This window comes from Stegostoma tigrinum, chromosome 6 (assembly GCF_030684315.1).
Source record: "Stegostoma tigrinum isolate sSteTig4 chromosome 6, sSteTig4.hap1, whole genome shotgun sequence".
NCBI lineage: Eukaryota > Metazoa > Chordata > Chondrichthyes > Orectolobiformes > Stegostomatidae > Stegostoma > Stegostoma tigrinum.
Genome location: NC_081359.1, coordinates 6,142,161 through 6,214,249, shown reverse-complemented (window position 1 = coordinate 6,214,249; position 72,089 = coordinate 6,142,161). Strand labels below are relative to the sequence as shown.

The following is a 72,089-nucleotide window of genomic DNA, read 5'->3' as shown; positions in this document are numbered from 1 at the left end:
CCTTCCAGAATTACATTGTGGATTCTGTCCTGTAAGAGACAAAATGGACATAGAATAGAATAGAATAGTAATTTATTGTATTTTTATAAAAGTGCAGTGAAAAGTGTTTATGTCACCATACTCCAGCACCTGCAATCGTAACCGAAATCATGTATAAAACTAAATTAAGACAAAGTTCATCTTTGATGAAAAGGCATGACCCACATTCTCCAACATTGTGTAAAGCCAACATTGAGGCCTTCGAATCCAAGGCCATTGGGATCCTGAGCCAAAAGTTTGCCTCCATGTTGAAATGCAAGCCATGATCCCAAGTAACAAACCGTCCAAGGACACAATTCACATTAGCATCAGGATCAAGCCAGACTGCATCATGACACAACAACTCTTGCCATTCCTCTTTGCTGAAATGCTTGACCTTTTCCTCAGCAAGCTGCCTACTGTAGTGGAGCTAATTGACAGAGATAACAGCAACCTAGTCACCTCCGCCACCTGCTGGCCAGTTCCACAACTGTCTCGTCCTCTATTAATGGGCTACAGTGTGCAAACAATACCTACAATTGAGCACGATCAAAGGCCAAGCTCCAAACCATTGCCAACTCTTTCAGTGAGCTTATGAAAGCTAAAATCCAAAAGACAAATGCCCTCTACCAGCTTGCACCGCCACATCACCACGCCCCCTTCACATCAAAATACAGGATGAAGCCTTGTTCAATGTGGAGTACTTGAGAGCCTACTATCAGGAAGGACAAATATAGACGATGAGGTTCAAGACTGGCTATTGTTTCAGCCCAGTTTTCAGTCATCTGAGGACGAGAGTGTCTGAATTCTAGGGCTTTAGACCAGGCACAAAGCTCATGGTCTACAGGGCAAGACTAATACCTGACCTTCTCCTTAGATCTACAATGTAGACTATGTACAACAGGTCTGTCACAACTCTAAACAGGCACAACAATTGCTGCCTCTGCAAGAACCTGCAAATTAAACATCAACGTTCTCACTCAGGTCAACATCCCCAGCATCAAAGCATTGGCAGTGCTTGATTAGCTTTGCCGGATGAGCCACATCATCCATACACCTGACATGAGACTTCAGGAACAAGCATTTTACTCACGGCTTTGACATGGTGGGCAATTCCCTGGGAGGCAGAGGATAAACTTCAAGAACACCTTCAAAACATCTGTAAAAATGCACAACATTTCCATCTCCAACGAAGACACCTTGGTTCAAGAAGGCCACGTAGCATCAGAAGAGCAGGAAAGCTGACGGTTCAAGTCGGGACCCTTCTTCAGAAAATCTTCTGAAGAGGGGTCCCGACTCAAAATGCCAGCTTTCCTGTTCCTCTGATGCTGCCTGGCCTGCTGTGCTCCCCCGTCTCCACAATGTGTTATCTCTGACTCCAGCTTCGGCGTTCTTACTCTCTCTACACCCTTGAAGTGAAAGGAAAGAATCTGGGTGGGATCTGTACACCTATAGTCTCATCAGCAATGGTAAGCTGAAGTCAAACATCAACAGAAAAAGGAATGTGTGGTAATCAAGGCATCCCATTTTCCCATTCCTCAAATGACCTATGATAGATGCTAGATCTTGCATTGGATTCTTCCATTTCCTGAGAAGGCATATTTCATGTGGAGACAAGTCATCCTTGACCACGAAGGACTGTCTTAGACAAAGAATAGAAAAAAAAAGACCATATTGTTATAAAAACATGTGTTGTCTTTCAGTGATGGAAATCAGCCTTTTTGCCTGATCTGGTGTATTGAATATATGTATGTGACTCCGTACCACAAAACTATTGTTGATCTTAACTGCTCGAGGTATGTCATCACCACCTTATCAAGGGCAATTAGAGATGGGCAATAAACACTGGTTTTGTCAAAAACATCCCACAAATTAATAAAAAAATGTTTCCTGTCAAAGTTTAGATGAATACAGTGACAGAGTGGATGTTGTGATGTTAGATATTTGCATTATTTGGGGGTTTACTCAAACCCATTGTCAATCATGGTATACCTTAAAAAGGTGTGATGTATTTGTCCTGTGACTTTCAGTCAGTCTGAGGCAGCAAGCCTCAAAGGAAGCTACTAAAAGTAGCTTCCAATGAACACTGTCTAGAAATAGTTTGATCTTCAACAAAGAAGATAAATTATTGTTTCACCTGTTTTTATGTTTATGTCTAAGAGAAACACAAAACAATTGTTGTTTTAATTTCCTTGGACTTGTCCTGTGCATCAAGGCCGGTGAAAAGAAGATCTTATTTTAAGAGGGTACAATGTATAAGTGTGACATCATTCAGTGCCTCCTGAAGGACAGTTCCCCAAAATATTGAGGGAGACTGAGCTTCTACCCGTGCACTCTAGTGGGGCGGGAACAGAACATGTAGCCAGAAGTTGCTGCCTTTTCTGCAAACATTCCAGGCCCTACTTGCTGCTAGCTCTCCTCTTTTTGCTCAGTGCAGAGCACCACAGCATTGACAGAACCCATTACGGACGTCTCCCTTGTCAACAACAAAGTCACAAAATCATTACATGAAGTCAAGTGCTATAAGGAAACTAATGTACAACGAACTGAATCACTTGAGATTGCAGAAGCTTTCATGTGGGAAGTGAAGTACCAAAATAAATAATCTGCTGATCGCAGCTCCACTTCACTGGTGCTCCAGCTGACTCTCAGGATACCAGTGTTGGAGTATTTAAATTCAATTTGTGGCCCTTATTGATTCACAGGAGCACAGTTCAAATATTGATTACTGATTCTCCTGCCTCTCCGTAACTAACGTGCTGATAGCAGCAGTGAAAATTTCAATCATGCCATTGAATTGAAATAGGCTGGGTAATGTTTACATTCCCTTTTCCAACATCGGGGAATGAATATTGAGGCCTATTTTATTGTAGGTTTGCAACAAGACTGCCAACGTAGGTCAGTCAGTACCAGGTAATGAATGAATGCGATTTGATACAAGCTAGGAAACAGGTAGCAGAGATTAGGTTGAGCACAAGGCTATGGAGAATGGGAGATGGGAGTCAGTGTCAGGCAGTCATCGGAATAGTCAACTCTAGAGGTAACAAATACAAAGATGAGAATTTCAGCAGGAGTTAAGCTGAGGTGGGGCAGAGAATGCGTCATGCTGCAGAAATGACAGTGTGCAGACATAGTGAAGCTTGGGATTTACTGGAACTAGGGGCGTAGCTTCAAAATAAAGGGCAGCAGGTTTAGGACTGAATTGAGGAGGAACTTCTTCAAGCAAAGAGTTGTGAATCTGTGGAATTTCCTGCCCAGTGAAGCAGTTGACGCCACCTTGTTGAATGTTTTTAAGGCAAAGACAGATTTTTGAACAGTGAAGGAATGAAGGTTATGGTGAGCAGGTGGGTAAGTGGAGCTGAGTCCATGAAAGGATCAGCCATGATCTTGTTGAATGGCAGAGTAGGTTCTCTGAGCCAGATGACCTTCTCCTGCTCCTGGTTCTAATGTTCTTAATATGTGCTTTGAATGTTATCTTGAGATCAAACTTGGCACCAAGGTTGTGAATGATCTGCTTTTACCGAAGCCTAATTGACAAGGAGAGGGAAGGTCACAAAGGTCAGGGAACTGGTTTTGAGAAGGAGATTTTCTAAAAGTTAATGGAAGAAAATTATTTATTTTCTGGAACTGGATGTTGGATAAACTGCACAATAAATCAGCCGCAGTGGAGGCTTTGTGGTGGTGAAGGGGCAGCTAGTTATTGTCAGTATATGTGTGGAGTGTGCTGGACTTTTTGATAATCTAAGAGGGTGATAAAATTTTGATAAAATAAGAGGGAGTCAAAGATACATCCTTAAGGACTCCAAAGGCAGCAGTGCAAGAGTGAGAAGAGAAGCCATTATAGACGGTTCTCTGATAATGACTGATGAGTTAAGAATGGGATCAAGTGGGTACAGCCCCACCCCGCTGGAAAACAGGAGAGACATTGGAAGAGGACAGTGTGGTCAATTATATCAAAGCTGTGAAGGAGAAGTGGAGACCACACAGTCTCAGCAGCGTTACTGCACCAGAGGAGTCTTTTTGGCCTATTATATTTCCAACCATTTAAGTAAGTATCATTCTTCTGCCTTTTTCCCCATGCCATTGCACATTATTTAAATTGAGACAACTGTCCAGTGTCTCTGGAATATTTTGAACATGTCTCCAGGCAAACCTGAACCACTCATTGTGTTAAAAAGGTTTTTCCTCACATCACATTTGTTTCCTTTATAAATCCCTTTAAACCCATGCCCTGTCATTGTTGATCCTTTAAAAACTAGTCACTGTTTCTCCCTATCTCCAATGGCTGATCCTTTCTCTCTAACCAGCTGCCTCAATGTTTGGAAGATGTCTAAGAGACCACCTCTGAGCTCCTCTCCAAGGAACACAGTCCCAGTCCCTCATCATTGATGGTTCTTAGCCCTGGAACCATTCTTATAAATCTGAAAACTAATGGCAAGAAGGTTATAGCAAGTGAGGACCTAGAAACTATCATTATCACCAAGGACGCAGTGCTGGGCAAGATAAGGGGGCTAAAGGTAAAGAAGTCTCCAGGCCCTGATGAAATACATCCTAAGGTACTAAAAGAGGTGATGGGGGACATAGCAAATGTGCTAGTAATTATTTGCCAAAACTCACTGGACTCTGGGGTGGTTGCTGCAGATTGGAAATCAGCCAATATGACGCCCCTGTTTAAAAAAGGAAGTAGACAAAAAGCAGGTAACTATGGGCCAGTTAGCTTAACTTCAGTAGTGGGGAAAATGCTTGAATCTATCATTAAGGAAGAAATAGCAAGACATCCGAATATAAATTGTCCCATCGGGAACATCCAGCATGGGTTCATGAAGGGTAGGTCATGTTTAACTAATTTGGTAGAATTCTTTGAGGACATTACTTGCATGGTGGACAATGGGGAACCTGTGGATGTGATATATCTGGATTTCCAGAAGGCATTTGACAAGGTGCCACACTAAAGGCTGCTACATAAGATAAAGTTGCACAGTATTACAGGTAATGTATTGGCATGGATAGAGGATTGGTTGACTAGTAGAAAGCAAAGAGTAGGGGTAAATGGGGGTTTTTCTGGTTGGTGGTCAGTGGCTAGTGGTGTGCCTCAAAGGTCAGCGTTGGGAGCTCAATTGTTTACAATTTACATAGATGATTTGGAGTTGGGGACTAAGTGTGGTGTGTCAAAATTTGCAGATGGCACTAATGTGAGTGGTAGAGCACAGTGTGCAGAAGACACTGAAAGTCTGCAGAGAGATATAGGTAGTCTAAGTGAGTGGGCAAAGGTTTGACAGATGGAGTACAATGTTGATAAGTGTGAGGTCATCTATTTTGGTGGGAATAATACGAAAATGGACTATGTTTTAAATGGTAAAAATTGCAGCACGCTGCTGTGCAGAGGGACTTGGGTGTGCATGCTAAAAGTATCGTATGAATCGCTAAAAGTAGGTTTGCAGCTGCAACATGTAATTAAAAAGGAAAATGGAATTTTGTCTGCCTTTGCTCAAGGGATGGAATTTTAAAACAGGGAGGCTATGCTGCAGCTTTTTAGGATCCTGATGAGGCCACACCTGGAGTACTGTGTGCAGTTTTGTTCTCTTTATTTGAGAAGAGATATATTAGCACTGGAAGGGGTGCAGAGGAGATTCACTCAGTTGATTCCAGAGTTGAGAGGGCTGGATTATGGGCTTATACTCATTGGAATTCAGAAGAATGAGGGGAGATCTTATAGAAACATATAAGATTATGAAGGGAACAGATAAGGTGAAGGCAGGGAGGTTGTTTCCACTAGCAGGTGAAACTAGGACTACAGGGCATTACCTCAGAATAAAGGGAAGTAATGTAGGACTGAGGTCAGGAGGAACTTCCTTCACACAAAGGGTTGTAAATCTGTGGAATTCCCTGCCCAGCAAAGTGGTTGAAGCTACCTCGCTGAAGGTTTTTAAGGCAAGGTTAGATAAATTTTTGAACAGTAAAGGAATTAAGGGTTACAGTGAGTGGGCAGGTAAGTGGAGCTGAGTCTCAAAAAGATCAGCCATGATGCTATTAAATGGCGGGGGAGGCTCGAGGGGCCAGATGGCCTACTCCTGCTTCTAGTTCTTATGTTCTTACGTTCTGCGCTCTTCCCAATGCATTCATATCCTCCCTATGGTATTGTGTTGAGAACTGCACACAATACTCTGGATGAGGTCCAACAAGTTCAGCAATACCTCCTTGCACTTGATCTCTATGTCCCTCATAATAAAACACAAAAATACTCTATTCCCCACCTATCCTGCATTCTCAATAGCCTGTACAATTATACATTGAAGTGCCTGAGCTCCTGAGCTTCCTTTAGAATTGCACTCCTTAATCTATCATTCTGTCCATGGTCTTCATACATCACCTCACACTTTGTTTCACTGAAATTCATGTGTCACCTATCCACTTCCTCCACCGACTTGTCTACGTCTTTTTGAAGTTTCACACTGCCCTCATCAAAGTTCATAATTTTTTTTCATGTTTTGTCTCATTTGCAAGATGTGAAATTGTTCCTTGCACACCAAGATCAAGATCATTAATATATACCTGATCCCTGGAAACTTTGCTGCAAACATTCTACTGACTCAAAAAATATCCCTTGATCGCTATTCTCTATTTCCAGTCTATATTACATCCAATTATAAAAAAGTAAACAATGCTATTTCGAACTGTTTGATACTGTGGCAAGGTTGGGAACATGATTGGAGTTCTGGGAAGAGTGATATGGATTTTAAGAAGTTATCAGAACTTCAATCCAGATTCTTATCTAAATAATTGATTGGCTGTGTAGAAAATGAGTGCTACATCTGTTCATTAGACACCGACTAAACTAGTTTATTTTATTTTATGCTCTATTCAAGAGATTAGTACAGTACCTAGCAAATGGTTTTGTGGAAAATCAAAATTTTAGCAGGAAATGACCGACTTGTTGATCAAGGTTAGCTCATACTCATAATGGTGAAATATTCGAATCAGACACTTTCCAGCTCCTTTATGTGTATTTACAACTCTCCTACTCCACACACTACCAAATACCTACTGCAGCTACATTATCTCCTGAGAAAGGTGGGCCACAAAACATAACATTAGTGAAGAGAGAAAAACGAGTCTGATAAATTCAACTTTGCAATCCTCGCGTCCAACTCCCTTCACCTGCCACCCAGTCCCTGAAACACTCCAGAAGTTCACAGATATTGTTACTGGGTGACCCACTTAGAGTGCATGTGATGGGATCCCTGCCCCAGAAAAGAACCAGTCCTGCTCCATTTAAAGGTCGGCAGAATATCTGTACCCACCACACAAGCTGGTGAAGCATTCCAAAAGCAACAGTGTTCAGGCCGCAGCAATAAATATCAGTGCTAAATATCATATGCTGTCCTAAACCATATAGGCAATGAACAGATTGAACATAAAAATTGTTCCAGATATAACAGTGCTAGCTAGATTTCTTCACAACAGTCCAGTAATTATTGCAAAGTGTTGCATCAAAATTATCGTTGAAAAATAAGTTGCACACTAACAATAAAGCAAACCAGATCTTACACATAGTCCAAATGACATTGTACAAAGCAGATTATAGATAAATATTCCAAACTAATGACAGAAGGAATTTCTGCTCAGAAAAAAAGTGCTAAAAGCAATTTCTATCAAAACTTTTGAAACAGGAATAGATGATGGCAATCATTCTAATGTAAAGCAGCATAGAACTGGATGGTTTGACAGGGAGCAAAGTTGCATCAAGAGCATGCAGCTGCAGTCTGCTTTGATAAAATGGTTGAAGGTGACAGGAGTAGAAAAGCATGAAATAGAAATTGAAAGAGACAAAAAAGCAGCTGAAAAATTTCGATAGGTATATAAATAGACATGGATAAATGTAGCGATTAAAGCATGACCAATAACTCAGCTGTGAGTGAATGCTGCCACTCTGCGCTGCAATTCTACATCTGCATTGTTACTACCTGTCAAAAGAAGGTATTATACAACTCAAACAGCTGTCACCATGGAATGGGGATGTCTTAACAAGGAAGGGACTGCAAGACAACTACAACAGCAATTTGCATTTATATAATGCTTTTAATGAGATAAAACTTTCCGAGGTATATCACAGAAACCCAATCAGTTTTAAAAACAAAGCTGACATCAAGCAATAAAAGAAAGTGGATATGAGGGAAGTTGGGCAAAACCCCAGCCAAACAAAGATTCTGCAGAATGTTCAAAAGAGGAGACGTGGGAGGTGAAGAGATTTCATAGAATCATAGAAACCCTACAGTGAGAAAGCAAGCCATTCAGCCCATTGAGTACATATCGGCCCTCCAAAGAATATCCCACCAAAACCTACAATCTCCTACCCTATCCCTGTAACCCTGATCCACTCAGCCTGCACATCCCTGGACACTCTGGGTGATTTAGCATGGCCAATTAACCTAGCCTGTGCATCTTTGGTCATTTAGAGATGGAATTCCAGACCTTATTTTGTTATTCATTAACAGGATGTGGACTTTGCTTGCCAGGCCAGTTTCTATTGCCCAGAAATTAGCTGAGAGTCAACCACATTGCTGTGAATCTGGAATTATGTGTAGACCAGATGAGTAAAAATGGCAGAATACTGCCCCAAAAGGGGATTTGTGAACCAGATGTTTTTTTTTCCTGACAATGGTTGCATGGTCATCATTAGACTCTTAATTGCTGATTTTCATTGAATTCAAATTCTACCACCTGCCAAAGTGAGACATGAGCCTGGGCCCACAGGACAAGACCAAGGTAAGTCTAGCAATAATGCCATTGGTTAACACTTAGGCTCAAGATTGCTAGAGTTATAGCAACTAATAATGTGGTGATGCAAGCCAGGGATGATCAAAATACCATTATTGGAAAAAAAATACAGACATTAGAGAATTTTTGGGTTTTGCTGCTGTGAATAAAACATAGAACATAGAACAGTGCAGCACAATACAGGTCCTTTGGTCCACAATGTTGTGCCTACCTATTCTTCAACTCGAAGATCAAATTACCCTGCATACCCTATGTTTCACTGCCATCCATGTGCCTATCCAAGAGTCACTTACATACCCCTAATGTATCTCAGTCCACACCACTGCCGGCAGCACATTCCACGCCCCCACCACTCTTCTCAGTGAAGTGGCAGGTAGCAAACATAAATGGGTTAGGATGAACTGACATCCTGGCCTTACTGGGGCAATTCCAATTGTTCATTAAAGCCATGGTGCCCAAACAGTTTCTTTAAAATCATTGAAATATCTCAGTTTTCATATTCTTAATTTTTGTTAAATATAAACTGGGCTTGGATGGCGCGGGTGGGGGCAGGGGTGGGGGTGAATGTGAAAACCAGTGTTAAATTTAATCATTCCTCTTGTAAACATTGCATTGATTGCAGTAGCCTTTTATTTCTCGCTTGATAATTTCACGGGAATTGTCACTACTTTTTGACACTGACAGCTCAATAACTGATGCTTTTTACCCAAACTACAGATTAAGGCTGTCAATTCTGATGGAACATATACTGGTCATCACACAACCTCCCACCTTCAACTGCCTCTCCCCATCCTCCTGACATTGATTTGTCACCATGTCAATTACCCTAGCGTCTCACCAACTCATGGCTTTTCAATGTTTGAATTTTGTAAATCTGGTACTAGTGTAAAGTAGAATATCTGGCTACCATAAACATGACTATGTAAGAAGGGATAAGAGAGTTAATGGAAGCCTACAGGTTGGTTGATCTGACATTAATGTGTCAGAAAAATGTTGGAATTAAGACTTTAGTAACACCACACTGAGAATACCATGATATGATAAGGTAGAGTGAACACAGTCGGAAAACATGTGTTTGACAAATTTCTAAAGGTTTTTTGAGTATGTATTGTAGAAAATAAATAAAAGAGAGCCAGTAGATGGAAGGCACTTGAATTTCCAAAAGTCGTTCAATGAAGGACACGTAAAAGATTGTTACAGAGATAAAGACTCATGGGGTTTCAGATAACATATTAATGTGAATAGACAGTTGCTTGAAAGGCAGAAACCTGAGTGTAGAAATACAGTGTAGTTGAGGATTAATCTTTGTGGAATGCTGCAAGGATCAGCCTAGGGCTTCAGTGATTTAAATTCAGTATAAATGAATTATTGAAGCAACTGAGTGTGATGTATCCTTGTGAACTGACGATATAAAGCTAGGTTTATGAGTAAGCAGTGAAAATGAGTCTTCAGTGGGTAAAATTTTCCCAGTTTCAGCAAAATGCACTTTGAAGAAAGACTGCAAACAAAATTGGGAAGCCATCCACCAGATCATCCCCAACAAGTCAGTGATTTCACTGGATGTGGGTTCTGCCTAGTACCAGCTACCCATCCTGCAATGGTGGTCACGTGAACACTTTATTCTACCTGCTTGGTGAGGTAGAAAGAAAGCAGGGAATTTGTCATCGGTAATCATTCACTATCGAGTTTAATAGTCCACCTAGGAAATTCTGTGTCATTGCTCATGGCTTGCGTAGGTCATGATGAGGCTAATGAGCCCGATCCTAGAGCTACATCTCCAACCACACATTTAGCAGGGGTTTCTGGGAGGTAGATTTGGTCCTTGATCTTGGGATCATTGGCTCTGGTTCTCTGGTTGTTTTTCCGTATTTTCTCTTACTGCGGGGTGTTCTCAGAGAAACATGTCCCTTCGCTTTTGAGCTTCCTCCATGTTACTTTCTTCTAAATAAGGGTCTCCCACATGTTGACATTGATGTTGTATTTCTTGAGGGAAGCTTTCAGGGAGTCTTTGAAACACCTCCTTGGTCCTCCTCTTGCTCGAGTGAAGAAGATTGCTTTGGTAGTCAGAGTTCAGGAATCCTAAGCAATTGCCAGGCCAGTGGATGTTGGTTTCAGCTGATCATGGCCTCGATGCTGGTGAAATGACCTGTTTTGAGTTTGCTCATATTAGTATGCCTGTTCTTCTAGCAGATGTGGAAGATCCATATCAAACAGAGCTGATGGTTTTTGAGGTCATGTCTACGCACAGTCCATGTTTCAGAGACATTAGAAAGAGTCAGGGTATGACTCAAGGATCTTGATGTCAGCTTGGATGTCACAATCATTGAAGAGTCTCATCCTTCAGCATCTGAAAGTGGTTTGCAGAGATTAGATGCAATGTTTAATCTCTGCATTGATATCAGCCTTAGAAAAGAGGTAGTTTCCCTGGTAGGGGAAATGTTGCACATTTAGGAGGATTTCATGCGTCTAACAAAGGTTTCTGCCACACTAGTGTGGGAGCCCAAGATTGTCTTTGATTGGGATTTGAAGATTTCCTCAATCACATCCTCATTGACAACAGCTTCATAGTTTAGGAGTTCTTTGAAGTGGAGGCTAGTGTTTTCTCTGTCTCTCAAATGGATTCCATCCTTACTTTACACTGGTTTGATGCCACTGGTGTTGGGGCTCTATATTGTTTTGGTGGCACTGAACAAACTCCAGTTGTTGTGCTTGTCAGCAAGGCGTTGCAGCTTGTTAGGTTTCTGAGTCAACCATTGGTTCTCATTTTCTCTAGTCCTTCTTTGTAACTTCACTGTAACTGTTTGATGAGTTCTCCTCTTTTGCCTCACTGGTGATTTTGTTTGGCCAGGCACAAAGTGCTTTTTTCCTCTTGTCAATGAGGTTTGGGATGATGTGGTCATTCTTGTTGAACCAGTCTTTGTGTTCTGAGGAAGGGTCACCGGACCTAAAATGTTAACTCTGTTTCCTCCTCCACAGATGCTGCCAGACCTGCTGAGCTTTTCCAGCAACTTTGTTTTTGTTTTTCAGTCTTTGTATTTCCTGGTCACGTAGACAATGGTTTCTTCCTAGCTTGAGATGATGGCTTTCTTCAGCTCTTTCCAGATTTCCTCCGCTACATTAAAATGAATTCTTAGGAGATTTTGGTGCAGACATTGTTAGAGGTTTACTCATCTGCTTGGCTCTTGAAGCAGGGAATTCTACATTGTCCAGTCTGACACCTGTATCAAGGAAGATACTAGGCTCCATTATAAAAGATTTACTTACAGAGCCTTCGAAAACATTGACAGGATTGGGCAGCCTCAGCATGAATTTATAGTCTCCTTGGCAGAAGATTTGAGCAAGAATGTCTTGCTGCAATTGTACAGAGCCATAGTGAGCTCTAGAGAACTGTGCGCAGTTTTAGTTTCCTTATCTGAGGAAGGCTATTCTGTTTATGACTGAAGTGCAAATGAAGATTTACCGAGCAGATTCCTGAGATGGCAGAAATGATATATGAAGAGTGACTTAGTTGACTACCCTAAAGTTTAGAAGAATTAGGTGGAAGCCTATAAAGTTCTAATAGAATGAGGCAGGATAAACACAACAAGGATGTTCTTGGTGAATGGGTCGTCCAGAACCAGGGATCACAGTTTGAGGATATGGATTAAGACATTTAGGACAGAGATGAGGAGAAATTTCTTCACCTCGAGAGTGGTGACCATTCTCTGCCACAGAAAGGGGCAAAGCCAAAATATTGAATGTTTTTAAGGAGGAGTTAAGTATAGTTCTTAGGGCCAAATGATCTGGGGAGATAGTGGGAATAGAGTACAGTGTTTGATGATCAGCCATGATCACACTGAGTGCCAGACCAGAATTGAGGGGCCAATATTCTTATTTTTTTTTCATGTATTTATTGAGGAAATTCATAGATTGAGAAGCGTGAGGCTCTGAAAGGTTTTCACTTAAGTTTTGGAAGAAAGTGTGAAGCAATGAGTATCTTATATTGTGCTACATACATTGAGGATCCTGCCTCCCACTTCTCTATTCCTGCCCCACACACTGCATTGGGCTAAATAGGTAGACATTAGATTAAATATACAATCTGCAGACAGCTAATAGCATGCTTATAAATGACGTCTCCTATTAAATAAAGTTAATGTGGTTATAAATAGGTATAATTCAAGGATGCAGAGCAAATTAGAAGATTATACAAAACTCAAGAATTATAGAGAAAAGAAATAAGATTAAACTTTTTTGCTAACCTTCATTGGTTGAGGCATTGAGAATAGGATTTGGGACTTTAAGTTATAGTAGTATAAGTTGTTGGTGAGGCTGTACTTGGAGTATTGTATCAGAAATAGTAGGACTGCGGCTGCTGGAGAATCTGAGATAACAAGGTGCAGAGCTGGATGAACACAGCATCATCATAGGAGCAGGAAGGGTGATGTTTCGGGCCTAGACTCTTCTTCAGAAGTGGGGGAGGGGAAGGGGGTTCTGAAATACATAGGGAGAGAGGGGGAGGTGGATAGAAGATGGATAGAGGAAAAGATAGGTGGAGATGAGACAGACAGATCAAAGAAGCAGGGATGGAGCCAGTAAAGGTGAGCGTAGGTGGGGAGGTAGGGAGGAGATAGGTCAGTTCACGGAGGACGGACAGGTCAAGGAGGCAGGATGAGGCTAGTAGGTAGGAGATAGGGGTGGGGCTTGAGGTGGGAGGTAGGGCTAGGTAGGAGGAAGGACAGGTTAGGGATGCAGGGACAAGTTGGGCTGTTGTGGGATGTGGTGGAGGGAAGGAGATTTTGAAGCTTGAGAAGGCACAGTTTTGGTCACCCTGTTATATGAAGGACATAGTTAGACTGGAAAGTCTGCAAAGAAGATTTACGAGGATGTTGCCAGGATTCATAGGTCTGAGTTTGGACAGGATAGGACTTTATTCCTTGGAACATAGTAGAATGAGGGATGACCTTGTTGAGGTGTATAAAATCATGAGGGCTATAGATGGGATGAATGTATATAGTCTTTTTCCCAGGCATGGGGAATTGAAAAGTAGAGGGCATAGGTTAAGGTGAGAGGGAAAAGATTTAAGAAGGAGCTGAGGGCCAACTTCTTCACACAGAGAGTGGTGCACATATGGAATGGGTTGTCAGAAAAAGTGATTGAGGCAGGTATAAGTTCAACATTTAAAAAAAATTTGGATAAGTACATGGATGGGAAGGGTTTGGAGGGATATAGAACAAATGTAGGCAATTGGAACCAGCTGAGTAGGCATTATGGTCAGCATGGACCAGTTTGGGTCGAAGGGCCTATTTCCGTGCTGTATTTCTCTATGACTCTGTGACTCTAAAGATGTGGAATATTAAGCCAGTAAACATAAAGAAGGATAAGCGTATCTTTCAGTTTCAATATATGGCTGCACGTTTAACTCACACTTGGAAGCAAGATATAATAAAAATATTCTTGAATATGAAAGACAATTAATTTATTGCTAAATTTGCAAAATGAAAATAGACAACAAAACAGTTTTGCAGCAAGAATATTTACACATGACTAACAAAAATGATTCTGTGAAATCTCAGGAGGCTGAACTCGGTAACTGATGAAATGAATAAAAAAGGCTGCAACCAGCATTAAAAGCTGGGAGCAGAATTTATTAAAGTGACAAGTTAAGAACAGAGAAGCAAAATTAAAGCAAACATCTTAAGACAGGAGAAATCATACAGACAAGTGCCTGCAGCAGAGATCTCTTCCAGACAGGAACGTTTAGAAGTCAAGTAGGTGAGTTGAACGGAATTATATCAAACCCAATTGTTCAGTGTTCAAAGAGACTGCAGAAAGCTTTAGCAAAAATAAACTCTGAAATTGTGCATTTACTCTGCAATTACATTTGCCCAATTAAGCACTGATTTTTTTTTTACATATCTATTTAACTTTTACAAGGAAAATTGTGTTTTCATCTGATAACTACAGCTCTCTCCGAACCATTGGTTCTGTCTCCATCTTTCTCATTTCACATGAATACATTAGAGATTTGACTTCACGCCAGACATGCAATTTAGCTCAGAAGAAACACCGATCAGAGAATGGCGCGCCTCTGATTTTATTCTTATTAACTATAATAACTGGAAAATTGTTGCTTCGACTTGCATGCTTGATTCAATGTCAGCATGACTCAGAAAATGCAACTTATTTTCTGACGCTGATGTACTGTTCGACATCTGTTTCGTCATTATGTGTCAGCTTAGACATGTTATTCTGTCTTTGGAGGAGAATTCACAACTGAATCTAGTAGTCTTTGTAAGAATGTAGTTTATATCTAGGCTTACTGGGCACCAGTTAGCAGCAGGAATCCTGCATCAGTTCACTAAACATACTCCATGGACATTAAAATGGACTGAAATCCTCCCCACTGTCAGCTCAGTTAATATCTATCAGCTGTTAATCCAGAACAATTTTGATCTGCATGACTCTATACCACAGAATATACTACTTTGTTCTGTAAAATGCACAATGTAGAAACAAAACAACCATTCAATTGGACAGCTTTTGTGCTCCTAAGATGCTCCGCTCACCACACCACTAACCCCACCATTCCACACCCCCTTCCCCTCACTCACACACTTTATTGAACTTTATCAACATATCTTCTTCCTTCACTGATCACGTGTTTGAGCTCGCCAACATGCACCATGCTATTTGCCTCAGCATCTACTCCTTTTGGTAAAAATATCACTTTATAATCATTCTCTTGGTGATTAGTCCTCCTGAACTTATTAATTAGGAATCAGCTTATATTAATGGCTATTAATGATTTCTGAAGAAGGGTCGTGACCAGAAACATCAGCTTTCCTGCTCCTCTGATGCTGCTTGGCCTGCTGTGTTCATCCAGTTTCACACCATGCTATCTTATATTAATGGCTGCTGATTTTCATCCATCCTACAACTGGAAACATTTTCTCTTTATTGATCTGATTGTACACTTCTACCAAAAAAACTCACATCTTTTATGATTGCATGATATCCCATAGCATACTGAAGCCAATAAAACACTTTAGAAATGTTGCTACTGTTATACAGTAGGATACAGAATAGCCAATTTACACTATTTTGGCGATAAATGTATCTGCCTCATTGAGACTCTTATTTTAAAAAATGCATCTTTTGTTTCACTTTTTGACAAAATGCTGCACCTCAAACTTAACAATATCGAAATTTATATGCTAGCTACAAGCCTAATCTGCTAGTTTATTGATACATTCTTGTATTTTGTCACAGCCCTTCTGAGTGTAAACTATGCCCACAACATCAGCAAAATCCAGAAGGTTTATTCAATTGGGGACCAATAAAAGACATCATTGTGTTACTGCTCATTCCAGCCTTCATTGATCCCAGTTGTCACACTTGACATGTCCTCCCTGTAATCCATTTTGTAGTGAATTTGTTATCCATTCTGACACTTTCCCTTGACTCCATATGTCATATAACACAATCCAATTCATTACACCACAGGAGCAGGCCCATTGGCCCATCAATCCTGCATTGATTCTAATCCTTATTTAGAGAATGATGTCCTGACCTTAATCTGGGAATATTAAGCACTACCTTACTAAAGGCCTTTTGAAAATTAAAAGACTATATTTTCCATTTAAGCCAATGGTTTCACGGCTCACTGGTATCAATATTGCGATAAACATATCCTTAAAGTCATATTTTCATTAATTTATGCAAAACAGTTTTCCTATTCATTTAGGAACAGATAGGTATTAAGTTCTATTAACACCAAGTTGCCTTACTTACATTGAGAAAACAATAATTATTACTTAATGTACTGATGTTATCTTAAGTACATTCAAAGAGGTCAAGTTGGTCATTAGCAGGTGAAAAATATTAAGTTCCAATGTCTGTCTCCATTACCAAACCAATAAGAGTACGCGCTGAATTTCAAGTTATAAAAAATCTGTTGTCATTTGCTTGCACCAATGTAGTGATGAGTTAGAAAAGAACAGAATAGAATTTATAAATCATAGAGCATCATGAAGAACAAATGAAAATTTTCAGCAGTTTTTCTTTTTCCTTTTTTTTTCTCATATCTTAAATGCTTACAATGTACAAGCCTTATTCTTATTAATTGCCTTATTCTTTGTGGCACAGAATTCATGATTCATAATGTGATTGTGCCCTTGCAGATCAAGATGAAGAACTCTGGTATTCTCATCTAATTTATGTGATTATAGTGTCAGGCCAAGCAAGCCCACTGCTGTCCAAGCTGCCTGCACTGTCTGCGATTTGTGGGAGTGGGCTCGATGCAATATTAAATGCCAACAACGTGGTGCAGCCAATATAATTTTCTTAAAAGGAAGCTGCCCGTTAAACAAAAGAGCCCACACTAAATCAGTGCAATGCAAATCCTTCCAAAGTAAAAGCTGGATAAAATAGTGATTTCATTTTTTGGGACTACATTAATTTGGGATATTTAGGATATCCGGTCAGCATGGACAAGTTGGACCAAAGGGTCTGTTTCATTCTGTACAACTCTATGACTCTATGACTGATGCATGCAGTGCTGGAGGATCTTATGCATTTCAATCAAGTTATCTCTCACTCTTCCCTGATATAACAAGGTGTAGAGCTGGATGAACACAGCTGACCAAACAGCTAGACCCTTCTTCTAGGCCTGAAACATCAGCCTTCCTGCTCCTCTGATACTGCTTGGCTTGCTGTGTTCATCCAGCTCTACACCTTGTTATCTCAGATTCTTCAGCATCTGCAGTTCCTACTGTCTCTCACTCTTCCCTATTTTTCTGGCTTTACTTGTTACATTCTGTGTCACTGTGTTCTATCTCCCCTCCCCCCACTCCAGTGGGACTGTCTATTGGGCAGCTTTTTTGCTCCTGAGATGCTGCTTGGCCTGCTGTGTTCATCCAGCTCCACACTTTGTTATCTCAGATTCTCCAGCACCTGCAGTTCCCATTATCTCTCTCCATTGGGACTGTCTATTCTTTCAAGCTTGGCAGTCAGACACATCATTGTTCTGCCACTGTCATATTCTGATCACTTAAACTGAACTATCGACATCCTTTCTCCTCCAGGAATCCACCCCCACATCACTGCAGAAATGCTGCCCCCTCAACACTTCACATCAGCTCTGACAAAGAGTCAGCTAGTCTTAAAACATTAGCATGCTCTCTCTCCATGGATGATACCCGACCCGCTGTGATTTCCAATATCTTTGTTGTCACTCTTCCAAGCCCCAGTGGATACAGCCCTGTCTGTCCAACCTACCTTCAAAAGACAGCTTCATTATTCCAGGTACCAATCAGGTAAACTTCTTTTGAACTACCTCAAACACATTTTGCTTTTCCTCAAATAAAGAGTCCAAGAATGCACACAGCTTTTGAGACATCATGTGCAAATCACTGCAGGTGCTGGAATCTGAGCTGAATACAAAAAAAAACTGTTGGAGATCACAGCAGGTCAGGCAGCATCCATGGAGAGAAATTAGAGCAAAGATTAGAGAGTCGTCTAGACTCGAAACATTAGTTTGCTTTCTCTCCATTGATGCTGCCTGACCCCCTGTGATCTCCAGTATTTTCTGTTTTCATTTGAGATGAGATCTTATCCAAGCCTGATATGAGGTTGGTATTCCATTAAACATCTTAATTACTTGCCCAATCTGCATCAAACTTTCATGCACTAGAACACTTGGACCATTCTGCACCTTGGAATTCTGCTACCATTGTGCATTTAAATAATTATTTGCTTTTTTATTCTTCCAGATTAAGTCAACGATTTCACATTTTTCTTATTTCATACTCAATTTGTCAGATATTTACCACTCACTCACACAAAATATATCCTTCTGCAACATTGTTTTGCACCTCTAATAACATACCTCCCTACCCATCTTTGAGTTCTTTGCAAATTTAGCTACCATGCCTCCGGAATTTGAGAAAAGTCTATGAAATTTTGTTTTGGAGCAGCTTGTGGTAGAGCCCACTTCAGAACAGGCAGTTATGGAATTATGATGTGCAATGAGTCAGATTGAATAAGAAGCTTAAGGTGAAGGAACTCCTTGGGACCAGTGAGCGTAAGATGATAGATTTCACCCTGCAGTTTGAGAAGGAGAAGCTGGAACCAGATGTAACAGAATTACAACTGAGTGAAGATGTGAGGGAGGAGCTGGCCAGAGGTGATTAGAAGGGGAGCCTAGCACGGAAGATGGTGGAACAGCAAGGGCACGAGTTCTATGGGTAATTTTGAAGGAACAACAGAAATTCATCCCAAGGAAGAAGAAATGTACTAAGAAGAGGAGGAGACAACCATGGCTGCAAAGGGAAATCAGGGACAGCATAAAAACAAAGGGAAAAAAAGCATGCCATATGCTGAGGATTAGGAGGATGCCAAAGGATTGGGAGGCCTGCAAAAGCCAGTCAAGAACAACTACAAGAGCAATAACGGGGGAGAAGTCAACATATGAGGGCAAGCCAACTCATAATATAAAAGAAAATTACGGATTTTATTTTTTAGTTATACAAAAGACAGGACACAGGCAAGAGTGGACATTAGATGACTAGAAAAAGTGGCTGAAGAGGTAGTAATGGAGAACAAGGTAGTGACAGGGGAATCGAGTAGGTACTTTGCATCAGGTTTCAGTGTGGAAGACATCGGTAAAGTACCAGAACTTGAAGAGATTTGGTGGCAGAGGTGAGTACAGTGGCCATCACCAACGAGAAGGTGCTAGGGAAGCTGAAAGATTTGAAGGTGGGTAAACCACCTAAACCAGTTAGACTACATACCAGAGTTCTGAAGAAGATAGCTGAGGAGATTGTGGAGGTATTGGTGCTGATCTTTCATAAATAATTACCTTCAAGGAGGGTCCCAGAGGAATGAAAGCGATGAACGTTCCACCCATGTTCAAGGAGGGAGGGAGGCAGAACACTGGAAACTATAGATTGATTAGCTTGATCTTGACCGTTATTAAGAGCCCATAATTAAAGATTGGATTTTGGAGTAATTAGAAATGCATAGCAATAAAGGGCAAAGTCTGAGATAATGGGAATTGCAGATGCTGGAGAATTCCAAGATAATAAAATGTGAGGCTGGATGAACACAGGAGGCCAAGCAGCATCTCAGGAGCACAAAAGCTGACGTTTCGGGCCTAGACCCTTCATCAGAGAGGGGGATGGGGAGAGGGAACTGGAATAAATAGGGAGAGAGGGGGAGGCAGACTGAAGATGGAGAAAAAAGAAGACAGGTGGAGAGGATAGTATGGGCGGGGAGGTAGGGAGGAGATAGGTTGGTCCAGGGAGGACGGACAGGTCAAGGAGACAGGATGAGGTTAGTAGGTAGGAAATGGAGGTACAGCTTGAGGTGGGAGGAGGGGATAGATGAGAGGAAGAACAGGTTAGAGAGGTAGGGATAAGCTGGGATTACAAGAAAGTTGCAGTGGGAGAGAGATTCCCTGAGGTTGGTCCGGAGGGAGGAGGGTAACTTCTTCAGGTTAGGCATCCCTGGAAGAGGCTTCGCAGTGAGGTTAAAATTGTGATCAGAGGGCAAAGTCTGCATGGCTTTGTCGAGAAAAGGTCATTCTTGACAATCCTGATAGAATTCTTTGAAGAGGTAATGAATAAGTTAGGCAAAGGAGAGCTGGTGATGTAGTTGGATTTCCAGAAGGCCTTTGACGAGGGTCTGCATACAAGGCTGCTAAATAAGACAGGAGACCATGAGGGTAAGGTACTGGCATGGTCAGAGGATTGGCTGAATGGCAGAAACAGAGAATCAGAATAAGGGGGTATTTTTCAGGTTGGTAGCCAGCAATTGACAGAATACCACAGGGATCTGTGTTGAGACCATAATTATTCATTTATTCATTAATGACCTAAATGAAGGAGCTGAGGACATTATCGCTAAGTTTGCAGATAGCACAAAAATAGATGGAAGGAAAGCATGGAGGCTGCAGAAGGACTTCGACAGGCTAGGAGAGTGAGTAAAGAAGCAGCAGAAATGCAGATAAGTGTGAGGTTATGATTGGGAAAATTGAGGCACAGATTATTTTCTAAATGGGGAAAGGCTTTGGAAATCTGAAGCACAAAGGGGTTTAGGAGTCTGAGTTCATGGTTATCTTAAGGTTAACATATGGGTTCAGTCAGCAGTTAGGAAGGCAAATGGAATGTCAGCATTCATTTCAAGAGCAGAGATGTACATCTAAAGCTATATAAGGCTCTAGTCCTGACTGTATTTGGAATATTGTGAGCACTTTTGGGGAAGGATGTGCTGGCATTGGAGGACGCCCAGAGGAGGTTTAGTAGAATGATCCTGGGAATGCAAGGCTTCTCATATGAGGAACAGTTGAGGACACCGGGTCGGTACTCGTTGGAGTTTAGAAGGATGAAGAGGGGATCCAAACAAAATTTACAGAATGCTGAGAGGCCTGGATAAGTGGAGGTGGACAAGATGTTTCCACAATAAGACAGACAAGGAAAGCATGGTCACAGAGTGAAAGGACAACTCTTTACAACTGAGATGAGTTTCTTTATGAATTTCTTTCGCCAGAGGGCGGTGAATCTGTGGAATTCATTGCTGCAGAATGCTGTAGAGGTCAAGTCATTGAACGTATTTAAGGCAGAAACAGATAGGTTCTTGATTGGTAAGAGGATCAAGAGTTAAGGGCAGAAGGCAGGGGTATGGCGCTAAGAAAAATATTAGCCTTGATTGAATAGTGGAACAGCTTTAATGGGCTGAATGGCCTAATTCTGCTGCAATATATTACGGCTTCATGGCCTTTGTTCCCCTCATCTCAATATTTTTTTAATCAACCTGTGCAGAGATAATATTTCTCACATGTGGAGCAAATGGGACTGGAGCCAAGACCTTCTGGCTCAGAGGTAGGGATATTACCACTGCACTATAAAAGCCCTCTTGCCCTACTCATCCAAGCCATCAGTCTGATTGTTCTAAAAAGTGAAACCCACAGACTGCTGTGAGATTCCATTTACCACATTTTACCAATTATAAAAAAGGCTATGCATATTCTCTGTCTCCTGCCAATGTTGTTTCAATGCTAATTTGTTATTCAACACACCATAAGCTCCTACTTTGTGCTATAACTCTTTACATAGAGCCTAGTAATATAGAATCTATTAGTTCACTGATTCCCATTTATTCACTGAATTCTATTCCTTCAATGAATTCCATTAAATTTGTTTAGCATAATTTCTCTTGCTTAAAACCACATTGACTTTTCTTGAATAGCAGGAACTGCAGATGCTGGAGAACCTGAGATAACAAGTGTAGAGCTGGATGAACACAACAGGCCAAGGAGCATCAGAGGAGCAGGAAGGTTGACGTTTCGGGCCTAGACCCTTCTTCAGAATCATTTCTGAAGAAGGGTCTAGGCCTGAAATGTCAGCCTTCCTGCTCCTCTGATGCTCCTTGGCCTGCTGTGTTCATCCAGCTCTACAACTTGTTATCATTGATTTTTCTTGATTACCTTGATCTTTTTCTGGTGCCAATTATAACCTCCTTAATAATTGGTTTTAAAATCTTCACCTAAACAGATGTCAAGATAATCAGGCTATAGTTTCCTGTTTGCTGTCTTCAGTTCTTCTGGAATAAACAGGGTACATCTGCTACTTTCCAGTCTGCTAGAACGTTGCCAGAATCTTATGAGTTTTAGAAAAACAACATCAATGCATTTAATACTTTATTAGCCATCTCTTTTAAGACCTGAGAATGAAGTCTGTCTCAACCTGCAGATTTAACAGCTTCATTAGTTTGCTCAGTACTGCTTTCCTACTAATTATAATTTTACCAGATACCATAAAAGTATATTTACTCTTCTTTTTCAGTAATTTTCTGCCTCTGTATCTACCTTTACTGGATAAATTTTGCTCTTTGATTAGATGTAGAACATGCTACTGAAAGAAACAATCTTATAAGGATTCTACAATTACCAATCTGGTTTTTTACGTACATTAAAATCACCCATTATTGTTGTTGTCTCTTTCTTGTAGATGTCTAATAAATCTTCTTAATACTTCCTTCTACATTGTGGTTATTCTTCAGGGCCTATAAGCCACATCTACAGTGAATTCTTTCCTCTGTTTTTCTTCATCTCCATCCAAACCAACTCGACATTCTCAACTCCTGAACCAAGGTCATCTCTAGCTGTTGCACTAATATCATCATTGATTAGGAGTGTTATTTCTGTGTCTTTGCCCTTTTGAATGTCATACATCCTTCAATTTTCAGAACCCCAATCCTTGTCATTGTCCAGCTACATCTCCATCATAGCTATCATATTTATTCTCTTTGATATGCATTATAATTTCCTTTACTTTGAAATGAATGCTAAGTGCATTCAGTTAGTGAGCCTTTGGTTTTAGTGTTTTATTATCCTTGTTGTGTCTAGATTTGTTGAAGCATGCAGTCAGTCTTTGTGCACAAGTTCCTCAGTAGGACTTAAATGTACAACATTCGACTGAAGGCAAGTGCATCGTCAATTGGATCAAACTGGCATTTAAGTGATCTTCACAAATCTTTTTGCTTTGTTTAAAAATTGGAGCAGTTGCAACAGGATGAATTCAGATGAAAAGGGAAAATATTGTGACTGAAGTTGTCTAGTAAAAGGAGAAACAAAGACAGAAAGACAACCACAGGCAGAAAATGAGATAAAAGGAAGAGTAAATATGAAGGGTGAAAATAATAGCATGGTGAAAACAGTTATAAACATTGAATCATGTAAAGAATCTAATTATTCCCAAATTTTCTGTGTATGTGTATGCATGTAGTAACAGCTGTCTCTTCAAACAAACAACCATAATTGTGAACTCAGCTGGTAGCAAGTATCTCCGGTTGAATGGCTTTAGAATGTCTTTTTTTGTGTTTCAATTATTTGCTTTTGGGAGCCTTTAATAAGTCATGTTAAGCAAAGTAGAAGAAGCCTATTGAGCTCTTACACAGTGTATTTGGTGAAAACTAGATATATCGTATAACAAATACAGGGTAACTATTGTTGCAACCAAGTTGGGATTGAATACGGCTCAGATGACTGATTTGTCTGAACTAGCAATTTGCTAATCAATATTTCACACACACGATACTGCTGGATCCAACAAAACCAAAACAAAAATTGTATTTACACCAGAAATTGCTGGAAAAGCTCAGCAGATCTGGCTGCTTTTGTGGAGAGAAATCAGAGTTCACATTTCTGGCCGAGTGACCCTTCCTCAGAACTCTCTCTACAGATGCTGCCTCATCTGTTGAGCTTTTCCGGCAATTTCCGCTTTTGTTTCTGATTCACTGCATCCACAGTTGTTTTTTTTTATTTTTATTTATTGCTTTTCATGACCTCATGATAACCCAAAGTACTTCACGCTCAATTAAGTACTTTTTTAAAAACTTTATTCATTTATGAGATGTGGGCATTGCTGGCTGGGCAGCACTTATTGCTCATCTCTAATTGCCCAGAGGGCAGTTTAGAGTCAACCACATTGCTGTGGGTCGAGGATTACATGTAGGGCAGACCAGGTAAGGATAGCAGTTTCCTTCCCTAAAGGACATTAGTTATCCAGGTGGGTTTTTCTGACCATCAACCAATGGGTTCATGGCCATCATTAGATAATTCCAGATATTTTATTGAATTCAAATTCCACTATCTGTGCTGGCGGGATTCGAACCTGTGTCCCCAGAATGTTATCTAGGGTTCTGGTTTAACAGTCCAGTGATAATATCACTTGGTCATTGCCTTCCCTTTTGAAATGCAGTCATTGTGGAAAGGTTAGCTATATATTAGCCAATTTATATACAGCAAAGTCACACAAATACCGTGCGATAATGTTTAGATAATATACATTTGTAATTTTGATTAAGGTGTAGATACCCTTTTATTTAACAACTTAATGAGAGCACCCAATCTCAAGAAGGTTGAGAAAAAATTTTCAAGAAACTCTGAGGAAGGGTCAGTGGACACTTTTTTGTCTCCTTAGTTCATTCTAGGGATGAGGGATATCACAATCTAGGCAGCATTTATTGCCCATCCCTAATTGCCTAGAGGGGAGTTAAGAGTGAATCACATTGCTGTAGGCCAGACCAAGTAAGGATGGCAGTTTCCTTTTCTAAAAGGCATTAGTGAACCAGATGGGTTTTTCCTCACAATTGTTTCACAGTCATCATTAGATTTTTATTCCAGATATTTATTGAATTCAAATTCCACTACCTGCTGTGGCAGCATTTGAACCCAAGTCCCCAGAATGTTATCTGGGGTCTCTAGATTAACAGTCCAGCAATAATACAATTCGGCCATCGCCTCCCCCAAATGTTAACTCTGATTTCTCTTCACAGATGCTGCCAAACTGCTGAGCATTTCCAGAAATTTCAGTTTTTGTTTGTGACAAATTGACAGTGTTGCATGAGTGGCACTTTCTGTAAGTTGATTTTTGATAGCATCTCATCTAACAAGCCTCAACACTGTCAAAAAGTGACCATATAAAACTCTGCTGAGGAGCAATGAGGAACACAGAAGGAATGTGAAAAGAATCATTGACATTGTAGTGCCTCAGCTCTGATGCTGTCATCACACATATCTTGATTTCAGTGAAAGATGCTTCCTGCTCTATTCTTTAGTTCCACTGCACACCATTAGCAGTGAGCTTGCACAGAGGTTCATACTGAAAAGGCAAATTGAGCAAGAACTTTGTTCAATGGTTCATGAATCTGAAAAAAAAACTGTCTTCACATCTGCTGGTCATTGTATTTCTGTCAAAGCTGTCACCATGCCAGGATCCAGAGAATTTCTTTTGTTGTCAGAACAATAGCTACCCACTGGTCTTCTTCCACCTTCTTCAGTTTTAGGTTCATCTGACAAACTCACTCTTGCAGTAATATTAGATTCTGTTTGTGATGCCTTTTCCATTGTGTATCTGTATCCACAGGTTGGCAGAACATCCATCATAGCTTCTGTTCCATGAAGACCACTAGTTATCACGTGTAAGTCAACACACCCACACAAGCGAAAGCTTTGTAAGCCAATACATTCTTTTCTCTTGTATTAAATAGTTTCAATTCTTTCTCTTTCACATTATTAAGTACAACCCAGCTTTGGCTGAATCCTGTGGGCTGAGTTTGCCTCTTGGCCGTGGAACAGAACATTGAAGGAGGGGTCGGTTCCCTAACTAAAGTATTGCATTGTGGGTTTTATAACAGGAAGGCTGGTCAGGAAATATGATCAAGACACAGATTTTTAAAGGCTTACTGTTTTGTTTTAAACTCTCTTGGAGCCGAGAGAGAAAAACAGCCTTGTTGCGTGGGTGACACCATAAAATTACCATCTATACTCCAGCAATGGTGGTTATTAGGGATGTTAGTGGATACACTCTGGACAATGGTAACAAAGTGTGGGGCTGGATGAACACAGCAGGCCACGCAGTATCTTAGGAGCATGGTCCTAAGATGCTGCTTGTCCTGCTGTGATCATCCAGCCCCACATTTTGTTATATTGGATTCTCCAGCATCTGCAGTTCTCATTACACTCTGGACAATGACTTTGCTTGATCAAGACTAGGCTTGAAGTTGGGGCTCAGAGACCACAAACCACGAGGAGGATTTGTCGTGTGATAATGGGAACTGCAGATGCTGGAGAATCCAAGATAACAAAGTGTGGAGCTGGATAAACACAGCAGGCCAAGCAGCATCTCAGGAGCACAAAAGCTGATGTTTCGGGCCTAGACCCTCCATCAGAGAGGGGGATGGGGAGAGGGAACTGGAATAAATAGGGAGAGGGGGGAGGCGGACCGAAGATGGAGAGAAAAGAAGATAGGTGGAGAGGAGGGTATAGGTGAGGAGGTAGGGAGGGGATAGGTCAGTCCAGGGAAGACGGACAGGTCAAGGAGTCGGGATGAGGTGGTAGGTAGGAAATGGAGGTGCGGCTTGAGGTGGGAGGAAGGGATGGGTGAGAGGAAGAGCAGGTTAGGGAAGCAGGGACAGGCTGGGCTGGTTTTGTGATGCAGTGGTGGAAGGGGAGATTTTGAAGCTTGTGAAATCCACATTGATACCATTGGGCTGCAGGGTTCCCAAGCGGAATATGAGTTGCTGCTCCTGCAACCTTCGGGTGGCATCATTGTGGCACTGCAGGAGGCCCATGATGGACATGTCGTCTGAGGAATGGGAGGGGGAGTTAAAATGGTTCGTGACTGGGAGGTGCAGTTGTTTGTTGCGACCCGAACGGAGGTGTTCTGCAAAGTGGTCCCCAAGCCTCCGCTTGGCTTCCCCAATGTAGAGGAAGCCACACCGGGTACAATGGATGCAATATACCACATTGGCAGATGTGTAGGTGAACATCTGCTTGACATGGAAGGTCATCTTGGGGATGGAAAAATAGCTTGGGTGGTGAGGTCGGGTTGTAGATGACGAAAGTGTTGGAGGATGATGCGTTGTATCCAGAGGTTGGTGGGGCGGTATGTAAGAATGAGGGGGATCCTCTGAGGGCGGTTGTGGTGGTGGCGGGGTGTAAGGGATGTGTTGCGGGAAATGCGGGAGACGCGGTCACGGGCGTTCTCGACCACTGCAGGGGGAAAGTTGCGGTCCTTGAAGAACGTGGACATCTGGGATGTGCGGGAGTGGAATGCCTCATCCTGGAAGCAGTTGTGGCAGAGGCTGAGGAATTGGGAATAGGGGATGAAATTTTTGTAGAAGGGTGGGTGGGAGGAGGTGTATTCTAGAAATATTCTAGAAAGTTTCTCTCCATCTTCGGTCCGCCTTCCCCTGTCTCCCTATTTATTCCAGTTCCCTCTCCCCATCCCCCTCTTTGATGAAGGGTCTAGGCCCAAAACGTCAGCTTTTGTGCTCCTGAGATGCTGCTTGGCCTGCTGTGTTCATCCAGCTCCACACATTGCTTTCTTAGGAGGATTTGTAGTGTTCTCTTCTGAGCAAAAAGCAGACTTTGCCTTCAGCAGCTTCCCTTTGTCATTGATGAGTTCTCCTTCGCTCTCATGTGGAGAGTTAGAGGAAGAGAATGCAGTCTGAGTTTATACAGGACAGTGTCTAAATTAGAAAATAATTAAGTGGGCCAAAAACAGCTATTACTTCGTATGGCACATTGTAATAATATAGCAGAAGTACACGCTACGACTTTGAAAAGCACTTGTTGCATGCAATGCTTGAGCTGGTCCAAAAATGATTGGTTACCTGAGACAGACCCTAGTTTGTGAGAATTTGAAGCAACTAGTGCCATTGTAAGTCGGCATTATTGTTTGGTGGTTTCGGGAAATCAGTTTTAAGGAACAGGACCATGTTTTGTGTCTCATTGATATCTGGGCCAGAGCTTTTAATTAAAAAAAAAGAGACCTTGCAATTTGGCTAGCCTCGACTGAGGCTTTGATGCTAAAGAAATGTCAAAACATACTATAATTGGGTTTAGTCACAAAGTACCTGGCAGGAATATTAGCTCTTCAGCAGGGTTATCCTACATTGGGACTTTCTATGGTAGCTATCCCAAAGACGGATCATCCAGTAGCTGAAGTGGAGCAGCAGATAGAGGCGCTCACTTGTACATCTGTCCTGCCAAATTGGATGAAAGCTTGAGAATAGCTTATTGTGTCTGTAAATAGCTGCTGTTGGTTTGCAGTGTTAAAATAAGTCTTTCAAATAAATGTTGGTAAATTGAATGAAAATTGGAGATTTTGTGAAGTGAGGTGACATTAAGGCAGCATTACTGTTTGTGGCATTAAAACTGGATCAGTGAGAATTGGAGGCATACTGTTTGCCAGTTGGAGTTATATATGACTTTCATGATGAAAGTGGTTGTTGATAGAGGTCACTCATTTCAACACTAGGACATCTTTGTAGGACTTCCTCAGGGAAATGTCTAAGCACAAATATCTTCACTGCTTCAATGACCATCCATCCATCATAAGGTCAGAAGTAGGGGTGTTTGCTGATGATTGCAAAATGTTCAGTTCATTTGTGACTACTTGGAAATTGAATGAGTCCATGTCCGAATTCAGAAAGGTCTGAACAATATGCAGGTTTGTGTTAAAACGTGATGATTAGCATTCTCAGCATTGAAGTATCAGGCAATGACTATTTCCAACATGGGAGAACCTAAACGTCACCCCTTGGCAACCAATGACATTACTATTACTGAATTCTTTATTATCAACAGAATGTGGTTAACATTGAGCAGAAAATGAACTTGACTAGCCATATAAATGCTATGGCCACAAGATGAGATCAAAGGCTTGGAGGTTTGCAATAAGTAAGTCACTGTTTTATTCCACAAAGCCTATCTACCCACCTACTAGCTGCTAAGTCAGAAATATGATAGAATTCTCCCCATTGCCTGGATGAAAGTCCAACAACACTCGAGAAGTTAAACACCAACCAAGACAAAACAGCTGACCATATCCACAAACATTCACTCCCTCTCCCACAGAACCTCAGTAGCAGCAGTGTGCATCATTTGCAAGATGTACTGCTTATTAATCAGCACATTCCAAACTCATAACCACTGTCATCTGCGAGGATATGGGCTGTAGGTTCATGGAAACACAACTATCTGCAAGTTATCCTTGAAGCCACTCAGCATCCTGATTTGGAAACATAGCACCGCTCTTTCACTGTTGCTGGGTCAAAACCCTGGAGCTATCTCCCTAAAGGGTTTGTGGGTCTACCTACGCCAAATGGGTTGCAGTGTTTCAAGAAGGCAATTTACTGCCATCTTCAAGGGAAACCTAGGATATGAATTAATACTGGCTCAGCCAGCTATGCCCATATCCCATGAATGAAATAAAAACAAATCCAAAATTGTGTACAAGTGCAAAATGTCTTCCAATAGTGACATATGAATGCATGTTATATTGTGGTTTTTAGGATGCATGGAAATACAGAGGTATGGCCAGTTTCAGTTTAATGTTATAAAAAAAAGTAATGCTTAGATCTACTGCATCTTGTGTGGAACCTCAGAGCTTCTTTCATTTGGACTAGATGAATTCCAATTTTTCTAGGGAATTAAACGTTTTCCATTTCAGAAGAGTGAAGGAAAGATGATAGCTATTGTAACCTGTGGAAAGGAAATACATGAAGTGAACGGTTTAGCCATGTTGCGAATGCACTTCTCATATCATCAAGTTTTGGGGTGATGCTTTATTCCAGAGATTTGGAGGTATAAGATGTCCATAAAAAAGAAATGATGTCAGCAAATGCAGCTACTGTTGCAAACAAACCTTTGATATGCCAAGAGAAAACACACTGATAACATGGAGGATGGTGAGGGTGCAGAAGGATATGCAATGATTATCTACAGCCAGCAGCTTATTGAAAATAAATCTATGTTAATAAATCCATATCCCCCTGCGCTTACAATCTTAGCAAACACTGTTGCAAGCTTTCCACACTATAATCAATAGCATCACTACACATATCAAAATTACTCTGAAAATAATCAAAATGCAAGATTATGCTTTTCTCTTTAACTTTGCAGCAACAGAGTAATGTGCAAGATCCATTTTAATGAAGCTGATGTGACATTAACAAACATAAAGCGGTTTTTTTTCCAGCTGTTTAATTTGATTCACGGATTTATTAATCTATTTTTGGAGTGTTATGAATTGTTAGAGAAGCGGTGGGCTGGATAAATGTCAGTTTCTTTGTAGGTTTTAAAATTTAAGAATGTCTACCATTTCAATATTTTCATCCAACAGTGGGATTTGAGACCCACTGTAGCCTGAGTATGTAATTTAGTTCGACATATAACAAATACTTTCAATATTAGTCTAGTTAATTGAAGTTTCCAAAATATCTTCCTTGATCTTAGGCTGATGATCTTAAATAAATATCAGAAAGTAAATGCAAGCATGTGCAAATGGAATACTGTGGCCCTTCAAGAAGCAACTCATCAACCTTCAAAACTTCAAGCCAAGGCTTGCAATTTATTCAATCCAACATTCTAAATATAGTACTTTAATAATTGCTAAGTTCAATCTGTACCTGCCTGTAACTGCCAAAGAAAAATTGTTAAAATATCAATCCTTAATAAAGGCAATATCTTTTCCTGTGCTTTATAAATAATTTACACTATGACTACTCAATGAGCATCCATTCTTAGTAAAAGATGTATTATTGTTTATCAGTAGATATTGTGTCAGTCATTGTTGCCCACATTGAGTATAGCAGTAAACTGACTTAGCACAGTCGCTCAGAATTACTTGAAACAGGTCAATTTTCCAGTCTGCTTTTTAACACCATCTCAAACTTCTTATAATCGAAATCTCATACCAATGCTTTATTTTTTTTTAACAGAAAATTGTGACATTCTTTGTCTTCAAAAGACCTGAACATGTTTGGGGTTAGAGATAATGGGAACTGCAGATGCTGGAGAATCCAAGATAATAAAGTGTGAAGCTGGATGAACACAGCAGGCCAAGCAGCATCTCAGGAGCACAAAAGCTGCCGTTTCGGGCCTAGACCCTTCATCAGAGAGGGGAATGGGGTGAGGGTTCTGGAATAAATAAGGAGAGAGGGGGAGGCGGACCGAAGATGGAGAGAAAAGAAGATAGGTGGAGAGGAGAGTATAGATGGGGAGGTAGGGAGGGGATAGGTCATTCCAGGGAAGACGGACAGGTCAAGGAGGTGGGATGAGGTTAGTAGGTAGGAAATGGAGGTGTGGCTTGGGGTGTGAGGAAGGGATGGGTGAGAGGAAGAACAGGTTAGGGAGGCAGAGACAGGCTGGGCCAGTTTTGGGATGCAGTGGGGGGAGGGGACGAACTGGGCTGGTTTTGGGATGCGGTGGGGGAAGGGGAGATTTTGAAGCTGGTGAACTCCACATTGATACCATTGGGCTGCAGGGTTCCCAAGCGGAATATGAGTTGCTGTTCCTGCAACCTTCGGGTGGCATCATTGTGGCACTGCAGGAGGCCCATGATGGACATGTCATCTAAAGAATGGGAGGGGGAGTTGAAATGGTTCGCGACTGGGAGGTGCAGTTGTTTATTGCGAACCGAGCGGAGGTGTTCTGCAAAGCAGTCCCCAAGCCTCCACTTGTTTTCCCCAGTGTAGAGGAAGCCACACCGGGTACAATGGATACAGTATACCACATTGGCAGATGTGCAGTTTGTCCCTCAGCTTGCAGTCCTGGACCTGGGAATACACCAGTCTGCAAGACTGGGTGAGATCAACTTAATTCCACCTGGTCACGAGCTAAAGGAGGACAAGTATTTTAGCTGCCAAGATGGAAACAGTGATGACCTTCATAGGAAGCAGCATCTCTAAGTTCATACTTACTGGTGTCTTTAGAGGAATTGATGGTTATTTTTGGACAGAAGAGGAACATACAAGACATGAGAAGACAGACCAATCTGTGCTTGTGTGAAATCATGGTTAAAAGAGATTACAGGTGTCACCTTGATTGACTCATTTTTCTATGTGTTGCCTTCTGTGAGTCAATGGGGCACTCTGTGGCATTTTACACCAAAGAGAACCCCGCAGGCTCACTTCATTCGATAATATCTAAAAAGAGCCAAACACAAACACACACATCCATCAATGAACAAAAAATGGATGAAAAGGACAAGATTGGTATCTTTAAGGAGAAATCTTGGTTTGAGAACCATTTATACTTGCTCATGAAGATTATCTAAATAATAATTCCATGTTATGCTTCTCTGTTGTACATTCCAGTCTCTGAGTGAATGCTTCACTCAGTTTTGCAGCTGAGTGTTATTAACAGTGTCAGATAAATATTAATACATGTCTGCATTTAATTTAGCTCATAATCGTAATTTATTTATTGCACTAATTGACTGTCACTCATGACATTATTATAGGTAATATGAATGGGTTTATCATGACAGATCTGATGTTATACATCTGTAAGATTATTAAAAAATGTAATTATTAACTATAATAAGGAATTAATCGTTTTTTAAATGTAACCAATGTAAGACTTTTAAAAATTTTGACTAATATTAGCATTATTAGCAGGAAGTTGCAACTAAATTAATATTAAATGCAACAAAAATAATTAAATGTATTTAGAAATGAAATAGAATTAGCATGAAAATTGCAGTAGGATAAGTGAAAATAATTTTCTTTCAAAGTAGCAAATTGCTAATTTTAAGTGTCCTTAATTTATAGTTGATACAGGCTTAGCATCAAGGAGTTTTTTAAAAATTCATTCACTATACAATCATTTAAAAAAACATTTAAAAGTATTTGTAGGAGCAATGAAATATTTTGATGCACTTTATCATGAGTGCAGATAAACAAATCCAGATATTATTTATTGTCACAAATTAAAAGCTATACAGATTGCAAAATAATGTATAAAGCAGGTGTTTAAATTTAGGACATCGTGCAAATATATTCAGCAGTGATTCACTGTTATCATTTCCAGTGACTTCTGCCCTCTAGTCTTTTACTATTCATTAAATAATATTGTTACACCATCACAGATACGATCCCCAGAGACGAACGTTAGGTGAGCATGGAGGACAGGGTTTGGTCAAAATGAATTGCCAATCTAATTGTTCAAATTCAGCACCGCATCATTCTGCCCTGAGGCTACCATTACACTGTGTGTCATCATTTAGAAGATGATGTTGCTGTGGACCGTGCTCTCGTTGGTTTGTTTGTACCTAATGAAGCATGGAACGTATGACTAATTCTCTGATTGCGTTTGCTCCATTTCAACATTCCGTGCGTATATATTCACTCAACAGATTCAACACCAACAATTTCATTGCCTCAGGCAATTCCTGATTTGAATTAAAAAAACACACTTTAATGAGGAGGAAGCTGCACTTTTAACAATGGAAAGGTCTGAATGTAATTAAGAGAAAATCTTCAGGATAGTAAGTTAAAGCAAAGCTTGTGATCTGATTGGATATATTCTAGGATCCTAAGAAAGATATGGGATGGAAATTTCCAAACACCCAGGAATTAAATTCCAGGGTTTTGTCTAATGTGAAGAGGGACCCATTTCTTTCATAAGAGAAATGGTATCGTACAGATAATTAGAGCCCAATGGTTTACCATCCACAGTAGGGCATAGAATTCATTTTGCCCAATTTTTGAATGCGTAGCACCAAAGTTCACACCGTATCAATGTCCTTTCAGATTGAATTGGCTAGACATAAACTTCATCCATCTCTGTCATCGCAATGAATGTAACTATGGTGCTTCTAATACCACAGGCCTCTTCTCAGCCTTTCAGCTGAACTGACATGGGAGGGAAAGATCCAGTTGTTGTGGTCCATGTTGGTACTGACGATAACAGAGGTTCTGCTGAGGGAATGTGAGCATTTAGGAGGTAAATTAAAAAGCGGAATCCAAAGCCATGAGTTAATTGCCGCAGGACAATCAAGATTAAAGTGGTGAACATGTGGCTGAAATATTGATGTGGGAAAAATAGATGTAAATTCACAGGACATTGGCAACAGTACTGAAGAAGAAGGGATAATGGGAACTGCAGATGCTGGAGAATCCGAGATAACAAAGTGTGAGGCTGGATGAACACAGCAGGCCCAGCAGCATCTCAGGAGCACAAAAGCTGACGTTTCGGGCCTAGACCCTTCATCAGAGACGGGGATGGGGACAGGGAACTGGAATAAATAGGGAGAGGAGGGAGGCAAACTGAAGATGGAGAGAAAACAAGATAGGTAGAGAGGAGAGTATGGGTGAGGAGGTAGGGAGGGGATAGGTCAGCCCAGGGAAGACGGACAGGTCAAGGAGTCGGGATGAGGTGGTAGGTAGGAAATGGAGGTGCGGCTTGAGGTGGGAGGAAGGGATGGGTGAGAGAAGAACAGGTTAGGGAAGCGGAGACAGGCTGGGCTGGTTTTGGGATGCAGTGGGGGGAGGGGTCGAGCTGGGCTGGTTGTGTGATGCAGTGGGGGGAGGGGAAGAACTGGGCTGGTTTTGGGATGCAGTGGGGGAAGGGGAGATTTTGAAGCTGGTGAAGTCCACATTGATACCATTGGGCTGCAGGGTTCCCAAGCGGAATATGAGTTGCTGTTCTTGCAACCTTCGGGTGGCATCATTGTGGCACGGCAGGAGGCCCATGATGGACATGTTGTCTGAGGAATGGGAGGGGGAGTTAAAATGGTTTGTGACTGGGAGGTGCAGTTGTTGGTTGCGAACCATGCGGAGGTGTTCCGCAAAGCGGTCCCCAAGCCTCCGCTTGGTTTCCCCAATGTAGAGGAAGCCACACCGGGTAACAATAGATACAATAGACCACATTGGCAGATGTGCAGGTGAACATCTGCTTGATATGGAAGGTCATCTTGGGGCCTGGGATAGGGGTGAGGGAGGAGGTGTGGGGGCAAGTGTGGCATTTCCTGCGGTTGCAGGGGAAGTTGCCGGGTGTGGTGGGGTTGGAGGGCAGTGTGGAGCGAACAAGGAAGTCACGGAGAGAGTGGTCTCTCTGGAAAGCAGACAAGGGTGGGGATGGAAAAATGTCTTGGGTGGTGGGGTCGGATTGTAGATGGCGGAAGTGTCAGAGAATGATGCGTTGTATCTGGAGGTTGGTGGGGTGGTATGTGAGAACGAGGGGGATCCTCTGGGGGCGGTTGTGGCGGGATGGGGTGTGAGGGATGTGTTGCGGGAAATGCAGGAGACGCGGTCAAGGGCGTTCTCGAGCACTGCGGGGGAAAGTTGCGGTCCTGGAAGAATGTGGACGTCTGGGATGAGCGGGAGTGGAATGCCTCATCCTGGGAGCAGATGCGGTGTAGGCCGAGGAATTGGGAATAGGGGATGGAATTTTTGCAGGAGGGTGGGTGGGAGGAAGTGTATTCTAGGTAGCTGTGGGAGTCAGTGGGCTTGAAATGGAATCAGAGATAATGGGAACTGCAGATGCTGGAGAATTCCAAGATAATAAAATGTGAGGCTGGATGAACACAGCAGGCCAAGCAGCATCTCAGGAGCACAAAAGCTGACGTTTTGGGCTGAGACCCTTCATCAGAGAGGGGGATGGGGAGAGGGAACTGGAATAAATAGGGAGAGAGGGGGAGGCGGACCGAAGATGGAGAGTAAAGAAGATAGGTGGAGATAGTATAGGTGGGGAGGTAGGGAGGGGATACGTCAGTCCAGGGAAGACAGACAGGTCAAGGAGGTGGGATGAGGTTAGTAGGTAGATGGGGGTGCGGCTTGGGGTGGGAGGAAGGGATGGGTGAGAGGAAGAACAGGTTAGGGAGGCAGAGAAAGGTTGGACTGGTTTTGGGATGCATTGGGTGGGGGGGAAGAGCTGAGCTGGTTGTGTGTTGCAGTGGGGGGAGGGCACGAACTGGGCTGGTTTAGGGATACAGTTGGGGAAGGGGAGATTTTGAAACTGGTGAAGTCACAATTGATAGCATTAGGCTGCAGGGTTCCCAGGCGGAATATGAGTTGCTATTCCTGCAACCTTCGGGTGGCATCATTGTGGCACTGCAGAACGCCCATGATGGACATGTCATCTAAAGAATGGGAGGGGGAGTGGAAATGGTTTGCGACTGGGAGGTGCAGTTGTTTGTTGCGAACTGAGCGGAGGTGTTCTGCAAAGCGGTCTCCAAGCCTCCGCTTGGTTTCCCCAATGTAGAGGAAGCCACACCGGGTACAGTGGATGCGGTATACCACATTGGCAGATGTGCAGGTGAACCTCTGCTTAATGTGGAATGTCATCTTGGGGCCTGGGATAGGGGTGAGGGAGGAGGTGTGGGGCAACCCACTTCCTACGGACTAAGGGGGTGGCCATGGGCACCCGCATGGGACCCAGCTATGCCTGCCTCTTTGTAGGTTACGTGGAACAGTCCCTCTTCCGCACCAACACAGGCCCCAAACCCCACCTCTTCCTCCGGTACATCGACGACTGCATCGGCGCCGCCTCTTGCTCCCCAGAGGAGCTCGAACAGATCATCCACTTCACCAACACTTTCCACCACAACCTTCAGTTCACCTCGGCCATCTCCAGCACATCCTTCACCTTCCTGGACCTCTCAGTCTCCATCTCAGGCAACCAGCTTGTAAACTGATGTCCATTTCAAGCCCACCGACTCCCACAGCTACCTAGAATACACCTCCTCCCACCCACCCTCCTGCAAAAATTCCATCCCCTATTCCCAATTCCTCTGCCTCCGCCGCATCTGCTCCCACGATAAGACATTCCGCTCACACACATCCCAGATGTCCAAGTTCTTCAAGGACCACAACGTTCCCCCCACAGTGATCGAGAACGCCCTTGACCGTGTCTCCCGTATTTCCCGCAACACATCCCTCACACCCCGCCCCCGCCACAACCGCCCAAAGAGGATCCCCCTCGTTCTCACACACCACCCTACCAACCTCTGGATACAACGCATCATCCTCCGACACTTCCGCCTTTACAATCCGACCCCACCACCCAAGACATTTTTCCATCCCCACCCCATCTGCTTTCCGGAGAGACCACTCTCTCCGTGACTCCCTTGTTCGCTCCACACTGCCCTCCAACCCCACCACACCCGGCACCTTCCCCTGCAACCGCAGGAAATGCTACACTTGTCCCCACACCTCCTCCCTCACCCCTATCCCAGGCCCCAAGATGACATTCCACATTAAACAGAGGTTCACCTGCACATCTGCCAATGTGGTGTCCTGCATCCACTGTACCCGGTGTGGCTTCCTCTACATTGGGGAAACCAAGCGGAGGCTTGGAGACCGCTTTGCAGAGCACCTCCGCTCAGTTCGCAACAAACAACTGCACCTCCCAGTCGCAAACCATTTCCACTCCCCCTCCCATTCTTTAGATGACATGTCCATCATGGGCGTTCTGCAGTGCCACAATGATGCCACCCGAAGGTTGCAGGAACAGCAACTCATATTCTGCTTGGGAACCCTGCATCTTAATGCTATCAATGTGACTTCACCAGTTTCAAAATCTCCCCTTCCCCAACTGCATCCCAAAACCAGCCCAATTCGTCCCCTCCCCCCACTGCACCACACAACCAGCCCAGCTCTTCCCCCCCACCCACTGCATCCCAAAACCAGTCCAACCTGTCTTTGTCTCCCTCACCTGTTCTTCCTCTCACCCATCCCTTCCTCCCACCTCAAGCCGCACCTCCATCTACCTACTAACCTCATCCCACCTCCTTGACCTGTCCGTCTTCCCTGGACTGACCTATCCCCTCCCTACCTCCCCACCTATACTCTCCTCTCCACCTATCTTCTTTACTCTCCATCTTCGGTCCGCCTCCCCCTCTCTCCCTATTTATTCCAGTTCCCTCTCCCCATCCTCCTCTCTGATGAAGGGGCTTGAAATGGACATCAGTTTCTAGCTGGTTGCCTGAGATGGAGACTGAGAGGTCCAGGAAGGTGAGGGGTGTGTTGGAGATGGCCCAGGTGAACTAAAGGTTGGGGTGGAAGGAACTTGGGGGTACTTGTACAGAGAACACAAAAAGCTAGCGCAGAACTGTGGCAGGTAATCAGGAAGGCTATCGGAATTTTAGCTCATTTCAAGTAGTTTAGAGTATAAAAGTTGGTAAGCCATACTGCAACTGTACAAGGTCCTGGCGAGGTCACTTCTGGGGTATTTTGAGTAGTTTTGGTCCCCTTATTTATGGAGAGACATCATATAATTGGAGGCAGATCAGAGAAAGATAATTAGGATCAGTCTTCGTATGGAGGGCTTGTCTTATGATCAAAGTTTTATCAAGTTGGGACCCTACTCGCTTAGCCAGCCCAGCTCGACCCCGTCTTCCTAACCTGTTCTTCCTCTCACCTATCCCCTCCTCCCACCTTAAACCGCACCTCCATTTCCTACCTACGAACCTCATCCCGCCCCCTTGACCTGTCCATCCTCCCCGACTGACCTATACCCTCCCTACCTCCCCACCTATACTCTCCTCTCCACCTATCTTCTCCTCTATCCATCTTCGATCCGCCTCCCTCTCACTCCCTATTTATTTCAGAACCATCTCCCCAACCCTCTTTTCTGATGAAGGGTCTAAGCCCGAAACATCAGCTTTTGTGCTCCTAAGATGCTGCTTGGCCTGCTGTGTTCATCCAGCTCCACGCTTTGTTATCTCAGAGTTATTTCGGATCTTGTACGGAAGCTTGGCCAGAAAAATCACAGGAGTTCCAATACTGATTGAAAGTTTTGCTTCAATGAGATATATTATACATAAAAAGGGAAGATAATTAAACATTACAGACATAGATTTCGAATGGAATAGTGTTAGTTGACAAACTGTGTTGATATTTGCAGGGAATGTAGTGTGCAGACTAGGTTTTGGTGAGAAGAGAGAATATTACTAGATTTTAAAGAAAATGATGTTGGGATCTCAGATGAGACTTCTAAACTATGTTACGATATTGGACAACGGAGCCAAATTTATCTTACAGTCTTGTTAGGGACCATTTTTAAAATCTGAAATAGAGGAAGATTGAAATTTCAATTATCTCCTCAAGAGTAAAACCATGTCATTTCATAACAAATGAAATAAACTTTATTATGCAAAGGCATCGAGTCATAGAAGTCTACAGCATATAAAAGGCCTTTCACACATCGGGTCTGCAACAGTCAAAAATAAGCAATCAACTATTCTAATCTTATTTCCTGCACTTGGCCCCTAGCCTTTTATGTTTCGCAATACAAGTGCAAGTCTTTGATCTGGTTTGATTTATTATTGTCACATTTACTGATAAAATACCTCTTAAATGTTAGCAGTTACAAAGCAGTCTACAATACATATGCAATTTATTCTCCAACATTCAGAATTAATATGAAATAATGAATTAACTAGCTGCCAAACAATGTTGCAGCACGCACATCGTGCACATCAAAACAGCAAATGTGATCAGTATAGATCACGTGGATTTTTCAGCAATCCACCAGATGTTATTCACACTGCAGAGCACTAAACCACATTAGAACTTTGCCTCCTTATAAGGGATTCCAATTTTTTACTTTCAGGACAACTAAGAACTGAGAGTTTTGAATTCCCTCAAGACACTACAACATAGACTGAGTCACTGAGTATTCACTTCCCAATTGTTTCGCCTTTCCTCCTGAGATCTGTTTACTCTCGGCTGAAATAGTGTCATTCCTGCCTCTAAATACCATCATGGTTATGACTCTTCTACAGACAGCTAGCTTCACCAAGGTGGCACTGTACTTGTGTTTCTGTGAACTCAAGTCCCGTGGTTATCTGCTATGTTAAAAATATCTACACTGGAAGTAAGCTAACGGAGATGGGAGAGAATGGGGATTTTGAGTGTATAGATTCAAAGAACATTAAGGAAAGTATCTGCTGCTCACAATATGATCTCCTTTATATTGGTGGGACCAAACACATACCGATTTGCAGAACACCTCTGTTCTGTCTGCTATAATGTCTCCAACCTGCCAGTTGCTTGCTATTTCAATAAACCATCTTGCTGTCATGTTTACATTTCCAACATGAGCCTCCTACAGTGTTCCAATAAAACTGGACTCGAGCTGGAGGAAGTACCATTTCTGCTGAGATACTGGCACTTGAATTTTTGCAAACAAGCTGCTCACATGCTTTCTGCCAATGAAGGATGCAAGTAGGCTGGGAGTGCGTTAATGAGATTAAAGAATTAACATTTAAATTTGAATCAATCTTTTGTTTCCAAAAATTGTTTTGCTATTTGCATAACATGATCAACTTTGAGTTCTGAAGGTGGGTCACTGATTTGAAAAGATAATGCTGTTTGCTCTTCACCGATGCGGACGGACCTGCTGAGATTCTTCATCAATTTTTGTTTTTGCTTGTCTTTATTTTAAATGCCTTCACTAGACACTAGCAGGGTGGTAATGGTCTCAAAATATGATTGGTGACCTTACTGTCTTAATAGCACAAATAATGTACCCAGCTCGGTTTTGACCACCTAATATCCTAAATTCTTTGTTCTATGCTTTACATAAACACCACTATTAATATAGTCATATACTTTTACTCAGTACCTGCGTGCTATTGATGTCAACTCATATGCTTTCAGAGGTTGCTGGCATCTTGTCTGAGAGAAAGTGTTTTTGATTCCTTTAACCTTGTAACATTTTTTAATTTACATCTGTGTACAGCTCACTAATAATGATGCCTAAGGTCTATTTCTTTATGTGCTCATTTGTGGTTTTATTTTCTCTTCTCCAACAATTTGTTTTTGATTACTCACATTGTCACTGTTATTATTAACATCATTATCAGTATTTCCCCTTCCCACAAGTATGGCAATTGACAGTATCAGTCCAAACATCACAAGTCGAAATGATCCGATCTCTGACCAGATGCTTCAGCCTGGCTCTCTTTATTTCTTCAGAAGGGTAATGGTTCTCTACCACTCCTGGAATTGTTTCACTTTGCAAAGTATTCAGTGTAGTGTGGGTATCTCTGCCCCAAACCTATGAAAAATTGCACTCAATCTTACTTCTTGTTACCAAAATGATGAATACCCTTTTGTCTCTCCCGAGAGCTCTATTAGTTGATCTGGCTATTTAGGACCTTGGATGATTTGTTTCAATGCTGTCTATTCTCTCAATTTTCTGTCCCTAAACTAAAATTTTTGACATGGTTTTAAAGTTGACTGTGCTTTTGTCCTGTGTCTAGAATATTACAGACTCTACTGTTTTTCACTGTAATGTTGTTTTTCTATTGCCTATACCTTCACATGATCAGGAGAGGTTCTGCTTTGCTGTCCCTCATTAAATTGTCTATAAGCTTTGAAATTATTCCTTAATTCATTAAAGAATTCCCTTGCATTTAACAGAAATCAAATATAAATTTGTTTCTAAACTTGAACCAACCAAAATATGATCAGCTGTTTGAATTATTCATTGAGATTTAAATGATGATACAATTCTACTGATTCAGGAACTTACATCCACTTGAGAAATGCACAACAGGTACAATTTGTTCTTTTGTCAGATGCATTTCAGAAGCACCTTGGATTTTACTGTATTAAAGTTTTAATATATATGTCATTCGTGACTGTCTTAACAGTAAAAACATTCATAATAATATAGAGGTTGCATCAGTACTGGGCATTCCCAATTTCTAATTCCTCCCTAATAAGCGAAAACTTTTACTCACAATAGAAATTAACCCCCTGGATAAGACTGAATATCCACCGAATATCAGCATTCTTTGACTAAACATATTAACTCATTGAATTAAATATTTATACTTACTGAAGACAAACTAACATTTTATATTTCAATTTTTGACAATTCCCTTTTATTTTTGCTCTGACAGACTGTATTGATGACTTTGCCTGTAATTTCTCTCAGGGAAGTTTACTCACTTAAAATTTCATAGCCAGCAGTAACTGGAGGATATCTAAAGATATCTCTTTGCCTGATGCTTTATTTCTCAAATAGCATGTCTTCTTCATTTTCTTGACCACTTGGTTTTAGAGAATTGATATGAGAACTTCAAGTAAAATTTTCAATATTTTCGCCATGAGCAAATAGAATCCACCTGATGTCCATGGAAGAGAACATGGGTGGAATTTACAATAGCCACTTCCTGGTTAAAATGTTGGAAATTGCCTCTATTAGTTCCAAGCTGAACAGGGGGATATAGAACACCAGTAAAATTAAAACAAAGATTAAAAATTTGCATTTATGTAGCCCTTTTTATGATCACTGGATATCTCAAAGCATTTCCCAGCTAATAACTACATGGGAATTGGAATCATTAAGAAATAGAAGAGTTACAACAGCCAACTTAAATGAAGTAGACTCCCTTTAAGCACAATACCACAATCATTAGAAAATTTACTTTGGTCATGCTGATTTAGGGTAAATGTCATGAAGGAGGACACTTAACTGTCAGTCAACATTAGTTGGTCCAATCTTTATAGAAATCTCCACCAATCACAGTCCGCCGGCAAAACAGTCAAAATTTTCTTCTCATTCAATATTAATGTTAGTTTCCCCTTAAATTGGTACTCTTGCGGATTGTCTCGCAGAAATGCTAAAATACTTTCGCTTATTAAACTCCAAAACAATTATCATACAATATGATAACGACAAGAAACTCTGATATTGATGTTGATTGAGGTAGAAATGCTGATCAAGAAAGAATAATATGTAAATAACATTTTTAAGGATGCGGGTTGACAAATAATAAATGAGACAAGGACAAAAAACCCTAGCAATAAAAGAAAATAGAGCTCAATAGAAAATCCATCAGGATCTTTTATCTGTGTACAATCTTTCTCACTCAAATTGTATGTATGTGTTGCATTCGGGTATGCTCTTATTCCCAAATACTACAGTAAAAAGAAGTCAATTTCAAATTGCAGCTTTGTAAAAATAGTGTCTAGGGAAGATGCAAGGTGCACGGTAGTAAGTTTAGGAGGATCTACAATGAAACTTAATGACTGATATCATTAACATTGCCTTCTTCCAAAGACCAAAAAGGTTAAAAATCAATAAATCACTAACTGAAACGAGGAGTAGAATTTACTAAGTGCTGACAGTTAATAGGAAAGTCAATAAAAGGAGGAGAAGCTCCACTAGATTATAAGAGGTCAGTGTAGGAACATTTCTCAATAAAGATCATAAAACAAATCTAAATAAGCACTGATCTACTCGTCTTACACCAGCAATAGGAAACATATTCAAACAACAAAGCAGAACAATCCAGAAAGCACATGTACAAAATGATTGGGATGCAGAATGGGAAAGGTCATTGAGAGGCAATTTCTTTGCCTTACAAAAGTAATGCTATCCCATATGGACTTTAGAAAACTTAACGACCTGCAATATTGAGGCTTCCAAAAAATGATTTTGCTAAAGGCCCACTGAATGGAAGCAATGTAAAATCCTAGGGATAATTTAGAAGCTTGTAAGACACCACACGTGATATTTACACATCAACAGACTACCTTCCAGCAACCAACAAACTTAAGTCTATGTCCACAGGAATGTAAGCGGACAGCTTGGTTCCTTAAGCTTATTCCTTTATTCAGTTTATAATCTTCACATGGAGAGAGTTTGTGATAATCTTCATATTATAGTGCTTTAGTGGTCTTGTGGTTATCAATCCAATTGTAAGACTTGTGAACAGAAGTCTCATTAATCAAAAAGGCAGTTGAGCTCAAAAGTGATTTGAGCACAGTTTAATTGGTAGTTTGTTAAGAAGAAACCATGTAAAAATGATGCATAAGCTAGATAGACTGAAAAAAAAACCTCCACGACAGATGCAAACACTCTTTGATCCCAAGCAACAAGTGGACCATTGAAAGATGCCTGGAAAGGTATGGGAGGTTTTTATTATTGAGAGTTACCACGTTGCTGCTTGCTGCTAACAGTTAAGTCTTGGCAATGATGGGGTTAGCCTTCAGGTGGGCAACAATTGTCCTCTTAGCAACTTCAGTTTGCTTATTGCTGGCTGGGTTTCCCCAATGACCTGATACCACCGCACCCCCCCCCCCAACAACACCCTTATCACTGATATAATCGGGGTGAGGGCAGGTTAGGGTGTGTGTTAAGGGAACAAGCTACTTGCTGGGTTTAACAATCTCCCTGATGGTGAGGAAGGGTTTAATCCAGCCTAACACTGTTGCAAAGTGGGAAAAACAACAGCCAGTTTGCACTCAGCAGAACACCCATGGAACAGACACCAGGCAATGATCTCCAGCTATCAATTTTAAAATGTCCGACATGACAATTTCATATTGAATGCATTATTAAGTACGGTCATTCAATATCATAATTTCAGAATGTCAATCTTTCAGAATATTTGGAATTATATATAATCCCCAGAATTTTCACCACTCAAACCTACCACAGGCACTCACTGATATTTGAAAAGCTGTGCAAACTATTTGCTACTTCAACTCAATTTAACAAGTTTGTAATCATTTTGAAATTTTCCCAGATTCCAATTCATTAATCAGTGATTTGAGAAATTTGAAAACCTTTGATTTAATGCTCAGGTGCTAACCTGTTGATTGATTTTAATGTCAAATCTGTGGGGTCAGAACTGAAACCCATTCCGTTATTTGTTTCCTTCTCTGCTTTAAATCTCTCTTGCACCTCAGTCAGAAGGTGCGTCCCATAGGCTTTGCAGTGGGTAAACTGCATTGACACCATGGCACCCGCTATAAAAGGTAAACGTCGTCTTTATAGCAATTGTTACTTTTCCTGCCACAGAGCTGCTGATTTAGATCAATCCCCCCGTGGACTTCAGATAGATCATTTGTTTTACTCAAGAAGCCTTTTATGGAAGCACCATTTTTGAATCTAGCATCGAAATTTCTTCATCAAAGATATTACAAATAAACCTTAGCCTTTGTTTTTGTCTATTCTTTGTCTTCACCTTCAGGAGAGTTGTTACCTAATATCACTTTTATCAGAATGTCAGTTACCTTAAATCTTTGGAATTAAAGCAAAATGCTTAAATCATTGGCTTATAATAAATATTTTGAATAACCAGTTAAATGGGTTATCCAGAAAGTATACAGACAAATAAATGCCCATACCAATATTTTCCAGAACTTTATAAGGATCTGTCTCAAGTAGACTGTAATATAATACTTTACAATTTGACAAAGCAGTTAACTACTCTAAATCTAGCACAAAGTGCTTTGTTTACGTCCCATTGCAGGTAAGTGACAAATTCGTAGTGCATGTCAAGAAATACTTCATCACTGAGATCACAGTAATATATTCATTCAATTGCAATAAGATGCAAGAATAGTAGAGGAGCAGGGTCTTGTATGTTTCTTTTGGAAGGTTGGATTGGGAGAGACTAACTGATTAGCCATATTTTTCCTGCATAGAAATACACATGTAGCATTAAAACAGGCTATTCAGTTTAATGTTCCTTTATCAGTTCTTTGTAAGATCTATCCAATCAGTCCCATTCTCTTTCTCTTTCAATACAGCTCTGTAAAGAATTTCATTTCCAGTAAGTCTCTCAATTCCTTTTGAGAGTTGCTGATGAAACTGTTTGTACGATTTTTTCAGGAAGCTCATTTCAGATCATAACCATATACTCATGAGAAAGAATCTTCCTTTTCATTCTTTTTCTATTATTAAAAGTAAGTGGCCTCTTGCTGTTGACTGTCCCTACCAGTGGAATCAGTTTCTCTTTATTTTTTATCAAAATACCTCACACTACCAAAACCTTTCCTTACCTCTCCTCATCTCCTTTCCTGCTCCAAAGAGATCAATCCAGGCTTCTTTTGTCTCTCCACATAACTGATTTTTGTCAATGAAGATAAAGGCTGAAAATAAATCAAAGAAAGATTAAGAATAATGGGACAGGAATAAATTACAGTGCAAGGATGGGAAGGAACTCTGACTGAACTTTGATGCGGTTGAAACATGAAAGTGGTAAGCTTATCATATAAATTATTATTCTAATAGATGAGAGAACATTGAGAACTACTGCAGAAATAAATGCAAGATTATAGTTTTATTATCAATCTGACATTTCTTTCTCTTGTATTCACTAGCTAGGGAAATTATGATAATCAATTTTCAATATGCATTTTATGATCTAAAATAAACATTTTACAATTATGAGTGAAATGTTGAAGAGCACATCAAAATCAAAAATCACACAGGAAATCAGTCTAAGGATGGTTCAAATCTAAAATTCCAAGTAGCCATTATCAATCTTAAAATCACTTATGGTATAGAATTAACTCGTATATAGCCAGAATCTGTTCTTATAAATCAATGAACTGAATTCAGAGTTTCCAGGGGTGGCACGGTGGCACAGTGTTTAGAACTGCTGTCTCACAGCACCGGGAGCCCGGGTTTAATTCCACCCTTAGGCGACTATCTGTGTGGAGTTTGCACATTCTCCCCGTGTCTGCGTGGGTTTCATCCGGGTGGTCTGGTTCCCTCCCAAAATCCAAAGATGTGCAGGCTAGGTGGATTGGCTGCGCTAAATTACCTGCAGTGTTCAGGGATGTGCAAATTAGATGAGGTTATATGGGGATGGGTCTGGGTGGGGTGCTTTGAGGTCGGTGTGGACTTGTTGGGCTGAAGGGCCTGTTTCCACACCGTAAGGATTCTATGATTCTAATAAATTTGGATAAATTATTACAATTTTAACCTTTTCCAAGAATAGCTTCTTCAATGTAGAAAAAACCTAAACAACTTTAATTGTGCTACTGCTTTGTAATTAGTCCAAAATATTTGTTATTGTTCAAGTAACACATAGATACTACAAACAAGTAAATAGACCTCAATGTGAATTCTGTCAATTAGTCAGAATGCCATGGCATCTTTTTCAGCTATGACCAGCATTATTAATAAAAGTAACCAATTTCCAAGTAGGAATAACTCAATTTCAAATGTAATGAATCCAAATTTTTTCTGTATCTTTGGGAAGTTGTAACAAGACCTCAAAATGGTAAAGGAAAAATTAAAGTAACGCTGAACTGGCATTGATATATTAATCTCTCACAGTTTCCTTTGGGAATGATTGTATACATTACTCTGAAGAAATGAATTAGACTCAATACTATTTTCCAGCTTTCTGGGTTGCCTTGGTTTATCTTGAAAACTTTTTTGTGTGTAAGGTCTGTTCTTGATGTTTCTTATTGTTGGATGCCTGGCAGAGTAGATGCTGAGAAGTTATTTCCCTGTATGATAAAGAGTAAAACCTAAGGTCATAATCTCAGAGGAAGGGGTCATCCATTTTAGACATTGATGAGGTGGAATTTCTGCTCTCAAAGGGTAATGCATCTGTGGTATTCTTTTCAAGGAAGTGTGCTGGGGTTGGGTTGTTAAATATATTCAAAGCTGAAATGAACAGGTTGTTTTAATCAGTAAGGGATTCAAGGGACATGGGGAAAAGCAGTAGAGTTGACAATGATCAGATCATGCATAATCTCATTGAATGGGGGCAGAGAAGATTCAATGGGTAGCATGGGCTAAATCTGCTCTTATGTATTAGTGTAGTGATTGTAACAAAGTCAGCCACATGTACCTCAGAATATAAGTTTCTTGATTTGGGCTGTTAATCTGATTCAATCAGGGAATCCTGGTTGACAGATACAAACAGGAGTGCTGGAGCCTCTATTCACTTTGAGAGCTGGCTCTGAGGGAGCTGGATCGTGTCAAGGACTCTTCACATGTAAATAAAGGGCGACTTGCTGACAGGATACTGGACTTTGTGGATTTATTTCAGTGACAAGGTGAGAAAAGCATGCTCCTGATGAAATTTGCTTGCAACAGCTGTCTTTGAGTTGGGGAAAAGCATTTCTGGCATCATGCCGTTATTTGCGAAGCTTGACTCGTTTGATACTACCAGCAAAGATTGAGCCCAGGACGTGGAAAGAATGCATTACTTTTTTCCAGGCAAACGACATGGAGGCAGATGAAAAGCAATAACCAATTCTCCTGCCGGGTTGTGGGCCTGCAGGTTTTTTGGTTATTAGCAGCCTAATTTTCCCTGAGGCACCAGATACTAAAACCTTTCAAGAGTTGATTGATTTAGTTAGGGAATATTGTAATACTAAGCCTCCTCTAGCTTTGATACTCTGTCGGTTTTACTTGGCCGTTAGAAAACCAGGAAAGTCCGGATCAGGATTTTTGATGAGATTTTAAGACAACTGGCAGAGGCTTGTGACTTTGGTTTAACCTTCAGATGCTGAGAGACTGTTTGGTATGTGGGATTAACGATGTAAAAGTGTCCATTAGCTGAAGCCCAACTGGACTTCAAACAGGCGCTATAACTGTCTTTGTAATTAGAAAATGTGGCAAGTGGAGCTCACGAGTTACAGGGAATTCTGATGGAAATGGACACCCTCAGCAGGCCGGCTGAGCTTGGGGAACACCACTTGAATGAAGACAATAGCATTGCCTCACTCAGGGCATATACTGAACAGAGGCACTCTCGATCAGCCCACAGCCAAACGCCAAAACAAAGCCAAGCCTTGGTCAAATGGTTAAAATTTTCTTCAGGGTCCAGGCCGGCAAACCATTGGAGTCACTACCAGTTTATGGACTTGACACAATAATAGAGTCCCACTAGACCTAAGCTGTGTAACAGAACTCACAGGCTTGTATCCAGGAAAGTGCACATCCTGGAAAGTTCACCTACTTCTGGTTTGGAACAGTGAAATTGCTCAGCAACATCCAAATCAGAACCAATCAAAGTGGAGTTGAGAACTTTTTTAAATGGTCACCTGGTACAAATGGAGGTTGTATTGGCATGGCCGCTTCAGTCATCACAGAAACACTGTGACATGGATGATTTGGAGTTGGGGACTAAGTGTGTTGTGTCAAAATTTGCAGAGGGGGTATAGATAGTCTAAGTGAGTGGGCAAAGGTCTGGCAGATGGAGTACAATGTTGATAAGTGTGAGATCATCCATTTTGGTAGGAATAATACGAAAATGGACTATGTTTTAAATAGTAAAAAATTGCAGCACGTTGCTGTGCAGAGGGACTTGGGTGGCCTTGTGCATGAATCGCTGAAGGTAGGACTGCAGGTGCAGCAGGTGATTAAAAAGGCAAATTGAATTTTGCCTGTCATTGCTAGAGCGATGGAGTTTAAAAACAGGGAGGCTATGCTGCAGTTGTATCGGGTCCTGGTGAGGCCAAACCTGGAGTACTGTGTGCAGTTTTGGTCTCCTTACTTGAGAAGAGACATACAAGCACTGGAGGGGGTGCAGAGGAGATTCACTCAGTTGATTCCAGAGTTGAGAGGGTTCGATTATGAGGAGAGACTGTGTGGGCTGGGATTATACTCATTGGAATTCAGAAGAATGAGGGGACATCTTATTGAAACATATAAGATTATGAAAGGAATAGATAAGGTGGAGGCAGGGAGGTTGTTTCTGCTAGCAGGTGAAACTAGGACTACAGGGCATTGCCTCAAAATAAAGGGAAGCAATGTAGGACTGAGGTCAGGAGGAACTTCTTCACCCAAAGGGTTGTGAATCTGTGGAATTCCCTGTCTAGTGAAGCAGTTGAAGTTACCTCACTGAAGGTTTTTAAGGCAAGGTTAGATAAATTTTTGAACTGTGAAGGAATTAAGGGTTACGGTGAGTGGGCGGGCAAGTGGAGCTGAGTCTCAAAAAGATCAGCCATGATCTTATTAAATGGCGGGGCAGGCTCAAGGGACCAGATGGCCAACTCCTGCTCCTAGTTCTTATGTTCTTATGTTCCTTAGAATGGTTCTCCAATTCTGAGGAAGGGTCACCAGACCCAAACTTTTAACACTGATTTTTCTCTTCACAGAAGCTGCCAGAACTGCTGAGCTTTTCCGGCAACTTCTGGTTTTGTTCCTGATGACTGCATAATGTTCAGCACCATTTGTGACTCCTCAGACATTGAAGCAGTTCATGTTCAAATGCATCAGGATCTGGACAATATCCAGGCTTGAGCTGACAAGTAGCAAGTGACATTCGTGCCACACAAATGCCAGGCTATGATTCTCACCAATAAGAGACAATCTAACCACTATGCCTTGACTTCAATGGTGTTACCGCAATGATTCCCCCAGTACCAACATCCTGGGTGCTTTTGACCAGAGACTCAACTGGACTCTTCATATAAATGCACTGGCTACAAGATCAGGCCAGAAGCTAGGAATACTGGGGCGACTAACTCACTTCCTGACTCCCCAAAACCTGTCCACCATCTATAAGGCACAAGTCAGTGTTGTGATGGAATACTCCCCACTTGCCTGGATGAGTACAGCGCCAACAATACTCAAGAAGCTTAACACCATCCAGGACAAAGCATTGATTGGCACTGCATCCATTAGCATCCACTCCCTCCACCACCGACGCTCAGTATCAGCAGTGTGTCCTATCTATATGTTGCACTGCAGAAATTCACCAAAGATCCTCAGACAGCAGCTTCCAAACCCACGACCACTTCCATCTAGAAGGACAGGGCAGCAGACATTTGGGAACACCCACCGCCTCCAAGTAACCCTCTAAGTCACTCACCATCCTGACTTGGCATTTTTCGCTGTTCCTTCACTGTCGCTGGGTCAAAATCCCAGATTTCCATCCCTAATAGCATTGTGTGTCAACCCACAGCAGGAGGACTGCAGAAAGCATCTCACCACCACCATTTCAAGGGCAACTAGGGATGGGCAATAAATGCTGGCCAGCCCGCGACATCCACATCCTACAAATGAATAGAAAAAAAAGAGTAAGGTTACAACTTCAATCAGATCTCTTCTCAGAAGTAGCTGGGAAAGGGCTCACTCCGAGCTGGATGAGGCAAAATTGGTTGAGAATGACTCACCCTGGACTGGCTCAACATTTTTCAATTGGATAATGGCTGCCTGAGTGAAGTCCTAATTAAATATCCAGAAGTCTTTTGGGAAGGTCTCGGGGCTATCACAGGAGTCAAGGCCACCTTGAATCAGGAACAATTCCATGATTCTGCAAGGCCTGCCCAGAGCCATTTGCCTTATGGGAAAAAGTAGACACCGAAATCTGAAGGCTGGAAAATGAAGGAATCATCACATCAGTCCAAAATGTGGAATGGGCCGCACCAGTTTTACCAACTCTGAAACCCAACAGTTCAGTTTGCCCTTGTGGGTATTTTAAACAAATAATAAGCCACTTTTCACAGATGGATAAATACCCAATCTCTCATATAGAGGACTCATGTGCAAAACTAGTGAAGGGGCCGTGCTTAACGAAGCTGGACATGAGCAGTAGGTACTTGCAATTACAACCAAATGAAGATTTCCAAAAGTATGCTGCAATTAATACCCATAAGGGTTGGTATTAATATATAAAATGGCCACATTAGGTATTGTTAGCCTGTGCAGTTCTTCAGTGGACAATGGAGAACATTTCACAAGCTTGCTATTTATCTGGATGATGTGAAAGCAATACCAATAAGGATTATCCATGTTCAATGCTGGGCACAAGACCCCATTAAACGAGAGAAACAGTTCAGGGTCAAAGTTTGGTGTAGAAACCAAGGGAATGGCCTTGCATGGATCAGAGGCATGGTCAATGTGAGGTGAGGTCCAGTGGCATATAACGTTTGGGTAGGTGCCGTGGACATGAGTAAGCACACAGCTCATGCAATTGTTGCAAACTCACAAACGGCGAGGGAGCAAAGCATGCTCGGCTCCTTGACAGCCTTTCTGATTGTTGCAGAACCTGTGGATTCTCTCCCTCTGTCAAGCATTGAAGATATCTCCAAATCTAAGATGGACAAAGCAGATTCACTTCCTCAATGCCTTTGTTGCCTGAAGAAGAGAATAAAATTTTCCAAGATGCACAAGAGTCAAGCTACTGTGCTTTACATGCCACCTGCTATCAGAGGGAGAGTTGGACAAATCTGACTTTGTGCTAACATTATTTAAAAAAAAACGGCCTGTGGCGTTGGACTCAGTGGATAAGAGCTGTTGTGACCATAGCGAGGTCTGCCAGGTGGACCTCATAGGATATGAGTTCCCTGAATGGGGCTGTTAACTTGGTCCAATCAAGGACCCCTGGCTGACAGATATAAACAGAACTGTCTGAGGGTCTGTTGACTCTGAGAGTTGACTCTGAGGAGCTGAAGCAGTGTTAAGGGCTCTCCAGATGAAAATAAAGCGTGACCTGATGATGGGATATTGGCCTTTGTGGAGTTATTTCATTTTATGGTCTTATGGTAAGATTGGAGAAAATGGGATTATTATCCTTGGAGAGGAGAAGGCTAAATAGAGGTACTACTTCAAAATCATGAGGGGACCTGAACAAAAATGTAGGGGAAGAAACAGGTCCATTTGTAAAAGGATTGAAAACCAGTGGACACTGTTTTAAAGTGATTTACAAAAGAAGCAAATGTTAGGTAAGTACGAACATTTTCACATAGTAATGCACTGCCTGGAAATCTGGTAGAGGCTGGTTCAGTTGAGGCTTTCAAGTGGACATTGGATGATTAGATAAATAGAAACAGTGTGTCAAATTACAGGGAACAAGCAGGAATTTCATCATAAATTCAAATGCTCAGAGAGGAATGATGAGTTGAATAGCCTCTTTATGCAGTGAAATAATCCTAACCTTCTGTTCAGTGCTCACTTGAGGGACCAGTTGGTACCAATTGTTTAAGGACATAATTCATTCCTATGCATAAAATGAGGCAAATATAAGTAATTTTGATTTAGCAAACAGAAGTATGATTGTTTCATATTTTGCAGTCCATGTCAAATTGCTGGATATCATTAATACTGAGGAACTGCAACATGTATGTAAATTGACTTGCACATTGAGTGTGTAATTGGTTCATGGATTTTGGAATCAGATAGGGTGAGGTGTTCTTTTTCAGCAGGTGGAATAAGTAGATTGTATGCTGCCTCGAAAATAAATGCCTAGATCAGTTAAAGGAACTAAGGGGTACAAGAACACAACATATTAAAAGTTGCAACAAAAATCAACAAAGAATATGAAAGAACAAAAAAAGCATTATGGTTTATCTGTAATAAAAAGAATCCCAGAAAAAAAACAGCAGTTGCTGGAAAAGCTCAGCAGATCTGGCAGCATCTCAGACTCCCAACAGTGTGGAAACACACCCTTCAGTCCAACAAGTTCACACCAATCCTCAGAGCATCCCCTCCAGACCTATCCCTCTATAACCCACCTAAACTACATATCGCTGAACACTATTGGACTGTGGGAGGAAACTGGAACAAGCCCACACAGGGCTGTTAAGAAGGCATACAGTGTTTTAGCTTTTATTAATAGAGGGATCGAGTTCTGGAATCAAGAGGTTATGGTGAAGCTGTACAAAACTCTGGTGCGGCCGCACTTGGAGTATTGTGTACAGTTCAAGAAGGATGTGGAAGCTTTGGAAAGGGTGCAGAGGAGATTTACTAGGATGTTGCCTGGTATGGAGGGAAGGTCTTACGAGGAATTTCTGAGGGACTTGAGGCTGTTTTCGTTAGAGAGAAGAAGGTTGAGAGGTGACTTAATTGAAGCATATAAAATAATCAGAGGGTTAGATAGGGTGGATAGGGAGAGCCTTTTTCCTAGGATGGTGACGGCGAGCACGAGGGGGCATAGTTTTAAATTGAGGGGTGAAAGATATAGGACAGATGTCAGAGGTGGTTTCCTTACTCAGAGAGTAGTAAGTGAATGGAACGCTTTGCCTGCAACGGTAGTAGATTCGCCAACTTTAGGTACATTTAAGTCGTCATTGGATAAGCATATGGACGTACATGGAATAGTGTAGGTTAGATGGGCTTCAGATTGGTATGACAGGTCGGCACAACATCGAGGGCCGAAGGGTCTGTACTGTGCTGTAATGTTCTATGTTCTATGTTATATAAGGGGAGAATGTGCAAACTCCACACAGACAGTCATCACGAGTGGAATTGAACCTGGGCCCCTGGGGCAGTGAGGCAGCTGTGCTAATCACTGTCCCACTGCACCAGCAAAGAATCCCAGCATTCAGGTCCTGAAATGTTAACTCTGATTCTTCTTCACTGATGCTGCCAGACCTGCTGAGCTTTTCCAGATAGTTTTATTTTTTGTCCATGGTTTTTCTCTATATAGAAATTCAGATATTAAGCTGGTTTCAAACCTTGGTTAGGCCACACTTAAAGTGTACTATGCATAATTCTTTTCTTCATTTAATAATATGTGTACAAAGGTGTTCATCTGCCCGCAGAAGCGATTCACAAAAATTCTGTCCAAACTGAATATTTATATTAAGTTTATTTGAGGATGTTGTCTGCAAACAAAAGCTGACCAGACTGGGGCTGATTTCTCGAGAGAACAGAAGGTTGTGAGTGACCAAATAAATATCGCCAAAATCAAGGAGTTTCATTGGCTAGACACAGAAAAGTGCTCCCACTTTTGGGAAGGCATAAACTGTAAGGCTCTTATAATAAGACCTTTCAGGAGAAACATCTTTGCTTAACGAATGTTAGGAAAGTGGAATCGCAAGGAGTCACGCTGATGATGATCTCAACATCTTTGTGATGAAGCATGAGAAGGAGAAAGTGTAGAAAGGGAAACTAACATGGCTGAATGATCAGGGCAGAATCTCAATATAGGTGTATACCAGTTGTATAAATGGCCTGCTTCCATGCTGTAAATTCAAGGTAAAGGATAATTAGGTGGAAATAATGAGTAAGGCCAGTAGAAGGGTTTAATTTTGTCACTCCAGGTTTTAAAAGGTTTAAAACTCCAGGCTTTGGGTGGCACAGTGGCACAGTGGCTAGCACTGCTGCCTCAGTGCACCAGGGGCCCCAGTTCAATTCTAGCCTCAGGTGTCTGTCTGTGTGGAGTTTGCACATTCTCCCCGTGTCTGCATGGCTTTGCTCCAGTTTCCTCCCACAGTTCAAAGATGTGCAGGTTAGGTGGATTGGCTGTGCTATAGTGCCCAGGATCACGTACATTATAGGGGGATGGGTCTGGGTGGGATGAACTGAGGTTCAGTGTGGACTTGTTGGGCTAAAGGGCCTGTTTCCACACTGTAGGGATTCTATTTCTATTTTTAAAAAGTATGTTGCATGCATTAATTGCTGTGGTTGCCATGGCGTAATGGTGAGCACGCAGGTTTGTGACCGCTGGGGTCTGAGTTCAAGTCCCGGGGCAGCCTATTTCTTGGGGCGGCACGGTGGCTCAGTGGTTAGCACTGCAGCCTCACAGCACCAGGGACCCGGGTTCGATTCCAGCCTTGGGCATGTGTCTGTGTGGAGTTTGCACATTCTCCCCGTGTCTGCGTGGGTTTCCTCCGGGTGCTCTGTTTCCTCCCACAGTCCAAAGATGTGCAGGCTAGGTGGATTAGCTATACTAAATTGCCTGTAGTATTCAGGGGTGTGTGGATTATAGTGGGATGGGTCTGGGTGGGATGTTTCAAAGGGCGGAGTGGACTTGTTGGGCTGAAGGGCCTGTTTCCACACTGTAGGGAATCTAATCTAATCAAATTAATCCATTTAGAATACCTTTGTTAAGTCTTTGTCATTGGGTAATGCACTTGTCCTGAGGAGCTGAATGAATAAGTACAGAAATTAACACAATACTTCACCTTCACCACTTCTGAGCTATCAGGGCAAGTGAGAATTTTTTTTAGTTTTAACTGCAAAGTGGTGCTTTGATTCTCATTGATTTTTGTAGCAGTAGCTGAGTGCTGCGGAGCATGTAACAGTAGAGGTGCACAATCTGCAGCAACTCCAATCCCAGGCAAGGAATTTGCCAAAGATGGAACCAGCTACAAGAGCATGCTGGGGTATACTTACCAAAGAGGCTGAAATAGCAAAGACCCTCAGATTGTGAGAAGAAGTCTTTTGCTATCTCCAAATCTTACCTTTATCTTGTGTCACAGAAATTCCTCTGCAGCAAAGAGGGCCACAACTAATACATTCATTTTAAAATCGATGGATCCTCAATTGTGAAGAATACTCTCACAAGTTTCCTGAAAGACACAACTGATGGTCAGGCTTGCTGCTTGAAGCATCGTTTGCAGAATTAATATTTTATGTATTCACTCACCCAAAGGATTAGCAATGCTCAGAGCTAAAAGCTGTTATTCAAAAGGTTTGTTGTTTGCACTCGTACATATCTCTGTTTGTCTGTACCAGTGTCACAATGTTCTTTGCTGAAAATTCTCTGGGCTAATTGCTTTCTGAAATGTTGCCTATACTCAATTGTTCAAGCTTATGGGAAGATCAAAAACTGCCTTTCAAATTACAGTTTCTTATTTGTTAGGAACTTTGAAGCATTAGGAATATAACAAGACCATTCAGCCAATTTGATCCTGTCCCACTATTCTATAAGGTCATGGCTGATTCTGAGCATTAATTCTACTTACTCAGTACTACATCCCTTCATAACTTTGCCCAATAAATATCTATTAGTTTGATTCTTGAATGTTCTAAGTGTTTGAGTATCCAAAATCTTCTGTGAGGGGAATTGCAAGCTTCTATGACTTTCTGTGTGGTAGTCAGCTTGAATCTTGAATCAGCTTCCAAATAGACTAACTCCAATTTTAAGATTGTGCTCCTTAATTCTTTATTTGCTCACCGAAAGAGCTAGTTTCTCCTCATCTGCACTTGCAAATCATTTTATTATTTCAAATACTGTGATCAGCTCACCCTCAATTTCCGTGAGAGAGAATATGATTTCATCGCTGTCTTGAGTCAGAGCGCGTATCCGAGTGATTCTATTCAGATTCAGGTAAATATAATTAAGATAAGGCTCAACAACAGCGATTCACTTAAATCTGAATGCTTATTAAGTGATAATAAATGATTATATTGGTAATAATAAATCAGAGAGGACAAGGGGCAAAAGGGTAACAAGTTTTACACCCCTGTGTCCTTTGGGACCCCTCGATCGATAGCTGGTCTGGAGGCACCTGGCGCCACTCACAATCCTGGTCTGAGGTGAAGTCCAGCAGCAGTGAAATAAAACTCCCTCTATCTCTCTCTCTCATACACTGTCACAACCAACCAGGACAGAAAACAACAGATACAATGGACAAAGCTGCTGGCTCATACAGAAAACAAGTTTTTTTTAAAATTTGCTGCCTGTGGCACAAATGGTAATGTGCACAGGACTCATTCAAAGTACTGCAGCTTGTTGAGTATCATCAACAGCTTTAGTCCTTCAACCCATCGTATACAATTTATCTTCTCATGCAGCTGCCAAATATTTTTATTAACTTTTAGTTCTTTTGGCCCATCCTGTACAATCTTCCAGGCAGCAACATGATGTTCACCACCCCCCTGCGAATGGTCACTTGTGACCTCTGCAATATACTGCACACCCCCCCCACCACATACACACACACACACACACACACACACACACACACACACACAGCCTCACCCTCTAACGTGGAGGGGTACGGAGCAGTTTTCAATTGAAACTTAAATAAGCAGAAAATTACCAGAGCAACTATGTTGCTTGGCGGGAGCCCAGTGCTGGTAACGAGGCTGAACCGTTTCCAGTTTGAGTTTGATTTGTAACTGACGACAAGCAAGAAGCATCAAATAAATGGCGAATTGCAGCTCTGCAGGAATGGGAGGGTGGCAGGTTGAGCCGTCTAGCATGTTCAGCAAGTATACATTGAATTCTGAGGAGAATATTCCAGATTTCTCTTGCTTCCGTAAAGAACTGTTTGTGGATACCACCAAGAAATACACAATGCCTACGTCCTGATACTGTCCGTTTGCATTTAATTCTGCCACCAGGCCTTGCATTTGTCGACGAAATCTTTAACATTTTAAGCACTCAGGCAGATCAGCCTTTGATTTACTTCTGTTCCACTGTCTCTATTAGATATGTATACACGCTGCCCTCTGAAGTAGATATTCAAATTGCCCACCAGGTATGAAACTGATGTAGATTACTTGCTGTTAGAGAAGCATCGAATTTAATTTCTGTCAAAAATTCATTCATTGTTACTTGCTGCAGGTGCAAGCTTGATACAGTGATAAACCAAAAGAAAGACTTGCATTTATTTTCCTGTTTTTCATGATCTCGGAAATATTTGACGGCAATAAAATGCTATTATGAAGCGTTGTTACTGTTGTAGTCGCAGAGCGATGGCAGCCAATTCGCACAAACAGCAATATGACATGGTCAGGTAAATCTGTTTCTGTGATACGAAATGAACTCCCTTGTTCCTTGTACAATCCTTGCCATGGATTGTTTCACATCTAACTGAGATGGCAGCTGGCAGATCTGTTTTCTATATGATGCATGGTTACCCTTTACATAAAAAAGAAAGGCATTTTTCAGAAAGACCCTGGTTTTCTGTTCATGTAACATGAATTCATTCCAGTATGGCAAATATTTAATTGGCTTCATTCAAAATCTCTCCATTCCAACTTATAACAATCATTCATTCTTCTTATAAAATGGCTAATTTTTCAATTGGAAATTCATTAATTTTATTTGATAATTATTTTGTCATAATAACATGCTTCAATTCATATAACGATGTATTTGCTTTCATCTTGAAAAGAAAACACAAAATGCATTTCAAGAACACCTTTCATAACCACAGACGTCCCAAAGCATCTTACAGTTAAAAAAAAATTACGTGTGACATTGGAAATAAAGCAGTCAATTCACTCACAATGTTGTTTCAGGACAAAACTTAGTCAGGGCATCAAGGATATCGCCTCTGTCTTCTTTAAATTAAAGCGGTGGAATCTTTTACAACTAATTGTGTGGGAAGAAAGGCCTTGGATTAACATCTTCCCTGAAAATGGATTTGCACTAAACATGGTTAATTTTATTTTTGTTAACTTGAACATCACATTTGTTTATATTCTTCTTCCAAATCAATATGTATGTTGACGTTGGCAGCAATTTGTTGCCACGGAGTTAGTGTCCAAATGATATATACTCTCCCTATCCTACCCCAGTCCACACAGCAATATGGTAACTTCTTTACTGCTTTCCTGACAATCCCTGGCTCAAGCACTCCAGGGCCCACTCCACTTACCTCCAAGTTTTTACAGGTTAGGGAGGTAGTCAACGCTCACTGGCAAAAAAGAACATTTTGATGAACTCACATAACAAGGTATGGTGCTGGATGAACACAGCAGGCCAGGCAGCATCAGAGGAGCAGGAAAGTTGACGTTTTGGGCCTGGACCCTTCTTCATAAATGGGGGAGGGGTAGGGGGGTCTGAATTAAATAGGGAGAGAGGGGGAGGTGGACGGAAGATGGATAACGGAGAAGATAGGAAAAGAGGAGACAGACAGGTCAAAGAGGCGGGGATAGAGCCAATAAAGATGAGTGTGGGTGGGGAGTTAGGGAGGGGATAGGTCGGTCTAGGGAGGATGGACAGGGCAAGGGGGCGGGATGAGGCTAGTAGGTAGGAGATGGAGGTGGGGCTTGAGGTGGGAGGAGGGGATAGGTGAGAGGAAGAACAGGTTAGGGAGGCGAGGACAAGCCTTGTTGGTTTTGGGATGCAGGAGGGGAGGGGAGATTTTGAAGCTTGTGAAATCTACATTGATACCATTGGGCTGCAGGGTTCCCAAGTGGAATATACGTTGCTGTTCCTGCAACCTTTGGGTGGCATCATTGTGGCAGTGCAGGAGGCCCATGATGGACATGTCGTCTAGGGGCTGGGAGGAGACATTGAAATTCACCGGGATGTTGTGCGGTTTAGAATGTTTCAACTATGAAGAGAAACCACATAGGCTAGAGTTGTTTCCCTTTGAGTTGAGAAGACTAAGTGAAGTGCGATTGAGGTTGACAAAGTTCTGGAGGCGTAGGCCTGATAGATAGAGTGATACTTTTCCCCTTTGTAGATGGCCAAGTGGCACAGTTTTAAGGTAAAGAACAGGAGACTTGAAGGGGATTTGAGGAAAATGTTTCTCAGTGAGAGGGTTGTGAGTATCTGAAACTCATTACCTAAGTAGGTATTAGGGGCAGGAATCCACAAAACCATTAAGAATTATTTAGATGAATACTTGAAACACCATATCAGACAACATGTGGGCTAAATGCTGAAAGTGGGCGTAGAAGAAATGTGAATTGATGACTAGTGTAGGTACAATAGGCTGAGAACCTTCTTTATATGGTGTAAACGCAATGAGTGATGATCATGAGTGTATTCAAGATGAGAGGCAACACTAACTTTGGCTATTGATGTCATTGTAATTTTCTATGTATTAGTTTGCAGAACATATACCACAGATATTCGAGTTCTGTTGAGTCAGCCAGCTTGCAGTTTGTTTATAGCGTAAACTATTTACAATGTCAGGCTTACACACAAAGTTTGGCTTCTATTCTTTCTGATGTTACAATACATGACACATATAGAAACAACTTAATTACCTCAACTGAGTTACAGAGGTACTGGAGCATCATATGTTGTGCTGTCACATAACTACCTTATATGTGAAATGATAAGCTGTGCGAGTCAGAAGCTATGTAAACTACAAACAAAAAACTTAAAGAGCAGTACTTTAGCTGTCATCCAGAGGAAATTATTGTCTCTTCTCAGTGTCAATTAACGTTTTGTACAATCTGAGTACAATTTTTGCCACTGACAAGGTGTCACTCTACAGCAAATTAACAAAAACAGAAAGAACACTAGCCTTTACATTTGGCCCTTCTTAAATCTCAAAAAAGCTGTAATATATTGTGATGACCAAGCATTTTGCTATACTCTCAGTTCTCTCAGTTAGCCCTGCATTTTGGAAGATATAAATAAAGTTATTCAATAACGCTGCCTGCATTTAAGTATATGTTAGCACTACCCAATTTAACACACAATAAAAATCTTAGGGTCAGCCAACCATGAAGTATGGAGTATCCTTCTCACATTTTGATGACCTCAGAAATATATCATTTTCTGTCTAATCCATGATGACATACATATCATGCTCCTCACTAATGAAGCTATGACAGACACTATCTCAGTGAAGACTGTGGTCGAACAAGGTTATGTACATACATCCATCTCTTGTCCATCTTTCTTTCTTCAAAAGCTGTATCTAACCTCTAGTAACTTATCTACAGATGTGAAAGTAATGTGCACAAAGCTGGAAAATGGTTTCACCTATGCTGCCTTCAATACGAAAGGTGCAGATGACATTATGTGTGTGTTCATTCAGCAATTGAGCTCTGGGTCATTGTTGCTTTCTTCTCTAAATGCGCTTTTAACGAAGGCACAAAAAAAAACCAATGTCCTGATCCAACCAGCTTTCACAGCTGACTACCTCCTATTGTCAATTAAGATTAATAGCATGATCCTGGAAAATATGAACTGTTTTTCACTATCTTGGTAGGCTGCTGTCAACAGAGATGAAAAGAATCATCATTGACTGCAGTGTGCCTGCTCGGCCATTGGTTAACTAAGGAAAAGAGTATTGGAGGACCTGACTCAAACCTGAGACTGAGATCATGAATGATTGGGCAGCAATGATCCTCACAGTACTCTATGTTTAAGACACTTGGACTGGGACAATGCTGTGGCTTTAAGGGATTATTTTGTCCTTTTTTTTGAAGCGAGGTTGTTAGGCAGAGGTGCAAAACAGTATACCAGAACTGTTAGAGTAAACAGCTGTGAAGTCTTGGAGTTTCTTTTTTACAAGTTGGAACAATAGAAGCAGCAAGAAGTGGTAGGGTCAAGTTCCCATAGAACCAGGCTCTTTTGTTTAGCTTTCAGCAGTTGCTGTTGAAGCCTGTAAGCAGTGAAAGCTAATTTTCCCCTCCCTCAGTTATAGCCAAAAGCTGGGAGTTCTCCGCCTGCTAAGGGAGTTGCATATGAGATAATCTGTTTTCTGAATTTGCCTTTTGGCACAGATATGATGGGATGTTGCCATATTGGAATCCCAGTTAATTAGTAATAGTTACTGTATCCACTGTTCTATTGTTTTCCAACACAGATAATCCAATTTTTTCTTTCTTTTGTCGAAGTTTAACTATCATGGATGAATAAAGTGTGTTTTGCTTTAAGCTCGGTGGTTTGACCAATCAAATTACATCTGTAATGCAACACCCTACATTTACCTTTAAAATAAGAAAAGATTAGCACCTAGACTATCTTCTGATTGTTTCAAGGATTTTGATCAGGTCCATAACAGCTCCTTTGGAACTGTTGACATTCTAGCAACAGTGCTTCAGCTAAATTTTCCAAATCCCATAATCAATGTGGTCCCACATCAGCACCCTCTCCCAAACCAACTAGGGCAGCATTAAGGTGGTAATCATCCTAAACTAGCTCTACTTAGGGAGATATGCCATTTGTCTGTCTGACATAGAACTTCCATCTCAATAAGTAAAAGCAAAATACTGCAGATACCAGAAATCTGAAAGAAATAAGGAGAATATTAGAAAAAACTCAGCAGGTTTGGCACCTCTGGAGAGAAATAGAGATAATGCGGCAATTCTGGACTGACTCTTCTTCAGAACTGAAAGGATTTGAAAAATAGATTATTTTCTATATGTTTGACAGTTGCAGAGGAGGAGCATGAAGGCAGATAGTATAAAGGATCAGAGCGAAAGGAACAAGGGATTCTTAATAGTGGAGAAAAAAATTGCTAAAAATGGTTTAAATTACAGTGGTAAAGGGAAAGAATTCATCTTTTCCACTAAGTACAAAGTAAACAAAGCAGTCAGGGTTGGGGAGAGAATGTGGGAAAAATGGAAAACATACATAATGCTGCCTGTTTCTTAAGTTATTGGATCATATTGAGGCCTCAAATTTGTGAAGTACTTAAGTGGAAAATGAAGTGTGCTTCCATGAGGTTGTGTTGTGCTTCATCCGAACATTGCGATAGCCGCTGGACAGAAATGTTATCATGAGAACCAAGGTAGTTTATTGAAATGGCAAGGAACTGGGAGGTCAGTGCCATTCCTACAGACAGAGTTCTGTGCATGATCAGGTATCTGTCGGGATTTTATCATTATTTATGTAATAAACGTCAATAACGTTCATTGTATTTGCATCATCAATCTTCGCTGTTGTTTCACTCAAACATTCTGTTAGATTTTTCAAGCCATATCTGCCATTTACAAATCTTTACTTGATGCCCTTAATTTTCTCAATACTCTCCAAGTGCCTGTTGACTTTTCCCTCGACATTGCTTCTGAAATTTTATCCACCTTCAATGACACACTGACCAATATTAGAAAATTTTGCAGATGAGTAACATTCAAGAAGGAACCTAAGGAGGGAAGTGGAAGGAAAAATTACAAACTTGTTGACTCCTTCAATGTTTACATTGGAATCATGTATTGTTCTCTTTCTTTGTACGATTTCCCTATTTCCATCTTTGGGGGTGAGCTGTTCACATGGCATTTAGCACTTTATAATACTTTATCATCACCCCACTGCAAGTTCATTGGAAGTAATAATGACTTCAGTAACATCCACTGAAGTTGAAGGAACTTATAATTGGGACAGATGATTAATGGACACCATTTTTCTTCAACAATGGATGTTACTGAATTCTCAAGGACACCATTTCTTTATTCGGTTTCTCAGCCTCTAATGTACCTGTTTGAAGATCCTATATTTTGCACCAGAGCTTCCTTTTCCTTATTGATCCCCCTCCGTTAAGATCAATTGTGTCTTTGAAATAGTCCATTTCATTTTCACTGTTGTTGCCGTCATCCCTTCTCTACTGTTACAGCCACGTAAGTGGAATGGGCTCCCCTCTTTTTTACTTCCACTAATTACTTTCCATTTGTCACACTCTTATCACAATTAATTAAAGCATAATTCACTAGAAAATGAAGGAACTGACGGCTAAGATTTTCTTCAACCTGAGGAAACTTGCAAATGCAAACACATACAGAAATACAGGTAATAAATTTTAAAAAGGGATAGATTGGTGCAGAGAGGGAACAATAAGACCACAAAGCTGAAAAGTCCTTTGAGTCTTTAAAGTATCAGATTTATATACCTGGTGTCCACAGTAGTAATAGAATCTGCAGATATCTTTGAGTTCATGGTGAATGGTTGTATTCTGAACTAGCTTTTTCACCAGATACTGTTTTCGAAGATATTGAGAGAAATCAGTAGAGGGAAAGAGAGAGAGAAAGACAGAGAGATCGATAGATTCAGCTCCTATCGTCAGAAATTCAATTTATCCTTCTCTTAGAAGCAACTCATAAATATAGTCAAGTGTTATTCTGTGCTCTACGTTTGTTGTCTTCCCAAGATGGACAACTGAAGGTCCGGTCTTTAAACTCAGACCATGTGAAATTATCATGCACGCATGAATTAAACAGGAGATATAAATTTCTTGGTAGTGACCTAATTGCTTGGCAAAAATGGGAGTTTCAGTATGGACAACTTTGTTTACTCTGAACGAATCTCATGATGCTTGCCTCAATCTGTAGTCAATTGAGTGCAGTGGCCATTTTAGATCCATGTTTCCTTTTTTTTCTTGGGAAAGAGAATTATTTGAGCCCATTAAATATCTCAAATAGTACAATCGGATGAGCAAAGTTAAAGCTCAATAACCCATGCTTTAGAGATAGTAGGAACTGCAGATGCTGGAGAATCTGAGATAACATAGTGTAGAGCTGGATAAACACAACAGACCAAGCAGCATCAGAGGAGCAGGAAAACTGATGTTTCGGGCCTAGACCCTTCTTCAGAAATGGGGGGTGGGGGGGGGAAGTGGTTCTGAAGTAAATAGGGAGACAGGGGAAGGTGGATAGAAGATGGAAAGAAGAGAAGATATGTGGAGAGGAGACAGACAGGTCAAAGAGGCGGGGATAGAGCCAGTAAAGGTGAGTGTAGGTGGGGAGTTAGGGAGGGGATAGATCAGTCCAGGGAGGATGGACAGGTCAAGGGGGCAGGATGAGGTTAGTAGGTAGGACATGAGGGTGGGGCTTGAGGTGAGAGGAGGGGATAGGTGGGAGGAAGGACAGGGTCGGGAGGTGGGGTGAGCTGGGCTGGTTTTGGGTTACGGTAGGGGGAGGGGAGATTTTGAAGCTTGTGAAATCCACATTGATACCATTGGGCTGCAGTGTTCCCAAGTGGAATATGAGTTGCTATTCCTGCAACCCTCGGGTGGCATCGTTGTGGCACTGCAGGAGGCCCAGGATGGAAATGTCATCTGAGGAATGGGAGGGAGAATTGAAATGGTTCGCGGGAGGTGCAGTTGTTTAGTGCGAAACAAGCGTAGGTGTTCCACAAAGCGGTCCCCATGCGCTGTTGTAAAATTGCCTCTGAAACATGATAAAACCCTCTCTGGTTTTGTCACCAACTTTCACAGGATAAAGGATTAACTCTTGAGTAGGTACATAGAACGGTCTTTCATTGAGGATGTGATGACTACATGATCGCCAGGATGATGTCTGCTTCTGAAAAAGGAACAAGAAATATCAACCTCATGCAGAATTTGATGTAAATAAAGAAACCTTTAAAAATGGCCCAACAATCCAGCCATGCATCTTAAAGTACGACCCTGTGAGCATCAGATGGAAGTCGATCTGATAATGAAATTCCTTTCATCTTAGAGACAAAAGAACTGCAGGCTCTGAAATCCAAGGTAGACAAACAGGAGACTGGAGGAACACAGCAAGCCAGGCAGCATCAGGAGGAAAAGAACAGTCAATATTTTGGGTATTACCCTTCTTCAGGACTGGATGTTGGGGGTAGGGGGAGCAGCAGATAAAGAGGGGAAGCGGGTGGAAGCAGAAAGGTGTTGATGGGTGCATACTGGTGGTAGGTACGTTCTGGCTGGTCGATGGGAGGTATGAATCTGGTTGGTAGCTGGAAGGGAGGTTCAGAAGTTAGAATGGAAGGGAGAAGGTGGTGCTGGAGGGGAGGTGGGCCATGGGTGGGAAGGTTATTTGAAATTGGAGATCTCAATGTTAAATCCTCCGAGCTGTAGGTTGCCCAGGCAGAAGATAAGGTGCTGTTCTTCAAATTTGGGTTCTGAGTCACTGTGACACTGGAGGAGACAGAGGACGGACATGTCGGGGGAGATGTGGGACGGGGAGTTGAAATGGGCGGTGACCAGGAGGTTAGGTTGGCCATTGCGAGCATCTCCGCCTGTCCTGCATTCCAGATACCATTTACTGTCAGTTCAAATGTGATATACCACCAAACATTTCAATCCTTTCCTTCTTTCTCAGCAATCCAGATAGGGCATTTCCTCTAAAACAACCATTTTTATTCTTCTAGCGTACCCACAATTCCTCTCTTTCTCCAATTGCCTTCCATAGAACCAAAGGAGGTGTAACATTCACAGATCTACATAACTGCCCAGGAGATCCAAACACATTGCAAAATGAGACAATGCTTCTTATTTGCTTCCTATATGATGTGGTCAATTCTGTACTTGGAAAACTAAATGTAGATTGGATAATTACTTTGCTGAATCCTTCTATTTTGTACATAATTGTCACCTTGCATTCCCTGTCACCTGTCAAATCAATTTTCTATTCCATTTCCACTGCAATCTGTCTGCCTTTGGTCTTCTGCACTGTTATAATAGAGTTCAAAATAAGTTTGAGGAGCTGTATCTCATTATCTGACTTGACACTTTACAGCTCTCTAGCCATATCATTGATTTTAGATCTTAACCAAGATTCGCATTTTCATCCTGGCAATTGAAGTTAATAATGTGGGATGGTTACATCAATATTTCTAGAGATGAGGAGAGGGAGTATTTTGATAGTTTGAGTCATCAAATCTGTCTCACGTGACTCATGGGCAGTTTAGGGTCAAACTGTTTCTTTTTTTTTCCCTTCTACAACTAGAGTTTTGGACCACTGACGCTGAGCTTCATCTTGCTGGTTTGTAACTTTTTACTTTCTCAATTTACTTTCCAAGAGCTCTCTAGGGTAGACACCAATTTACTATGAGATTGTTGCACAATTTATAGAATTTATATGTGCTGATGCCTTACTTTGTGTTTGCTTTGTTTTACCAGGGTGGAGGTCAGACTGAACTGAGCAATGTAACTCATTTCCACACCGCATCCCTCAGCGACTGCATTCGGCTCCGATTTATTCCACGTTGACTCCAACTCAAGTTTTATTTTCAGTGTTTTGAATTCAATCGGGACTGCTGGTGTTTCAGCGATGTTCAACATTTGACAGACAGCTGTTCTTGCCACATCGTGAGTTCCACACTCAGTGCCATGTGCCATCATATGCAGAATGCTGACCTCTCTCCCTACCAGCATTGCATCATGCTGGCTTGGAGCTGCCCTGCTCCCCTGTTTCACTTCATGCTTCTTCAACATGTTCATGAGAAACTTTCTTTTCCTTTGAGGCAAGGTACAACAACTCAGAGATACCCACAGCCATCTGGAACCTTCATCCCCTACCCTTCACTATGACTCTATCCTCTCACACAACACCACCGCCTCCCCCACCGACCTCCTGTCAGGTATTCACCATCCCTCCTAATCCGATGCTGAATGTTCTGTACTCAGCAAAGGCCTCAGCTTTATTCCTTTGCATCCCCAGCTTAATGATTTTCAGGCATGACATGATGTCAAACTTTTCTTCTACCATCTTCTCCTCCATGCTTGTTTCTTTGGAAAAGAGGCCTCTCCAGTCCTACAGAACCCTTCGCCCAATTCCAGCACTCTCCCTCCACCTTAGTCCCTCCCTTTAGCCTTTTACCTGCACTCAATCTGTTCCTCAAGAACTGTCAACAAGACAAAGGTTACTTCAAATTCTTTGCATCCACCCATTAGCCATTCCAAGCTATCTGCCTCAGAACTGACTGGACTCAGATGCAGCCCTGACTTTGTAATTAAGCCTGCTGACAATGGTGGTGCAGTTGTTACTGGTGGACTGACCTCTACATTGCAAAGGATGAGCGCCTGCTCTCAGATACCTCCTCCTATGTCCCCTGAGCCATGACCCCATCATGGAGCATACTGCAGCCACAACAGTCACTAACCTCATTTCATCTGATGATCTGCCACGCACTGCCTCCAATTTTGTAATCTACCAACACCAGGTAGCTCGCTTTAACCTCCTTTCCAAAATTCACAAACAGGACTGCCAAGGCACACCCATTGTTTTTGCCTGCTCCTGCCCCACAGAGCTCATCTTTTCCTACCTTGACTTGGCTTTTTGTCTCCTTGTCCAGTCCCTTCCCATTTACATCCACAATTCCTTTCACACTTTACTTAGATTAGATTAGATTAGATTAGACTAGATCCCCTACGGCGTGGAAACAGGCCCTTCGGCCCAACAAGTCCATATCACCCTGTAAGATTCAGAATTTCCAGTTTGTGAGCTCCAGCCATCTCCTCCTTATCATGGGCATGCAATCCCTTTACATGTCTATCCCCTATCAGGGTGGCATTAGGGCTGTCCACTTCTTCATGGAGAAAAAATACCTGAACTTTCCCCATCCACTATCACTCTCCTCTGTCTTGCCAAACTCGTCTTCACTCTGAACAACTTTATTAATTCCCTCTCACTTTCTTCAGATTAGAGGGGTGGCCAAGGGCACCTGCCATGAGCCCCAGTTATGCCTGCCTCTTCGTGGGGTGCATGGAACGCTCCAGTTTTATTCCAAACCCCACCCACAACTCTTTCTCTGGTATATCTCTTGCCAAAATTAGAAAAGTTTATCAACTTCACTTCCAATCTCTACCCTGCTCTCACTTTCACTGGTCCATCTCTGACTTCTCCTTTCTCTTCCTCGACACATCAATTTCCATTTCTAGGGATAGTCTGGCCACCAGTATCTATTATGAACCAATCGACTCCTACAGTTATTTTGCGGAACTCCTACGCTCAGTTCGCAACAAACAACTATACCTCCCTGTGACAAACCAATTCAAATCCACATCCACCACCCCCCCCCCCGACTCCTCCCACGACATGTCCATCCTGGCCCTCCTGTATGCCACAATGACATCACCAGAAAGCTGCAGGAACTGCAATTCATATTTCGCTTGGAAACTCTGCAGCCCAAGGGTATCAATGTAAACTTCACAAGCTTCAAAATCTCCCCTCCCCCTACCGCATCCCAAAACCAGCTTAGCTACTCCCCGCCTCCCTAACCCACCTCCCACCTCAAGACCCACCCCCAAATCCTACCCACAACCTTCATCCCGCCCCCTTGACCTGACCGACCTATCCCCACCCTAACTCCCCACATACATTCACCTTCACTGGCTCCAAACCCGCCTCTTCAACCTGTTTATCTCCTTTCCACTTATCTTCTCCTTCACCCATCTTCTAACTGCCTCCCCCTCTCTCCCTATTTATTTCACAATCCCCTTGCCTCCCCCCCTCCATTTCTGAAGAAGCGTCGTGACCTGAAACATCAGCTTTCCTGCTCCTCTGATGCTGCTTGGCCTGCTGTATTCATCCAGTTCTATACCGAGTTATCTCAGATTCTCCAGCATCGGCAGTTCCTACTATCTCTGGACAGACAAAGGAGTTGCTAACGATCAGACTGGGAGGGTGAATAGTTGTTAATGGGGACTGTTAGTGGCTAGCAACAGGGGGTGTGTAAAGGCAGGCTGTGTGGTAACAAGGCCTGGTGTGTTGGGTAGAGGGCTGGGACATGGGAGAGTTTAGGCCCTAAAATTATTGAGTGAATATTGAGTCCTGAGGGTTGCAGGATCCCCAAGCGGAAAATGAGGTATTGTTTCTCCAGCTTGCATTGAGCTTCGCTGGAACACTGCAGCAAGCTAGAGACAGAGATGTTGGCCAGGGAGCTGGGTGGTGCATTAAAGAGGCAGGTGACAGGTGGTTCAGGGTCATTTTTGCGAGCAGAATGTAGGTGTTCTGTGAAGCGGCTGCCAAGCCTACGCTTCGATTCCCCAATGCAGAGGAGACCACATTGCGAGCAGCAAAAACAGTAGATTAGATTCTTGTAATCACATGGTCTGCTACTAACACACAACCCTTTGTTAGGACCAAAGAGTCCCTATTAGCATCTATTCATTCCCCTAGGCTGACCATGATCCACTCCTTTGCCTGACCACTGTTTTTCTCTCTGTTTGAGCTCTATCTCCATCTATCATTTACCCCTTACCCCCTCTCCCATCCTATGTTGTATGTAAAAACTGGCATTTTCCCAGCTACGATAATAAAATGTGAGGCTGGATGAACACAGCAGGCCAAGCAGCATCTCAGGAGCACAAAAGCTGGCGTTTCGGGCCTAGACCCTTCATCAGAGAGGGGGATGGGGTGAGCGTTCTGGAATAAATACGGAGAGAGGGGGAGGCGGACCGAAGATGGAGAGAAAAGAAGATAGGTGGAGAGGAGAGTATAGATGGGGAGGTAGGGAGGGGATAGGTCATTCCAGGGAAGACGGACAGGTCAAGGAGGTGGGGTGAGGTCAGTAGGTAGATGGGGGTGCGGCTTGGGGTGGGAGGAAGGGATGGGTGAGAGGAAGAACAGGTTAGGGAAGCAGAGACAGGCTGGGCTAGTTTTGGGATGCAATGGGGAGAGGGGAAGAGCTGGGCTGGTTGTGTGATGCAGTGAGGGGAGGGGACGAACTGGGCTGGTTTTGGGATGTGGTAGGGGAAGGGGAGATTCCCAGCTACCATCAGTTCTGAAGAGGCTACAGGACCCAAAGCGTTAACTCTGATCTTTTCACAGATGCTGCCAGGCCTGCTGAGCAATTTTTGTTTTTGTTTCTGACCAAGTTCTTTCTAATTTTTTTGTTGTTTGTAATGTAAGCATCATTTTGGTGCAATAAGCTATTTTTAAAACAGCATTTCTAACATAGAAGTCTGCATAAAACACACACAAAATTCAGGTCAACATAATAGTATGGAGCTGGATGAACACAGCAGGCCAAGCAGCATCTCAGGAGCACAAAAGCTGACGTTTCGGGCCTAGATCAGGTCATTTTGGCTCATGGCTTTCATTTTAAAAATATCTTTCTTGTCCACTTTTGTCTCCTGCTGGTATCATGTGCCATTTAATCATAAATTCTGCTTTGCCTCTCAGGTAATTGTGTATGTTTTCTTGCATTTTTCCCCTTTTCTCGTATAGTTATTTGAAAATCCTGCTCATTGCCACATCTCGCAGGCTGGTAGAAAATTCAACTTCCTTCTCTGGGAATTTCATCTTCTCCCCATGCAAAACCCAATCCTTATCAAACAAAGCGTTCGACTTGAGCAAATTTCCTCCTTCAATCAAGTTGGTACCAATCCAAACAATTTCATCTTTTTAAACAATATTAAAGAGGTCGCTTTAGCTGTTAAATTGATCTGGACATTAAAAGGTTTGCAAAGATGTTACTGGGACATCTGGGATGTAAAAAGAGGCTGGATAGGCTGGGATTTTTTTCTCTGGAGTGTAGGAGGTTGAGGGGTGAACTTATAGAGGTTTATAAAATCATGAGGTGCATAGATAAGGTGAATAGCCAAGGTCTTTTCTCTAGGGTAGGGGAGTTCAAAACTGGAGGGCATATTTTTAAGGTGAGGGGCAAAAGATTTAAAAGGAGCCCGAGGGTCAACTTTTTTCACACATAGGGTAGTTCATATGTGGAATGACTGCCAAAGGGAGCAGTAGATAAAGGTACAGTTACAACATATAAAAGACATTTGGACACGTACATGAATAGGAAAGGTTCAGAGGGATATGGGTGATATGCAGGAAACTGGGACTAGTTTTAAATTGGTTGATGTGGTCGAGTTGGACCAAAGGGTCTGTTTCAGCGCCCTATGACCCTGTGACTATATGAACTAGATTGCCTTACTTAAAACTGAATGGATGGTAACCTGACAACAGGAGAATCATTTTTCCAACTAGAAAGCAATCTCAGGAAGGAACACAATAGAAGTATCAATTTTTAAAACAAAAAGAAACTACTCCTAAGCCCTGTCTTATTGCCATAATTTGTAAACTGGCATAATGGAGTATTGACTTTGGGGATTGGTCTTTCTGTTTGTCTCTATTGTCTTGTCCCATCGGATAATCTAGTTTTCCAACCTCGCTTCCCTCTTTTCCCTGCTGATATAGACTATTTGATCTGTAGTCATGCTGATGCCTGTGG

General features: G+C 41.8%; 1 pseudogene; it reads left to right on the top strand.

Moving 5' to 3' along the window:
- The first annotated feature begins 27,668 nt into the window (after positions 1-27,668).
- Positions 27,669-27,792, top strand: LOC125453728 (small nucleolar RNA U3; annotated as a pseudogene).
- The last annotated feature ends 44,297 nt before the right edge of the window (positions 27,793-72,089 follow it).